General features: G+C 43.9%; 1 protein-coding gene across 3 annotated transcripts; it reads left to right on the top strand.

The window, feature by feature from the left end:
• The first annotated feature begins 27,669 nt into the window (after nucleotides 1-27,669).
• On the top strand, nucleotides 27,670-55,641 carry LOC122939796 (oocyte zinc finger protein XlCOF8.4-like). 3 transcript variants are annotated; one of them, XM_044295937.1, is made up of 9 exons: nucleotides 27,670-27,747; nucleotides 29,270-29,400; nucleotides 31,509-31,700; nucleotides 31,781-31,904; nucleotides 31,991-32,067; nucleotides 32,514-32,619; nucleotides 34,562-34,656; nucleotides 49,824-49,935; nucleotides 54,606-55,641. In XM_044295937.1, the coding sequence occupies exons 2-9, from the start codon at nucleotides 29,293-29,295 to the stop codon at nucleotides 55,598-55,600; spliced, it is 1,809 nt and encodes a 602-aa protein (XP_044151872.1). In that variant the 5' UTR covers nucleotides 27,670-27,747; nucleotides 29,270-29,292; the 3' UTR covers nucleotides 55,601-55,641. The 3 variants fall into 3 exon arrangements, with proteins under 3 accessions (XP_044151872.1, XP_044151874.1, XP_044151873.1); XM_044295939.1 differs by having other exon boundaries at nucleotides 53,878-54,611; XM_044295938.1 differs by having other exon boundaries at nucleotides 27,742-27,764.
• The last annotated feature ends 16,448 nt before the right edge of the window (nucleotides 55,642-72,089 follow it).

Raw genomic sequence — 72,089 nt, forward strand, 5'->3', positions numbered from 1 at the left:
CTCTTTCATCAGTATGGCAGAAGGTGCAAGCTAACTTGAAAAATATGGGAGGTAAATACAAATGCATGGCTGATAAGAGACGGTCGCCAGGTCCGGACCTAGGAGTGAATGACTATGTGTGGCTGTCTACAAGGAATATCAAGTTGAAGGTTCCCTCTTGGAAACTGGGTCCTAGGTTTATTGGTCCGTACAAGATTGTAGCCATCATCAACCCCGTGGCTTTTCGCCTGGAGTTACCTCAGACTTTTAAAATCCATAATGTCTTTCATAAGTCGTTACTCAAAAAATATGTTCCACCTCTAGAACCGTCACCGCTGCCACCCCCTCCTGTTGTCGTGGATGGTAGTTTGGAATTTCAGATATCCAAAATTGTTAATTCTCGTCGGGTCCGCCGCTCTCTCCAATATCTGGTGCACTGGAGAGGTTACGGTCCCGAGGAAAGAATGTGGGTTCCTGCGTCTGAGGTAAACGCCGACAGGCTAGTCCGGATTTTTCATGCCTCTCATCCTGAGAGACCTGGTCCTGAGTGTCCGGAGGCCCCTCGTACAGAGGGGGGTACTGTCACGAGGGTGTCAAGAGCCACGCCTGACTCCGTTGTACCCGGGGTCAGGAGGTCGCAGCGGTTGGCTGCGCGCTCTATGTAAGATAGGGCTGTTTCCTTATTGTAGCTTTCTGGGTTTGCTTTACTAACCCTTTTGGCTCACTCAGGGATCCGTAGCTCCTTCTCTCAGCTGTTCCTTGTCCAGCACTCCCAATCCTCCTTATATTCCCCTCTCACACTTCTCTGGTTGCCAGATATAGAGCTTCCTGCCTGGACATCTATTCTGACCCACTGGAGCTGTGTTGCTGCGTTCTCTGAGTGTTGCCTTAGAACGCTACCCTCCGGATCCCTGTTGGACCTTTGTGGACAATTGTTGCCGTCCACCTGGGTGTTTGTGTTTGTCTGTGTTTGTCTGTCCTCTCCCTGGTGTTTCCCTCTTAGTGCAGTGGTGAGGACTAGCGATCCCACCGGCCCGTTCATTATCTAGGGCTCATTTCAGGGAAAGCCAGGGTTTAGGCACGTGATCGCCGCACGGGTGAGGAACCCGTCTAGGGACGACAGGGCAGGCAGGTACCAGCTGCAAGGTGAGTTAGGGGTCACCACCTTTCCCTCTCCCTTGTGCAGGGCTTTCCCTGTTTTCCTCCCTGTGTGTGTTGCCGGTCATTACACTGTGTCCTCTGGTGGTCGATCCAAACAAAAGGGACCACCAGAGGACCAGGTAGCAGGTATATTAGACGCTGTTATCAAAACAGCGTCTAATATACCTGTTAGGGGTTAAAAAAATCACATCTCCAGCCTGCCAGCGAGCAATCGCCGCTGGCAGGCTGGAGATCCACTCGCTTACCTTCCGTTCCTGTGAGCGCGCGCGCCTGTGTGCGCGCGTTCACAGGAAATCTCGGCTATCGCGGGAGGACGCATATATACGTCCATCCAGAAGAGCAGGGCTACCGCCAGGACGCAATCCTGCGTACGGCGGTCCTGTAGCGGTTAAGGAACCGTCAAGGATAATTACCCTTCCTTTTAAAAGGCATTTCTTTATTAGAGACACTTTCGAGACATTTCACTGTCACAACCCTTGCCGGCTGTCGCGGTCAAGCAACCGAAGAGGCCCAAGAATGATAGGTTCTTCTTGTTAGTTCATCTGTAGTGTAGCATGTTCCCCTTTACATGTTTATTCCCTTTAGAGGTCGGGTTTGAGTTATTGTAGTGTTAGGGAGCCGCTGAAATGACGACATATGGCGAAAAAGGGGGGAACTGTTGTGGAAAAATTATTGTTCGCCGTCTGGTCGCCATCTATCCTATGGAGATGCGCAGATTTGTTTGCATCGTGCAGAAACTTTCGCACGATGGTCTGGTCATCCCGACCTGTAGCTGATTTGTGCCCGGCCTGGTATTACTGCAGGATACCAGTGTCATGGCGCGGGCTGAGGTGGGAGGTATGGGGACCGTCGAACAAAGGTTTCTTCATCCACGAGGATAAGTGCGGCAACGGAAAGGGCGCGAATAAGTGTGCGACCGTTTGCACGATCATTCACATATTCGCCAGCCAATCACTTCATACCATAACCTGTCTCACCATTAGTCATGATTGTAAGACCGCCTTGCAGCCAATGATTTCATACCATAACCTGTCTCCCTATTGGTCAAGATAGTAAGACTGTTGGAGACTGAACATTGTTTCATGCTATGTTATACATTGCTTGGTTTATTTCCCTGTATGCCTATGTAGTTGAAGTATTGAGTCTGATCACTAGATGTCACTATACACAAATATTCTATCATAATGTTCTATGTGTTGACTATCTGTTATTGCATTTTCCTGTTATCTATGGTTGTTGTTCTTCTATATCTCCTGTGCTAACATGAGCACCATGCTCTCTGCTGTATGTCTCTTCAATACAAATGAATCCTAGCAAACTACAGCCATCCATATATGTCTGATTATTCTCTGCATCATCTGCACCAGCCAACAAAGACCGCCTCCCATCTTCTGGTATAAATAAATAATGCCTAGCTGTTGGAAGCAGGCACATTATTGGATCCTACTTGGGAACGTCTCTGTGATGTTATCTTGGAGTAATTGCGCACACATCGACGCACACTACACCGAGGATTTCCCGATTGTACGTCTGGCGGTTGTGAGAACGAGACAAAGGAGCAAATGGCGATATCAATAAACAGTACAGACCGAAAGTTTGGACACACCTTCTTATTCAAAGAGTTTTCTTTATTTTCATGACTATGAAAATTGTAGATTCACACTGAAGGCATCAAAACTATGAATTAACACATGTGGAATTATATACATAACAAAAAAGTGTGAAACAACTGAAAATATGTCATATTCTAGGTTCTTCAAAGTAGCCACCTTTTGCTTTGATTACTGCTTTGCACACTCTTGGCATTCTCTTGATGAGCTTCAAGAGGTAGTCACCTGAAATGGTCTTCCAACAGTCTTGAAGGAGTTCCCAGAGATGCTTAGCACTTGTTGGCCCTTTTGCCTTCACTCTGCGGTCCAGCTCACCTCAAACCATCTCGATTGGGTTCAGGTCCGGTGACTGTGGAGGCCAGGTCATCTGGCGCAGCACCCAATCACTCTCCTCCATGGTCAAATAGCCCTTACACAGCCTGGAGGTGTGTTTGGGGTCATTGTCCTGTTGAAAAATAAATGATGGTCCAACTAAATGCAAACTGGATGGAATAGCATGCCGCTGCAAGATGCTGTGGTAGCCAGGCTAGTTCAGTATGCCTTCAATTTTGAATAAATCCCCAACAGTGTCACCAGCAAAGCACCCCCACACCATCACACCTCCTCCTCCATGCTTCATGGTGGGAACCAGGCATGTAGAGTCCATCCGTTCACCTTTTCTTGCGTCACACAAAGACACGGTGGTTGGAACCAAAGATCTCAAATTTGGACTCATCAGACCAAAGCACAGATTTCCACTGGTCTAATGTCCATTCCTTGTGTTCTTTAGCCCAAACAAGTCTCTTCTGCTTGTTGCCTGTACTTAGCAGTGGTTTCCTAGCAGATATTCTACCATGAAGGCCTGATTCACACAGTCTCCTCTTAACAGTTGTTCTAGAGATGTGTCTGCTGCTAGAACTCTGTGTGGCATTGACCTGGTCTCTAATCTGAGCTGCTGTTAACCTGCGATTTCTGAGGCTGGTGACTCGGATGAACTTATCCTCCACAGCAGAGGTGACTCTTGGTCTTCCTTTCCTGGGGCGGTCCGCATGTGAGCCAGTTTCTTTGTAGTGTTTGATGGTTTTTGTGACTGCACTTGGGGACACTTTTAAAGTTTTCCCAATTTTTCGGACTGACTGACCTTCATTTCTTAAAGTAATGATGGCTACTCGTTTTTCTTTACTTAGCTGCTTTTTTCTTGCCATAATACAAATTCTAACAGTCTATTCAGTAGGACTATAAGCTGTGTATCCACCTGACTTCTCCACAACGCAACTTATGGTCCCGACCCAATTTATAAGGCAATAAATCCCACCTATTAAACCTGACAGGGCACACCTGTGAAGTGAAAACTACCTATTTCAGGTGACTACCTCTTGAAGCTCATCAAGAGAATGCCAAGAGTGTGCAAAGCAGTAATCAAAGCAAAAGGTGGCTACTTTGAAGAACCTAGAATATGACATATTTTCTGTTGTTTCACACTTTTTTGTTATGTATATAATTCCACATGTGTTAATTCATAGTTTTGATGCCTTCAATGTGAATCTACAATTTTCATAGTCATGAAAATAAAGAAAACTCTTTGAATGAGAAGGCGCGTCCAAACTTTTGGTCTGTACTGTATATATATTGGTTCGTTTTCCACTGTTCACTGCACGCTCACTGCGTGTATTCATAACTTTTCAAAACATGTATTACTTAATTCTTCAGTCTGTCTAATCCTTCTGTTATCTTATCTTACCTCCTCACTGTGTGCTCCTCCATAGCTGTTCTTTAGCACAGTTACCAGGGTCCCAGGTATCTCGGCAGATTGTGACGCAGTTGGTAATCAGTTACAGTCACAGCCCCCCACCCCCCACCCCTCTTTACCTCAGAAGTGCTGTGTTTCCTCTCACCTCACTCTCTCTGCTGCTCCGTCCTGCGTCAGTCTCTCTCTGCTCCCTGACGATAGCTGGTTGTATTCTCTCAGAATTATATTTTATCCAGTTTTGCCTCTATTAGTTGCTTCTGCTTACCACAATATATTCTATATACTTACCAGACAGGTTAACATTACGGCTCTATAGTAGCCAGTTAAAATTTTGTGCCGTTCCCTGCTGCTATTCATTACATCATTCCTGTCCGTTTTTTCTCACTGCTATTTTGTTCAGTATACCCTCTTCATTATGTCTAATGAGGAACATGTTACACCTATGGAGGTTCCTGAAGCCTCAGGTTTATTATCAGAAGAGCATAATAAGTCTCTGGTTAATCTATCAGTACAAAAGTCTGTTCAGTCAGCTTTTAACTCAGTTATGACTGGCATGCAAGACTCAATTGCTAAGACTGTATCCCTGGCTATATCCCAGGCAAAACCAATCCTGCTACCTGCAGTCATTCCCTCTACCCCATCATTTTTGGTTGGAGGAGGACTCCATCTAAAACATGGTCCAGGGCTTTAACCCCTTAAGGACACATGACGTACCGGTACGGCATGTTTCCCGAGTCCTTAAGGACACATGACGTACCGGTACGTCATGGCTTTAAATAGCGATGCCGGCGCCGCGGGGGTTAATCGGAACGGGATGCCGGCTGAAATCATTCAGCCGGCATCCTGTAACAATGCAGGGGGGGGTCATTTGACCCCCCCGCATCGACGATCGCAGAAAACCGCAGGTCAATTCAGACCTGCGGTTTTCTGCGTTTCCGGTCCATTCGGGTGTCCTGTGACCCGATGAACCGGAAAAAGACTGCGATCGGTGGCGTAATTTTACACCACCAATCGCAGTCCGAGGATTTGCAGAGGCGGAGCTGGCCCTGGTGCTGAACGCCGCTGTCCAGGGTGCTGATTGGTGCAGGGGAGAGAGGCGCGAGATTCAAACTTCCTGCGCTCCTCTCTCCCCTCCTCTTCCTGTCCAGCACCCTGACCGTGCAGCATCGTCCAGCACCAGCTCCTGTGTCCCCCTAATCGCCATCCATCACCCTCCTGCACCCATCGCCACCCAGGTAGGTTAGGGTCAGTGAGGGAGAGGCACCTTTAGGCAGGGATAGAAGGGAAAAGTTAGAAAAAAAAAAAAAAAAAGCACATTTATTCCAAACCTTTTTTTTTTTCAGCTACCAGACCCCAGACCCCCCTGCCACTTGCCCCCCCCCCCCCCCCCCCGCATCCCTGGAATCCAGATTCCCACAGTGGGGTTTACTGAAATAGACTTTTTAAGTTTTTTTTTCAGTAACCCACTGGTGAATCTGATGGTGGAGCAGACGAATCTGTACGCCCAACAGTTCGTCGCTCAAAACCCGGGCTCACTTTTGGCTAGACCCGGTGGCTGGACGCCGGTCAGTGCAGCCGAGATGAGGACATTTTGGGGCCTCGTGCTGCATATGGGTCTAGTGCAAAAACCCAGTGTCAGGCTGTACTGGAGTGGGGACGTCCTATACCAGACCCCACTGTACAGTACGGCCATGACACGCTCCCGGTTTGAGGCCATCCGGAAATGTCTGCATTATTCCGATAATGCAGCATGTCCCCCCCGAAGTGATCCTGCCTATGACCGGCTGTACAAGATACGGCCGGTCATCGATCACTTTGGGGCCACATTTCAGCAGGCCTACGTACCTGGAAGGGAGGTCGCGGTTGATGAGTCTCTCGTTGCGTTCAAGGGGAGACTCAGTTTCCGCCAATACATTCCCACAAAGCGGGCGAGGTATGGCGTGAAGCTATACAAAATTTGTGAGAGTACCTCAGGGTACACTTACAAATTTCGTGTGTACGAGGGGCGAGATTCCCGGATTCAACCACCAGAATGTCCCCCCACTCTGGGTGTTACCGGGAAACTCGTGTGGGACCTTATGTACCCACTGCTGGATAAGGGTTACCACTTGTACATGGACAACTTTTATACCAGCATTCCCTTGTTCAGGTCCCTTGCCGCCAGATCCACGTTCGCTTGTGGGACCGTGCGGAAAAATCAACGCGGCCTCCTTGCCCACCCCCTCCAGGTACCTATCCCCAGGGGTGAGACCCGTGCACTTACCAGTGGAAACCTGTTGCTGGTCAGGTATAAGGACAAGAGGGATGTCCTTATGCTGTCCACAATCCACGGTAACAGCACCACCCCAGTCTCTGTGCGAGGTACCACGGCAACGGTCCTCAAGCCCGATTGTATCGTCGACTACAATCGGTATATGGGAGGAGTTGATCTCTCTGATCAAGTCCTCAAGCCATATAATGCCATGCGCAAAACCCGGGCATGGTACAAAAAAGTTGCGGTCTACATGGTGCAGGTTGCCATGTACAACTCTTTTGTACTATCCCGAAGCGCTGGCAGCACAGGGACATTCCTCCAATTCTATGAGGCAGTCCTCAAAGACCTGATCTTTTCGGACCGGGAAAGAGCAGGCCGGAGTACCTCGGGAACTGGAGGCGCCCGGATCGTCCCTGGCCAACACTTTCCAGGTGTGGTCCCCCATACTGGAAAGAAGGGACGAACCCAAAAAAGATGCAGAGTGTGTCACAAGAGGGGGATACGGAAGGACACCACTACTCAGTGTGACACTTGCCCCGATCATCCGGGCCTCTGCGTTATCGATTGCTTCAGGGAGTATCACACTTCCATGGAGTACTAAATTTTTATAATCTCCAACAGTCCCCTAGAGAACATAAAACACTATGTCTCTCAGACTTTGGAGACACAGAAACAATTTTTTTTCCCCCAAAAAATATTAGTTTTAGTGCAGGCATCCTCAAACTGCGGCCCTCCAGATGTTGTAAAACTATAACTCCCAGCATGCCCAGACAACCTACAGCCATCAGCAGGGCATGGTGGAAATTGTAGTTTTACAACATCTGGAGGGCCGCAGTTTTAGGATGCCTGCTTAGTGTCTCCAAAGTCTGAGAGCCATACATATTGGGCATCGTCGCGTGCGTAAAAGTCGTCGCTATAAAAATAACATTTGACCAAACCCCTCGGATGAACGGTGTTAAAAATATAAAATAAAAACGGTGCCAAAACACCCATTTTTGGGCAAAATTTCCATTTGAATCCTTTTTTTCCAGTAATAAAGCAAGGGTTAACAGCCAAAAAAAACTCAATATTTATGGCCCTGATTCTGTAGTTTGCAGAAACACCCCATATGTGGTCGTAAATGGCTATATAGCCGCACGGCAGGGCATAGAACGAAGGGAACTCCATATGGTTTCTGGAAGGCAGATTTTGATGGACAGTTTTTTTTTTGACACCATGTCCCATTAGAAGCCCCCCCTGATGTAGCCTAGACTAGAAACTCCAAAAAAGTGACCCCATCTAAGAAACTACACCCCTCAAGGTATTCAAAAGTTACTTTATAAACTTTCTTAACCCTTTAGGTGTTCCACAAAACTAAATAGCAAATGTAGAAAAAATTTTGAATTTTATTTTTTTGTTACCTTGCCTCAAAAAAGTGTAATATAGAGCAACCAAAAATCATATTTACCCCTAAAATAGTACCAAAACAACAACCACCTTATCCCATAGTTTCCTAGATGGGGTCACTTTTATGGAGTTTCTACTCTAGGGGTGCATCAGGGGGCTTGAAAGGGTACATGGTGTAAATAAACCAGTCCAGCAAAATCTGCCTTCCAAAAACCGTATGGCGTTCCCCTTCTTCTATGTCCTGCCGTTTAGCCAAATAGTAGTTTACGACCACATTTGGGGTGTTTCTGCAAACTACAGAATCAGGGCAACCCATTTTGAGTTTTGTTTGGCTGTTAACCCATTTTTTTCAGTAATAAAGTAAGGGTTAAAATGGAAAATTTTCCAAAAAATAGAAATTTCTAAATTGTTTCTCCATCTGCCATTAACTCTTGTGGAACACCTAAAGGGTTAACAAAGTTTGTAAACCCAGTTTTGAATACCTTGAGGGGTGTACTTTCTTAGATGGAGTCACTTTTTTGAAATTTCTATTCTAGGGGTGCAACAGGGGGCTTCAAATGGGACATGGTATAAACAAAACCAGTCCTGCAAAATCTGCCTTCCAAAACCCATATGGCGTTCCCCTCTTTCTACGTGCTCCCGTTTGGCCAAACAGTAGTTTACGACCACATATGGGGTGTTTTTGCAAACTACAGAATCAGGGCAACCCATATTGAGTTTTGTTTGGCTGTTAACCCTTACTTTATTGCTGGAAAAAATGTGTTAAAATGGAAACTTTTCCAAAAAAAAGAAATTTCTAAATTGTTTCTCCATCTGCCATTAACTCTTGTGGAACACCTAAAGGGTTAACAAAGTTTGTAAACCCAGTTTTGAATACCTTGAGGGGTGTACTTTCTTAGATGGAGTCACTTTTTTGAAATTTTTATTCTAGGGGTACAACAGGGGGCTTCAAATGGGACATGGTATAAACAAAACCAGTCCTGCCAAATCTGCCTTCCAAAACCCATATGGTGTTCCCCTCCTTCTATGTCCTCCCGTTCGGCCAAACAGTAGTTTACGACCACATATGGGGTGTTTTTGCAAACTACAGAATCAGGGCAACCCATTTTGAGTTTTGTTTGGCAGTTAACCCTTGTCTTACTCCTGGAAAAAATTGATTATATTGGAAAATTTTCCAAAAAATAGAAATTTCTAAATTGTTTCTCCATCTGCCAATAACTCTTGTGGAACACCTAAAGGGTTAACAAAGTTTGTAAACCCAGTTTTGAATACCTTGAGGGGTGTACTTTCTTAGATGGAGTCACTTTTTTGAAATTTCTATTCTAGGGGTGCAACAGGGGGCTTCAAATGGGACATGGTATAAACAAAACCAGTCCTGCCAAATCTGCCTTCCAAAACCCATATGGTATTCCCCTCCTTCTATGTCCTCCCGTTCGGCCAAACAGTAGTTTACGACCACATATTGGGTGTTTTTGCAAACTACAGAATCAGGGCAACCCATTTTGAGTTTTGTTTGGCAGTTAACCCTTGTTTTACTCCTGGAAAAAATTGATTATATTGGAAAATTTTCCAAAAAATAGAAATTTCTAAATTGTTTCTCCATCTGCCAATAACTCTTGTGGAACACCTAAAGGGTTAACAAAGTTTGTAAACCCAGTTTTGAATACCTTGAGGGGTGTACTTTCTTAGATGGAGTCACTTTTTTGAAATTTCTATTCTAGGGGTGCAACAGGGGGCTTCAAATGGGACATGGTATAAACAAAACCAGTCCTGCAAAATCTGCCTTCCAAAACCCATATGGCGTTCCCCTCCTTCTATGTCCTCCCGTTCGGCCAAACAGTAGTTTACAACCACATATGGGGTGTTTCTGCAAACTACAGAATCAGGGCAACCCATTTTGAGTTTTGTTTGGCAGTTAACCCTTGTTTTTTTCCAGGAAAAAATTGATTATATTGGAAAATTTTCCAAAAAATCTAAATTCTAAAAATGTATGTCCATTTGCCATGAAGTGTTGTGGAAGACCTAAAGGGTTAACAAAGTTTGTAAAAACAGTTTTGAATACCTTGAGGGGTGTAGTTTCTAGAATGGGGTCATTTTTGGGTGGTTTCTATTATGTAAGCCTCACAAAGTGACTTCAAACCTGAACTGGTCCATAAAAAGTGGGATTTTGAAGATTTCTGAAAATTTCAAAATTTGCTTCTAAACTTCTAAGCCTTGTAACATCCCCAAAAAATAAAATATCATTCCCAAAATGCTACAAACATGAAGTAGACATATGGGGAATGTAAAGTCATCACAATTTTTGGGGGTATTACTATGTATTACAGAAGTAGAGAAACTGAAACTTTGAAATTTGCAAATTTTTCAAAATTTTTGGTAAATATGGTATTTTTTTATGCAAAAAAATTAACTTTTTTGACCCAATTTTAGCAGTGTCATGAAGTACAATATGCGACGAAAAAACAATCTCAGAACGGCCTGGGTAAGTCAAAGCGTTTTAAAGTTATCAGCACTTAAAGTGACAGTGGTCAGATTTGCAAAAAATGGCCTGGTCCTTAAGGTGAAATAGGGCTGTGTCCTTAAGGGGTTAAGAAGTCCGGAAAAATGTCGCAAAAGAGGCGTATTCCTCCGATCGATCCCTCACCCTCCAAAAATAAAATAAAATTTCAGTCAGCCGGAGGGATCAGGTGGCTGTTGATGGCTCGCTATTACAAAGCAGCACTAATACTGGTGTTTCTCATATACACCCCAGACCCTCTACCCGTGAGGAGGAACATAGTAAACGGGTTTCTAAGTTCTCACTTCAGGAAAAAAAACTGATTCATATGGAATCTCTTCTGGTAACTCTTCTTCTGACGAAGATGGTTCATCTCCCTCTGAAGTAGATTCTGACTACCAAGATTTTTCTGAGAATGACGGTGACAATGAGCCTAATACTGTAAATGAGTCAGGTTCAATCCTGTTAGATTCTACCGGGCAACCATATTTTGACCCAGGTTCAATAAAACATCCCCGGTCTAGGGAGTGGCTCCCATGCCCTCAAATCTCAAATGTTATAAGCTCCTGGATTAAGAAACCACTTGACAAGGCGGACAATAAAAAACTGAAGGCCGAATGTCCCAGGCCTACTCTTCCCAACCATCTCGACCCCACACTTATTGTTTTTTATGAAAATTGGGAAAAATCCCAAAAAGGGGATTGATTGCAGTTTTTGGTTTTGTCAAGATAAGCTCCTTGACATGTTAGGCCCCATAACAACAATTTTTTTGCTATCTGAGCAGGCCGGTAGACACCTCGATTCTACGCGGTTGGGCCCAGAGATCTATGTGCCTCCTGGGCAACGCAAATGTGGCCTTATGTGCTGAAATGAGGAGGTCCTTGCTTTTAAGACTGGACCCTCAACTGATCCAACTGGCCAACACTGAGCGTTCATAAAAGAGATCAACAAATATGTAGAACTTTTTTCGACTTTAGAGAGAGCTCAGACATCTCTGAAAAAGGTTTTCCACTCTAGAGTTTTTGGCAGGGCTGAGAAACGGAGGGGCCAGTTTCCCAGCCGCCAATCCCATGAGGGATCCCAATTTAGAGCCCCCCTCCGTACAGAAGCCACCCCACATACCACCACTGCTTTCCAGCCGTCCCCGTTCTTCTCCACCAGAGGACGACCATGGAGGGCAAGGGAATATAGAGGCTACCCGCGCTTCAGGTCATCTACTCAATGCTTCAACATTCTTCCCAGCTACCATTGGGAGGAAGGATAATGCTTTTTTTCCATGCTTGGAGCCTCATAACTTCAGATGTTTGGATACTAAATACCATCCTGGGATATCAGATAGCGTTCATCACTACCCCCAATTCAGTCGATATTTCCTCTACCTATAGTATTCTGCAAAAAAGATCACGATCTTATATCTCAAGAGGTCATGGAACTCTTTTCCAAGGGTGCTATAATACCAATCGCTCCCACAGGTATGGCTTTTCTCAGCAATCTAGTCATTGTGAGAAAGAAAGACGGTGGCCACAGGCCAGTCATAAATCTGAAAACAATGAACAAATATGTCACCTACCAACATTTCAAAATGGAGGGCATGCACTTATTAAGAGACCTTCTTTTAAAGGGCGATTAGCTTGTGAAGATAGACTTAAAAGAAGCATATCTCACGGTCCCTATGCACCCGTTGTCACAACCTTATCTTCAGTTTTCATGGGAAGACCAACTATGGCAATTTACCAGTCTCCCATTGGGACTCTCCTCATCCCCATGGTGTTTCACCAAACTGTTGAAACCCGTCGTAGCCGCATTACGGAGCCGAGGTGTGCGACTTATTATATACCAGGACGATATTCTAATCATGGCCCAGTCTCTGCCTTCCATTCATTTACACATGCAATGGACATTATCCCTTCTATCATATCTTAGTTTTCTGATCAACGATCAGAAGTCGATTCTGACTCCTACAAAAGAGAGAGAATATCTGGGGTTTCTAATCAATTCCGAATCTGCTATCCTAAGTCTCCCTACCAGGAAATTGAAAATGATTCGGAAGGAGATTCGTTTAATATTGAACAAAAGTTCAATATTGTCGTGGGTCTAGTCTCTGCTTCCATACAGACCATTTTCCCAGCTCCCCTTCACTATGGGACCCTACAAAGATTAAAAGCTAAATATTTAAGAGAAGGTCTCGCCTACACAGACAAAATATCCCTTACACCAGAGACCAAGGAAGACCTTCTCTGGTGGTTGCATGATATTCAGGAATGGAATGGGAAAGCACTCCACTCCATTCCAGATTTAGTATTAGAATCAGATGCAAGCCGTCTGGGTTGGGGAGCCCGTTGCGGTTCTCTCTCTACTGGAGGGAAATGGTCCCTGGAAGAAGCCTTATTTCACATCAATTGTTCAGAGCTTCTAGCGGGGGTTTTCGCACTCAGGAGTTTTGCGAAAGACAAATCCCATTGTTGCGTGTTATTACACATGGACAATATTTCAGCAGTCCAATATGTGAACCGCTTAGGAGGAACCAAATCAAAACTCTTAGCAGACATTGCAAAAGATTTCTGGCATTTTTGCTTGGATTGCAACATCGTCTTGACAGCGGAATATATTCCGGGTCTTTCCAATTCTATAGCAGATTGGAATTCCCGCTATCTTTCCGATTCCAGCTGGACTCTGGATCCTCATGTCTTTCAACAAATCAATTCACTTTGGGGTCCTCTCCAACTCGATCTTATTGCCTCTCGACTTAACCGACGACTAACAAAATTTTTCAGTTGGCGCCCGGACCCCGAGGCCATAGGCGTGGATGCCTTGCTACAACCCTGGCTGTCGGGTCCTCTATACGTGTTTCCTCCTTTCAACCTCATTCTGAGAGTTCTTCTCCTTTGCCGTCTTTAGAAATCGACACTAGTTCTGATCACCCCGTGGTGGCCTTCCCAAATCTGGTTTCCACAAATCTTGAAACTTGCAATCGATTATCCTCGTTTCCTACCGTCTTTTCCGTCCATCCTCCTTAATCCTTCTGGAGATTGGCACCCTCTAATCCTTTCGGAAACCCTGACACTAGTAGCATGGTTGATTTCGGGTCACCAGAATTTAATTCAGAACTTTCAGGGACAGCTAATGAAATCCTTGCAGCAGCCTGGGCTCCAGGTACCAGGTCCGCTTACAGATCAGCCCGGAAGATTAGGTCTGATTGGTGCTTACGACGGGATTTGGATCCCGTACAAGCACCTCTCTCTAACATCATACATTTTCATCATGTTCCTATCAATTCTTTCCCGATAGGGAAACATCCCTTGGTTTGTAGACTTATGAGAGGTATTAGATTCAAGAGACCTCCTGTTCCCAAATACCACTCCACTTGAGACATATCAATCAAACTTAATTTCCTAATGTCTTGGGGCGATAACGAGTCTTTATCTCTTAAATTTCTATCCTTCAAGCTTACAGTTCTTCTATGTCTTGTCTCTCTCAAGGCTTTAGATGTTTTCCGCAAACAATTACTTCCTCATGGGGTTCGTTTTACTGTTTACAGACGCACAAAAACTAATCTACAATTAGTATTTTATCCTGCTTTCCCACATAACCAAGACCTTTGTGTGGTAAAATGCCTTGAATCTTATGAACATAGAACTTCCTCTCTTCGAGACCCTTTATCTTCACAACTACTATTGTACTCCATTTCATCCGGTTTCTTCACCCACCCTGGCTAGGTGGGTTCAGCAGACCATGTCTTTGGCTGGTATAGATATTTCCACTTTTGGAGCCCACTCCACTAGAGGTGCAATGTCAACCAAGGTATTCGAATCGGGAGCTTCCCTTTCAGATATACTGAAAGCAGCCAACTGGTCTTCCGAGTCCACTTTTAGGGATTTTTATTTTAAACCTGATACTCATGTGTCTATGTTAATACTTTAAGTAATCTGTTTAACATATTGTGTTATTTACTGTATATGTTTATATATATATATATATATATATATATATATATACACACACATACATATTAGCTTTGAACTTGCATATAATAGGAGCCTCCCGTATTATTTAAAATGGAAGATTTTCCTACCTTTAGTGACGGAAAATATAGATTTTAATAATGACGGGAGGCGAGTATTATCCCTCCTCTCAGCCACCCTATTTGTATATTTCTAATTATGTTTTTCAGCTTGATCTTCACTCACATGGAACATTTCTCCTCCTAAATCCGGATCCTTCTACACTGATTCTACATTACCTACGTTACTTTATCCACATCGTTATTTGATCTATGTTTGCTGTTTAAGAAAGAGGAATTAGAAGTGATTATATAGACATTTATAGACTCTGATCTCACCTGATTGGCTATGCTGTCATTTGCATATGGGACTGTCTGTTCAACTTTATTTTTTTTTCGTTCTATATGGTTGTTATCCCTCACTGCTGTGGCAAAATTAAATGAAAGAGATTGCATATAATACTCGCCTCCCGTCATTATTAAAATCTATATTTTCCGTCACTAAAGGTAAATTGTTGCTGCCATTAATGTTATGTTTCTTATTTAGTGGATATCACTCGCCTACTGTATGCTGATGTCTGCAGACATTTCTTTATGTTTACATATGTCTGTTCCACCTCCGGTTCAATATTAACCAAGACAATATTCAAATTTCTACCCTAGATTAAAAAGTGAAATAAAATTGAATAAAAAGCCATATGCGGACTTCCGGTTCCGGCGCTGGGATGCAGGACGTAGAGTGAGTGAGCTCCGGCGCTTGTCCCTGTATTATTGCCTGTGCTCCGATCCTGAAGACAACGAGGGGCCCCCAAAAGTTACCTGGGGGATCCCACAAAGCGGCGGTTAACGGTCCATGGACCGATATTTGCTGAGGAGTGGCAAAAGACAAGTTATGAGCGGGATAAGACAGACTGCTAGTGCTGCGCCGGGCAAGATGGCGGATTCCCGCCCTGAATCCCCGATTAACGGCCAAGGGGCTACAGAGGTGGCGGACACCAGCGGTAAGCTGACTGGGAATTTAAGTAACATAGACTAGAAGTCTCTGGCTATTGAAGTAGCCAAGTATCTGGCCCCAGACATCAAAGAGACTCTTGCTAAGACCCTCACGCAGTCCCTGCATAAGCTGCATAGCACGGTGGCGAGACATGAAGCAAGCATAGAAAAACTGGATCAAGGGGTTTCTGCAATGGAAGACGATGTAACCAGATTTACCCACGATGCCTAGGATCTTTTTAAGCAAAACATCGTGCTGAAAGATCGCCTAGAGGACCTGGAGAACAGGTCTAGGCGGAATAACCTACGTATAGTCGGCTTACCAGAGAGCATTAAACAGCCTACTCTGAAAGAGATTTGCGAGGTTGAGATACCTCAGGCATTGAATTTGAACGGGAGCCACATAGTGGAGAGGGTTCACAGAGTGGGCCCTGCCATGGACTCTCAGACACAGAATTGCACCAACTCGCAGAACCTCCAGCCTAGACCGCGTCAAGTCATTATGCGGTTCCTGGATTACAAAGAAGCCATACTGAGGGCTTTTAGAGCTCGCAAAGGGCCGAGGACACACCATACTAATGTTCGCCGACTACTCTGCAATGGTGGCAAGAAAAACGGCGCAAATTCAGTGCTGTCTGCTCAGAGCTGTATAGGCAGCAAGTACGATTTCAACTGTTGTACCCGGCAATTCTGAGAATTTCCACTGCGGATGGCGAGGTTAAAACTTACCAGGACCCTGATGCTGCGGCAGAGTTTTTGCATGACAACAACTTGGAGGGTGAGTCACGACGCAGAGGAAGGTCACCAAGACAGCGACATCAGAGCAGAGAAACACCAAGGAGTCCGGAATGGAGACGCTCACCCCCTCCGGATAGGCGGAGAAGAGACTGGGAGCTGGTCCCGGTTGACAAGAGGGCGCCTCGCTCTACAAGGAGAAGAGACTCGTGGTCACGATAAAGGGGACATTGCTGGTAGCTATGTTGAGTTTTATTGCGGGTCCTCTGAGGCTCATTCACTGTCAGCGATTTGAAATGTATGGGGGGGTAGGGCGCGCAGTAGACGCGGGGATACACATGGATGTGGACATTATAGCGCTGCCTGTGCATTTGCATAAATGTATGTTCTAGCACTTTTTGCGGTCAGTATTGTATTAAGTAACGGGGACAGGTGGTTGAGTACTGCAGTCCAGAAAAAAGAGAAGTCAGGGAGTAAGGAAGGAGGGTACTAAATAGTTGTATGTATTGCAGGGGGAATTCAGCTTTAGGGGCAGGGAGGGGAGGGGGGCAGTTTGTGGTGTTGTGCACGATAATGTTCATGTTCATTCTTACGCATCAATTGACGCTTTTCTCCAGAATCTCTTGGTCAGGGGTTATGTTTACCCAGCTATAATCCTGGTCATTGGAAGATCAAATAGTGAGGGTTACTACAAGTATGAAGATAGTTAGGTGGAATGTGAAAGGCCTCCGCTCACAGCAGAAGAGGTGGATGATCCTCGTCACCTTAAAAAATTTAAACCTGATGTAGTATTGGTTCAGGAAACCCATTTATCGGCAGGGGACTTTGGGAGGATACAAAAATTGTGGGTTGGTCAGGTGATTAGATCGGCCTCCTCTGAGCGGAAAGCGGGAGTCTTGATATTGTTTAACAGAGCGTTCAATTTCACCTTACTAAGTTCGGTGGCAGATGACAAACGGAGGTGAGTCAAGGTATCGATAAAGGTCCAGACTATGGAGTACACTATCTTCAATATTTATAGTCCGAACACCAACAATGCACAATTTTTCAGGGCACTGGAAGGCGAATTACTGTTGCACAAGTCCCCAAACTTGATAGTGGGAGGCGATATTAATTCAGTTGTGATGGGGCAGGAAGACAGAAAGACCTAAGTCTAAGAGTGGTAAGGCTACTACGGCCCATGACGCAGTGCTGGGGCCGATGATAGAGACAGTGGGTTTAGTAGATCTTGGAGGCAGCTTCATTCGGACGACAGGGCCTACACTTTCTACTCCCATGCTCAGGACTCGTGGTCATGCATTGATTATATCTTTACTCAAGGGTCTTTATCGGGATTGGTGGAACATGCTGATATTGGTGACATTAACATATCGGATCATGCTCCGGTAACCCTGATTTTGAGGGACACCTTCCCAAAGGGCTCAGACTATCTGTGGAGGTTTCCCTCGAATTTACTAGGTAATGAAGATTTTCAAAATAAACTAATAGGTTGGTGGGAAGAGTACAAGGAAAGTAATCAGATTCACATGGACAACCCAGAATTATTCTGGCAGGCTTCCAAGGTGGTCCTGAGGGAGTGCATCATGAGCTATGTATTCAGCAGGAAGAAAGCGTGTCAGCAGTCCTTAGAAAGAGCGAGTGATAAAGTCAGGCAGACATACAGGCAATTTACAGAGAAGCCCTCGTTGGAAAATAAAGAGAAATGGGTAGTTGCGCGCCAGGCCTTTGAAACTAGTGAACGGCACAGAGAGTCTCTCAGACAAACCCATTTTGAAGCTAAATTGTTTCACTATGGAAACAAAGCAGGCCGCTTACTGGCCAATCTGGCGAAAGGCCGGAGAACGCCTCAGTATATATCCTGTCTTAAAGACGATAAGGGGAAGGTAATAATTGATCCGGCAGGCATAAATGAAATAGTGGGCCAATACTATGCGAACTTATATGAGGACAGCCCCTTGTCACCACTAGTTGATACCCTTTTAGACAAGGTGAAGTTGCCCATGGTAACAACGGAGCAACTTCAGAAATTAAACGCGGACGTGACCGTGGAGGAACTCCAATTGGTTATTAGGGGCCAGAAAAATGCAAAGGCTCCGGGACCGGACGGCTTCTCGGGAGAGTATTATAAGATATTGATCTCGCAGGTTTCCCCAGTGATGGTGCAGCTCTACAACGACATACTGAAGGGCAAGTTCAAACCTGATAAAGAGAATGTGTCTTACATTAAGCTCCTGCCCAAACCAGGGAAAGATCCCCTTATGCCTAGTTCATACAGGTATATATCTTTAATAAATGTAGACACAAAGATCCTATCCAAAATTGTTGCTGACAGGTTGGCCTCGTTTCTCCCGTCCCTGATAGGAGCAGAACAGGTAGGGTTTGTACAGGGCCGTTCAGCGGTCAAAAATATTAGGACTGTCTTAGCAGTCCTGGATAGAGTCCGTCACGATCCTCTTCCAGGGGAAACTCCGGCCATGCTCACCTTAGATGCTGAAAAAGCCTTTGATAATGTAAGATGGGCATGGCTGGAGGCAGTGTTGGACAAACTGGGATTCAGGGGAGCTTTTAGGACTTTCATCACAAACCTATATGATACTCCAAAGATGCGGGTGTATATTCTGGGCTACCTCTCCAAACCTTTTAAATTGGAAAAAGGTACGAGACAGGGGTGCACGCTTTCTCCCCTGCTATTCAATTTGGAGTTGGAACCCTTGGCGCGGCTTCTTTGTTCATCAGACCTGTATAAGGGGGTAAAGGTGGGTTTGTCACAGGTGAAGGCGATGACGTAGTGTTATTACTGGCAAAACCGGAGGAAAACATCCCAGCTATTTTTAAGGCCCTGGAGGCCTTTGGATGTTATTCAGGTTACAAGGTAAACATTTCCAAGTGTGAACTCCTACCTCTATTACCCATGAGTGATACTTTAAGCAAGGTGAACAGGGATCAGGGAATCAGTATAGCCAAATCTAGTATAACGTATCTTGGAGTGAAAATAGGGAAAGATCCTCACTCCTTGTATCAGCTTAATTTTCCACCACTATTGTCCCGTATTGGAACTGACCTGGATAGATGGCAGGGTCTACCCCTATCCCTAATGGGAAGGTGCTGTCTGGTGAAAATGATGGGGGTTGCCAAACTGCTATACCCGATGCAGACTATCCCACTATTATTACGGCACGCGGATGTTACATTTCTGGAAAGTAGGTTTGTGCGGTTTATATGGCAGGGCAAAAAGCCAAGAGTTGCCCTGGATAAACTGAAACTGAGAAGAGAATTGGGGGGAACCAACTTCCCAGACATCCGGGGTTACAATATCGCATGTAATACCAGATACATATTGGACTGGGCAAACCAGACCTCTTTCTATACCAACCTTACTCTGGAGAAACAGCAAAACCCTGTTATTTTAATGTTCCTTATGATGTAACATGTTGAATACACACATGAGTGTTTCTCGTGTCACTTTATGCTTATTATCATTCCCATGTCTGTAACAGTATTCTGATGATAATGCTATACTGCTACATTTTTACTTTTTAGATTGGGAGAAAAAAAAAAATTATATTTAAAAAAAAAGCCATATGCACTCAAAATTATCCTTGAAAAGTATTGATCCATCTGCAAAAAATGAGCCCTCAGGTGACTCTGTAGACCTAAAAAAAAACAAAACAATGTTATGGGGGTTAGAATACAACGATGCAAAGAAAAAAAATTCCCCAAGTTTTCTTTTTTTTTCTTTTTTAGATATTTACACAAAAAACTTACAAATATGGTACCCTCTTAAATATACTGACCTGGAGAATGAAGGGAACAGGTCAGTTTTACTGCACAAATCAAACCCCCTAAGGGCTGTTGCACACAAGCATGTCCATTGTGCGAATCACGCTCTGTGTGTGATCCTCCATTCTAGACTTGCAGGAGCGCACGGCATTAGGGCTCATTCAGACGGCCGTATATACGGGTCTGCATTCGTTTCGCAACTTTGTGGAATAGGTGCAGACCCATTCATTTCAATAGGACTGCAAAACATGTGGACAGCACACCCCCCTAACATCAAGGGGGCTGCCTGGGTAAAAATGTATCTATCTCAGCAGTGATCATACTTGCCTGATTCCCACCATTGGTTTTGGCTCCATTGCTCCACTACCACCTCTGCAGGTCTCCCCACATCAACATCCATTTCGATGCATGGCATGTGACCACTGAGGCCAATGACTGGCCGCTGTGGTGATGGGTCATGTGCTGCACGGGAGGGCCTGTTTCAGAAATTTGCTATGGGACCCAGTTATTTCTAGTTATGCCCCTGTTAAAGGGGTATTCCGGTTACCATAAATACTCTGTGTGTTGCAAGCTCACACAGGAGCTAGACAAACAGATTGCAAGGCAAATTGAGACTCTGGTCATTTGTATAGGTATGGGTTCTGGTTGAGTCACAGCTTACAGCCTTAAGGCCCCTTGCAGACGAGCGTGTCCGGATTAGGTCCGGATGAGTTGCGAATGCATTCAGTGAAAAATGCACGATTTCGCAAGCAAAGTCATTCAGTTTTGCCTGCGATCGTGTTAATTTGTTCAGTTTTCATCATGCAGGTGCAATACGCTTTAATGCGTTTTGCATGCGCGTGATAAAGATATACAAACAACATCTCTTAGCAACCATCAGTGAAAAACGCATCACATCCGCACTTGCTTGTGGATGCGGTGTGATTTTAACACAGCCCCATTCACTTCTATGGGGCCAGCGTTGCGTGAAAAACACAAAATATAGAACATGCTGCAATTTTCACTCAATGCACAAGTGATCCGTGAAAACCAACGCACATGTTTACAGCCCCATTGAAATTAATGGGTCCGGATTCCGTGCGGGCGCAATGTGTTCGAATCACGCCCATGCGGAATACTCGCTCGTTTGCAAGGGGCCTAATGCAGTTTTTCAAAAATTAAGTTATTTTACCAGAATACCCCGTTAAAGGGAACCTGTCATCAACCTTATGCTGCCCATACTAATGGCAGAATAAAGTAGAGACAAGAGAGTTGATTTCAGCGGTCTGTCATTTTATGAGTTAAAAGTAAGCGGGTGCCGAGAACCAACATCACAAACATTGCAGACTGGGACTGGAAAAGAGTCACGTCCCCCTGAGAAGAGTCATGGTTACTCATGAATTCCTGCTCTCCCTGCCCACCTGCTGATGATTGGCAGTTCTCTACCGAGTTTTCTCTCTTTCTCTCTAGGAGAGAACTGCCAATGATCAGTAGATGGGTGGGGAGAGCAGGAGATTAGGAATAACCATGACTCTTCTCAGGTAGATTTGACTCTTTTCAAGGCCTGTGCCGTATTGATTATGATGCTGGTTCTCAGCAACCACTTACAATCATCATTTCTGTCACAAATTTATACGGCCCTCAGAATATGGAGACACTAAATCATCATTTTTGTTTTAAAAAAGCTGTTATTGTGTAAAACTTAAGTAAATTAAAAAAAGTATACATATTAGGTATCGGCGCGTCTGTAATAACCTGCTCTATAAAAATATCACATGACCTAACCCCTCAGGTGAACACCGTAAAAATAAAATAAAAAAATGTGTAAAAAAAAAACAATTTTTTGTCACCTTACATCATAAAAAGTGTAATAGCAAGCGATCAAAAAGTCATATGCACCCCAAAGTAGTGCCAATCAAACAGTCATCACATCCCTCAAAAAATGAGACCCTACCTAAGATAATTGTCCAAAAAATTAAAAAAAACTATGGCTCTCTGAAATTTGGAGACACTAAAACATGATTTTGTTTTTGTTTCAAAAATAATATTATTGTGTGATGATGGGTGTATGCCCAACACAGTTCTGTGGACATCGTGTTTGAACTGTTAACATTGTTTGAATGTGAACACGTCCCTATTTTTGTTGTACCAAAAAATTTCAATAAAATCTAAATTGGAAAAAAAAAAAAAATATTATTGTGTAAAACTTACCTAATATGTATACTTTTTTTTATTTATGTAAGTTTTCCACAATGATATCATTTTTGAAACAAAAACAAATTCATGTTTTAGTGTCTCCATATTCTGAGAGCCTTAGTTTTTTCATTTTTTGGACGATTATCTTAGATTGGGTCTCATTTTTTGCGGGATGAGATGACTGTTTGATTGGCACTACTTTGGGGTGAATATGAAATTTTGATCGCCTGCTATTACACTTTTTGTGATGTAAGGTGACAAAAAATAGCTTTTTTTACACCGTTTTTTTTTTTTTTTTTTTTTTTTTTTTTTACGGTGTTCACCTGAGGGGTTAGGTCATGTGATATTTTTATTCAACAGGTTATTACGGATGCGGCGATGCCTAATATGTACACTTTTATTTATTTATGTATCGCCGCGTCAGTAACAACCGCCTCTATAAAAATATCACATGACCTAACCCCTCAGGTGAATACCATCGCCATCGCCTGCGCCGATGACGTCTTCTATTTCGGTGATGTCATCGGCGCAGGCGCACTGAGGGAGTTCTGAGGAGACGAGCCTCCTCATCTCAGAGCGCCTGCGCTTAATCAACACAGGCGCGCGATTTTTGAAATGCCGACAGGGCTGGCCGGAGGAGGAGATCACGGCTGGCCCTGTCAATCAACACGACGAGGGGGCGGTTTTCTGCAGCAGCTACCAGCAAGTAGCCGCCCTACTTGCTGGTAGAGACCGAATTTACATATTATAAAACTTCGTTTTTTGCAGAAACTGCTGGATCAAAGTAAGTAACACAATTATATTGTCATATATCGCAATATAACTAATTTCACTAGCCCAAAAAAAAAAAAAATCACTTTAGTGGGGTGACAGAAGCCCTTTAAATCATTACATTGTTTACTGTGCTTTGTAGTGAAGCTTCATTGGCTAACCAAAAACAACTAAACATTTTTGTCTGCAAGCTTTCAGAGCACAGAGACTCCTTCATCAGGCAGTAAATAAATAAATGAATTTGACTAATGACTAATGTGACAAATGAAAATCAGACATCATGTAGTACACTCACAGTTTAGGAGGAAGCTGAAGGATGAAACTGAGCATGTGCGGCCTTCTAAGTGAGCCAGACAAAGAAATAAAAAAAAAAAACTGCAGATGGCGCTGTACAGATACATTTTATTGAATAACGCACTGGCTATTCAAAATTTTTAATTATATGCAATTACAAAAGAATTCAGATTCAGATGCTGGTTTAAAAACTGTAGAATATTTTTGTGGGACAACTTCTTTAAAGGGACACTGTCACCTGGATTTTGGGTATAGATCTGCGGACATGTGCTGCTAGATTGTCGCTAGCACGTTCGCAATATACATTCCCCATAGCTCTCAGTGCTTTTATTGCGTCAAAAAAACTATTTTATATATATGTAAATGAGGCAAGTAAGGTGCCCAAGGGGCTGTTACTAACGTTTCTTGTGCCCAGCCACGCCCACTGTGAAGGAGCCTAGCACCGCCCGCATCCTCCGAATCTCCCCCTTGCTCCCTGAAGTCAAAAAGTTAGAGCGCCGTAATCTCGCAGCTAGAGCATGCGCAGTTCGTTTCCTGAGGCTGATGGCAGCACAGGGAAGAAACACTATGACGGCACTGACATGCGGCGTACTCGCGCATGCACGAGATTACGGCGCTCTAATTTTGTGAAGTCGGGGGGCAAGCAGGAGATTCGCAGGATGTGGGTGGTGCTGGGCACCATAAACGTTAGTAACAGCCCCTTTGACTCCTTACTTGCCTCATTTACACACACACATATATATATATATATTTAAAAAATTGACGCAATAAAAGCACTGAGAGCTATGGGGAATGTATATTGCGGATGTGCTAGCGGCTATCTAGCAGTGCATGTTCACAGCACCATATTGTGTCAACGTCAAACGGATCCGTCCCCATTGACTTGCATTGTAAGTCAGGACGGAATCGTTTGGCCCCGCCACGGCCAGGCGGACACCAAAACGACTTTTTTTTTACTTTCCTTCATGTCTGGTGATCCTCCAAAAATCACGGAAGACACACAGGAAAAAAAACGGACATGGAACAACGGAACCCCGTTTTGTGGACCGTGAAAAAATACTGTCGTGTGCATTAGGCCTTATCCTAATGCATTCTGAATGAAGAGCAATCCGTTCAGGATGCACCAGAATGTCTTTAGTTCAGTCTTTTTTACTTTTCAGGACGGAGATAGTACCGCAGCATTCGGATCCGGCATTGCGGTCTGCGCATGCTCAGACTGAAAAAAATGTGAAAAAAAAATGCCGGATCCGTTTTTCCAGATGACACCAGAGAGAAGGATCCAGCATTTCATTGTATTTGTCATACGGATTAGGATCCTGATGCGTGTGACAAATTCCATCAGTTTGCGTCCGTATTGCCAGATCCGGCGGGCAGTTCCGCTGGAATCCTCTGCCGCAAGTGTGAAAGTACCCTTAATCACACATTACATGGACACCCTTCCTCCCCCTCCCTATTAGACTGACTTCTGATTCCTAAGGCCTTATTCGCACAGTCAGTGTTTGGTCAGTGATTTCCATCAGTGATTTTGAGCCAAAACCAAGTGCGGGTCCAAAACGCAGAACAGGTGCAGATCTTTCCCTTCTACCTTATGTCTGTGTAGGATCCACTCCTGGTTTTGGCTCACTGTGTGAATGAAGCCTAAGTCTTAAAGGGGTATTCCCATCTCCAGGGCCGGACTGGGGATAAAAACCAGCCCTGGAAAAAGTTGCATACCAGCCCCACAGCATTGCGTCATTATTTACTTGTTTATAAAAGGGGAAAGCATTCATTTGAAAACGTGTAAACACGAATATTAACTTTGCCCCACAATAGCTCTGTTGTAGAACCCCCATTGTTCATATTATCACAGTAGACCAGCTTTTCCCAACCAGGATGCCTCCAGCTATTATAAAACTGCAACTCTCAGCATACCCACACAGCGTTTGGCTGTCAGGGCATTCTGGGAGAGGTAGTTATGCAACAGCTGGAGGCATCCTGGTAGGGAAACACTACAGTAGACCATTATCCCATCCAATTGGGTCAGAACTAAGAATAATCGAAGAACTTTACTTTAAAGAATGGAAGACACAGTTTCAAACTCGTACTTTATATTAGTTACTCAACACACACAAAACCAGTAGTTGATGAATAGGGCAGTGCAAAAAAAAAAAACTTAAGGGGGGGGGAGTGCAAATAAACCTTTTGAGGTAAAAAGTGCAAAATGTTATACTAAACCATGTGACCATGGACCATGCTGGTATAACCTGGGCATCTCCTGTATATAATTATATATGTACAGCTGGAATAAGTTATACATCTTCCTGTATATAGTGATATGGAGCACGCTGGTATAACCTGGGTATCTCCTGTATATAATTATATACCTTATTTTTCGCCCTATAAGACGCACCTAGGTTTTTGAGGAGGAAAATAAGAAAAACATTTTTTTACCAAAAGGTGTGCTTTTGGTAGGTTTTGAACTAATGGTGGTCTGTGCATGACACTACTATGGGGATCTGTGGGTGGCACTGTTGTGGGGGGGGGGGATCTGTGGGTGGCACTGTTATGGGGGGTCTGTGGATGGCACTGTTATGGGAGGGATCTGAGGGGGGCACTGTTATGGGGGGATCTGAGGGGGCACTGTTATGGGAGGGATCTGAGGGGGGCACTGTTATGGGGGGATCTGAGGGGGCACTGTTATGGGAGGGGATCTGTGGATGGCACTGTTATGGGGGGGGTGATCTGTGGATGGCACTGTTATGGGAGAGATCTGAGGGGGGCACTGTTATGGGGGGATCTGAGGGGCACTGTTATGGGAGGGGATCTGTGGATGGCACTGTTATGGGGGGTGATCTTTGGATGGCACTGTTATGGGAGGGGGTGATCTGTGGATGGCACTGTTATGGGGGGTTCTGTGGATGGCACTGTTATGGGGGGGTGATCTGTGGATGGCACTGTTATGGGGGGATCTGTGGATGGCACTGTTATAGGGGTGATCTGTGGATGGCACTGTTATGGGATCTGTGCTAACCTTGTGAGTAGTGGGCTGAGTGCTGATTCTGCTGGCTCTTCAAGCACTGGACGGCCTAGACCAGCAGCATGGAATCGTGGATGGCAGGCAGTGCCAGTGAGCATTAAACAGAATGGCACCCGTGGTCTGCAGCCGCTCCCACCTGAACTAAAGGTACACACAGTCGGATGTGCCACTCACGCAGCAGCGCTGATGACGTGTGACTTTACGTCTTACAGCACACTGTGCGGTCCTGTGCTGCCCCGACCTGCTCTCTGTGATCAGCACGGCCGGCAGTCAGCTATTAGCTAGACCAGCCAAGGAGCTTCCTTGCTGTCGGCACGGCCGGCCGTGCGGCAGTCAGCTAGTAGCTACACCAGCCAAGGAGCCTGCTTGCTGTTGGCACGGCTGGCCGTGCGGCAGTCAGCTACACGCCTTCACCTGCCAAGGAGCCTCCTTGCTGTCGCCTGCGGCCGGCCGTGTGGCAGTCAGGGCTACCAGCCTAAAGGGAATTTTCCCGGTAGGCCAGTCCGGCCCTGCCCATCTCAGACAATGGAGGCATATCGCACCTACAAAGAGAACGGAGCCGGGAGAGCTGTGGCTGGAGGACCCCAGATTTCCCGGGGTCTGTCCACCACCAAGCGCTGCTCCCATAGAAGTAAATGGGAGCGCACCGCGAACGCGCGGCCTCTGCTCCCATTTATTTATATGGGGCAGATGGAAATGCCTGAGCAAACGCTCGTCTATTTTCGGTGGCCCCATAGAAATGAATAGAGGGCTTATGCGCAGTGTGCCCTCCATTCATTTCCCCGCTCCGTTCTCACTGTAGGTGGGACCCGCACCTATCAGACAATGGGGGCATATACTAGTCATATGCCCCCATTGTCTGAGATGGGACAACCCCTATTGCCTGACGATCTGTAAGAATACCCGCAGTATTATTGCTCCCTTATCTTGATGATGTATCACCTCATGTAGTGCTGTGCCGCTCTCACAGTCACTCATTGGTAACCTGCCTGATGGAGGAGCCTCTGTGCTCTAAAAGCTTGCAAATGGATCTATTTTATTTTTGGTCATCCAATAAAAGTATTACTGCTATAATACTTTAACACAAATGTATTTAACATCACATAGTGAAGGTTCTTTATACAGCTCCCTTTACCTTCTACAGCAAGGATTAGCAATCTTTGGCACTCCTTCTGCTGTGAAACTACAACTCCCAGCATGCACACTTGCTTGGCTGTTCTTATAACTTCCATAGCAGTGAAAGGAGGATTCTGGGAGTCGTAGTTTCAGAACAGTTGTTGATCCTTATTGTAGTCTCCTCCTCTCATGTGACTGATCATATGATTGTGACATCATCAAAGGTCCTTCAGTCTGTAGGAGCTGGAAAGGTATGGCTGAATTAGTGGTGAGGGGATGTGTTCTATTCATTGGTTAGACTTTGTATCTCTATAGATATGTAGTATGTGTAACAATGTATGTCTTCTGTATACAGTGTGTATGTATGTGTCTCCTGACAATGGCACCTGTAAAGGGGTGGGACACAATAGGCAGCATGGAGTGAGGTCATGGTACAGAATTTCCTATTATTACGGATGAGGAGAGAGCGGTGTAGCTTCAGAGAGGGGGTGAGGGGGCTGGGATGGAGTGAAAGCAGAGGTCACTGTGTTGGTACTAGTATTGCTCTATGTTCTGCCCACCAGGCTGACACCCTGCTGCAGCTGCCAAGATCGGAGACAACTGCAGTCCCGGGCATTTAACCCCTAATATGCTTCAATGGGTCTGTGGTCTGCATTTTGTGGCCAAGAATTTGACATGTTCCATACTTTGTGGAACAGATATAGGGTTGCGGAAGGCACATGGATCATCTATGTGCTTTCTGCGTCATATGTCTGTTCTGCAGAAATGCAGCGCATGTCATATACTTAGCTGCAAAATGTGGACCACGGATCCACTTAAGTTATCACTACTCACAGTGTTGGCTCGCTCCCTCTTTCACCTCGCTCACTACCCAGTTCAACTACTGCCCAGCTTACTACCCACCACTGTGTCAGTAATGAGTGGTGGTGAAAGAGGGAGACAGCTATCCGTGTGGGGGGGCGCGGGGAGCTAACCGTGTTGAGCTGGGACTAAGAAGTAGAGACCCAGAGTATTGGAACAGGATCAGCGGGAGCGAGTTTCTAAAAAATCCCTTTCCTGGCCAACTCATTTAACCCCATATGACCTATGATGGATATGGGTGGCCAGGGAATATATGGAGCAGGCTGACAAGGTGGATATGACTCCCAGGGCACTACGCGTTCTGTTCCCCAACTATGATACGTTGTTTAGTTGCGATCATTCTGGCCACCATTTCATCACTGGAGAAACATATTGCCCCTGGTTGTTTTAATCTAGGTTCAGGACATGTACTAGAACATTTCTCTGAGATTCAGAATTATCCTGTTGGACAGATTGTTCTGTGACTGAGACCAGGGAGAGTGTGAAGACTATGAGACTGAATGAGCTGTAATACGTGAGAAGCTTGTGCAGTCTTACAATGGTGTTATTCTATCATTGGATGCATACATCATGTATATACCGTTATACTGTGTTATGGACAGCTGTCTGGTAATACCTAGACCCCTCCATTGTCTCCAAGGACAAGCATTATAATTATCATATATATAATGATAATTATATCATTACGTATGAGATGTCTTACTGACTGGGAAGATTTATTAAATTGGTGTAATGTAGAACTGACTTAGTTGCCTATAGCAACCAATCAGATTCCATCTTTCATTTTTCAGAGCTCCTTTGGAAAATGAAAGGTAGAATTGAATTGGTTGCTATGAGCAACAAAGCCGTTTTCCTTTACACCAGTTTGATAAATCTCCCCAACCTGCTTTTAGATTAACTGTTTTCATGTAGGACCCTCTACCACTGACAAGATAATGGTCCTTTTCCCTACTGATCCACAATCCGTGGACCAGGACAAGAACACATTGGCTGAAAGGATATTAAAACTTACCATTGAAATCATCTACCTTGTGACTGGAGAGGTGAGTTATTATGGACATTATGACATCTGTCTTCACTATATCACTTATCTGTATTGATAAAGCAGGGACATGACCTCGGAGAGAGTGATTCTTGGACTTGTCACTATCCAGTCTGTTAGTAAAACAAACAGGAGGCCAGGGGCGTTGCTAGGGTCTCAAAAGATCCGGGGCACAAGCCCCAATAAATATGTCCCCCTTCCCCCCCGCACTATGCTGTACTTGCTATACAGCGGCACTTACCTGTCACATCCAGGGTCTCCAGGGGACGTCTCCTCTCTGTCATCATCTTCTCCACTTGGTCTGGACAACTTCTCTCAGCCGCCTCGTCTCTGCAGAGTGTGGCACACAGACATCTTAGCTTCCTCACTTTCTATCATTATCCCCCAACTGGAGTCCCCACAGTGTTATCCTGCTGCTTGCTGTGCCAAAACCTCACCCCCCCCCATACCCCCAAATACTATCCTAAAGAAACATTACTGCCCCCCATAGTAATAGTGCTCCTCATAGTCCCACCAATAGTAATTCCCTTCTAGAATGCCCTTGTTAGTAACACTGCCCAAACTGTGATAATGCTCCTCAACAATGCCCCCATTATTAGAAGAGCCCTCCCATATTAATAATACCCTCACAGAGTCCCCAGTAGAAATAAGGCCCCTATTGTTCCCCCAGTGGTAAAGCTCCCTACAGACCACTCAGTAGTAATAAGACCCCCATAGTGCGCTTAGTAAAAATAAGGCGGATCTATAAGACCCTCCTATAGAGCCCCCAGTAGTAATAAGACCGCCTATAATGTCCCCTGGATCTGCAGTGCCCCCTGCAGTTATAATCCTCCCTCCACCATACAGTCCCATGTAAATAACATCACCTCCTCCCCAGCCGCCTCCAACGCACAATCCCATGTAAACATCACCTCCTAAGGCTACTTTCACACTTGCGTTTGTGCAGATCTGTACTGTACTTGTACAGGACGGATCCGCACCGATATAATACAAACGAATGCATCCGTTCAGGACCGATCCGTTTGTATTAGATTTGAATTTCTAAGTCCCAATACGGATCCGTCCTGACTTACATTAAAAGTCAATGGGGGACGGATCCGTTTACGATTGCACCATTTTGTGTCAATGCAAAGAGATCCGTCCCTATTGACTTACATTTAAGTCAGGACGGATCAGTTTGGCTCCGCAAGGCAATGCGGACACAAAAACGCTGCTTGCAGCATTTTGGGGTCCACCTCCAAAATGGAACGGGGGGCCGTACGGAGCCGAAAGAATGCATTCTGAATGGATCCGCATCCATTCAGAATGCATTGGGGTTAAACTGATGCATTTGGGGCTGCTTGTGAGAGACCTGAAACGGATCTCACAAGCGGATCACCAAACGCAAGTATGAACGTAGCCTAAACCAGTGTTTCCCAACCAGTGTGCCTCCAGCTGTTGCAAAACTACAACTCCCAGCATGCCCGCACAGCCAAAGGCTGTCCAGGCATGCTGGGAGTTGTAGTTTTGCAACAGCTGGAGGCACACTGGTTGGGAAACACAGGCCTAAACATTAAGTCCCATGTACATAAACATCATTCCCCCCCCCACCATCCACTTTCCACATACAGTCCCATGTAAATAATATCACTCCCTCCCCAGCCACCTCAAGCACACAGTTCCATGTCAATAACAACACTCCCTTCAGCCCTAACATACATCCCAGTTAAATAACTACAACTCCCAGCATTGCTCTGCCTCTCCCTTCACTTACCTCTCCTGTACAGACATCAGCATTAGGCTCCTTCTCCTCTTCACTTCGGTCCAGTCCTGCACTGGTCACATGATGGTTACATCATCCAGATCATCCTATCACAGCCTGTTTTGCTGATCACATGACCTGTGATGTCACCAAAGGTCCGTCACCTCTTCCCAGTGTAAGATTCAATTGTATTGCCGTTCTGTGTACAGCAATACAGTTGTATCTAGCAGGCAGGCAGGACATTCGGGGCATGGGACAAAACATCCGGGGCCCAGGCCCCGAATGTTTTAACCTAGCAACGCCCCTGCAGGAGGCTGAGGGGTTCTGGGTATGTACTCTGTGGTGTCAACGTGTTCCTCTATATATAGGATTACACCATAGTAAGGAAGACATCTGAAAAATGTGGGACACCCAGGAGCCAACCACATTTACCAAGATGTGGCAGCAGGACCCAGAGCCTCATCAATGTGCCCCTAGCCCATTCAGTGATACATGAAAGAATGAATAATGAGAAGATCCTAGAAGTCACCTACAAGATCATTGAGCTGCTGACAGAAGAGGTGAGCTCTGCTGGGAACACTGGGAGATTAAATAGTAGCATCACAGGAGGTGCTGGATGATGTCTGTATCATTCTGTCAGGTTCCTATCAGATATCAGGACATTGCTGTCTATTTCTCCATGGAGGAGTGGGAGTATTTAGAAAGACACAAGGATCTCTACAATGATATCATGATTGAGAATCACCATCCCTCCTCTTTAGCAGGTAAGAGAGCTTCACAGATTGTAGGGGAGCTTTTAGGGTACCGTCAATTCACGTAAACTGTCACTGTGTGTGTTTGTTTGCTACAGATGGACCAAGTAAGAGAAACGCACCACAAAATTGTCCCAGTCCTATCTATCCACAGGATTTCCCACAGAACTATCAGGTAGATGGTGCTAAGATCTCACCAAATGCTATTTTTGACCAGAGAAATGTTGTGATTGTGTTAAGGAGGTTTTCCCACAAAAATATTCTCCATTTTCAAACCAGCATCTGGATCTAAATACTTTTGTAATTGCATGTAATTAAAATTTTACACGGAGAGACCTGCAGTAGAAAGGGCACCCCGCTGATAAAGGGCACACCCCTTTAACTGCCAGCCTGAAATAATTCCAGCAGAGCAGTTGGAGCAATGAATGGGGAGATCTCTGGACCTGTATGTGAGGTACCAGTTCTAGCTTTGTTAGAAGGAGATTGTCAAGTACTATATGATGCTTGAGTTAGATTTTTTACATTAATCATGGAACATTCCTTTGGATTTCAATATCAGTCCTGTTTACTTCAACGGTCTTCTTCTGAATTGTGCATTTATTATTTAACATTTTTATTTAGGGTCAAAATCTGACTAATACTGGAACCAACTCAATTGTAGAAGACATGTATGCAATGGGTGATCAGTTTTGTAAGGAGGACGAAGTTTCAACAGATATTATCCCAGGTAAGGTGTCCGGTAGTCAAAGGGTTAACACACTGTAAGGCAGGTCTATAGATTCTTTAGAACGTACCTAGAACACACATGTATAAATACAGCAAAATAAGGGATAAAATAATCATATCTTGTACTACTATCAAGAAAGGTGTCCAGGACCCTTTTCAAATGTTTTCAATTATTTAAAGGGGTTCCAGTTATTGATGCTGTATCCTCAGTATAGGTCATCAATATCAATTTCGGCACCTCCGCCGATCAACTGTTTATGGAGACCACAGCGCTTTGTTGAGTGCTGCAGTCTCTTCCTGGGAGAATGACGTCATGTGGACTAGGCACAGCTCAGTCCTATTCAAGTGAATACCAAGCACAGCTCCTATACAATGTACAGCGCTGAGCCTGGTAAGCTGGGAGGAGGCAGCGCCAACACCTGGGATCCCCACTGATCTGATATTAGGATAGGTCATCAATATCTGAATCTCGGAAAATCCATTTAACCTTGAAAACTTCTTTTGGCAGAAAGTTCCAGTGTCTCTCTGCACTTACAGTAAAGAAGCCCTGTTAATGCGAAAAAATATTATCAAACGTTCTCCCATGGCAAAGAGTTTGGGAAATACTGCTGTAGATGTATTGGATATCCCTTTATGGTGGTTACACCCCTAGTATCATTGGGTAGATCCTTGAACTGTCTTGATACATGCGTACATAGTCATTTAGATCATCCCTAAGGCTCTCTTTTAATCTTTCTTTTAGATCAGTGGGATCCCTACCAATCACAAGAACAGGGGCCCCATAATCAGTGAAACCCCCCTGAAATGAATGGAGTGGTTGGTCAGGCATGCGCGCAGCTGCTCCATACATTTCTATTGGCGTTCCAGAGACAGCCTATCGCTTTACTCAGATTTCTTCTGTAACCTCATAGAAATGAATGGAGCGGCTCATGCCAGACCGGCCACTCAGTTCGTTTTGGGGGCTCAATGGTTGTGAGGCCACCATTCTTGTGATTGGTGGGGTTCCCAGCTGTAAGATCCCCACCGATCTAATAGTTATTCTCTATCATTTAGATAGGGAATAAATTCATATAACCAGAACAATTCATTAAAGGGAATCTGTCACCAATCATTCTGAAGAAAAGGTACTTTTAATCAATTTTCAAATGAGAAGTTAAAGGGTTATACCCATCACATTGATGGCATATTGGTATGATATGTCATCAATGTCAGATAAGTGCAGGTCCCACCTCTGGGACCCCCATCTATCTGTAGGATAGGGCCCCTGAAGTGAAGGAGAGTGCACTGTGCATGTGTGGCATTTTCTCCATTCGCTGCCAAGGGACTTCTGAAAATAGTTGAGCGAGTGCACTCGGCTATTTTCGGAAGTCCCATTCAGGTTAGTGGAGAGCATGCTGCTCATGCACTGCCATCACTCCATACTTGTGTGTTGCACCCTCCTTCACTTTGGGGGGCCTGTCCTGGAGAGAGGAGCAGATTCCAGAGGTGGGACCAACACTTATTTGACATTGATAGAATATGCTAACAATATGCCATTGATGTCTGAGATGGGAATACCCCTTTAAGTGCATTGAGGGGGGAGACAAGGCACTCTGTGCACTCCTGCTCCTCCTGTTTCTTCTGCCAGTTCCTTTCCTATCCTTGATTGACAGGGCTAGGTTCCTTTATAGTCATACTACATACATATTTGTACATTTTAGTTTTTCTTCAGATGCTGTTATTGAAAGTGCTCAAGCTTGGTTTACTGGGTTCTTCAGTGTCTATAGTATGGCTCAGTGATATTGTGAAGGATATTGAAATGATTGCAAAATGTCAGCCTCTCCCAAAACTGTTTTAGTGTGACCATATATGTGTCCTGTAGTTTTCTTTTATTCTGAATCCAGATACCTTTCTTACTATTATTAGTGCACTTAAAAACCAACATCTATGTACTTTTCTTGCAGATGTATCTTTTAAAAGAAACACATCCAAAAGTTTTGCCAATCCACCTTATGCCAAGCATTCTCCAGAAGGAAATAATAACCTGTGGGAGAATCAGGTAGATGATCAGATTCCCCCTAATATATTGTATTAAGTAAAGCACAACTAAACTATCAGATAACGTTTCAGAATAAGCTGCCATGTTTTGTATACATTAGCGATAGCACTATATCTCACTGTTACATCTGACATTTTTGCAGTTTCCTCCTTTGCATGCTGCATCTCTACTTCTCAAACCTATAGCAACAGCTCAAAATAAGTATGTGTGCTACGCCAACATACTAGATTAGCAACACCAATAAACAAGCATAGCACAGCTAATAATGAATATACTTTATTTCAACAATAGACTAGATAAAAATACAAATATATACAGTGCAGCAGCGGAAAAAAAAACCACACAGGATATGTAGAGCAGTGTTTCCCAACCAGTGTGCCTCCAGCTGGTGCAAAACTACAACTCCCAGCATGCCCGCACAGCCAAAAGCTGTCCAGGCATGCTGGGAGTTGTAGTTTTTCAACAGCTGGAGGCACACTGGTTGGGAAACACTGATGTAGAGAATCAGTCTGGATAACATGATAGAAAATGTAATAAATGGATGGGTCATAAAAGGTACAAAAATCAATGTAGTTGACAAATACCCAAACAGGTATAAAGTGAAAAAAGTCCTGACCTCAGACCCATAAAACTCAACAACCTCTGCTCAAGCAATACAATTACAACGACCCTCACATAAGTCCACATACAATGAATATAATTGATTAATGAGCTTAAATAGAAAAGCCCAAAGTTTGAGGAGATAAATAAATAGCAATCCAAATTCATAAAAATGTATATAAATGACAACTACAAGATAACACCAAATAAAAAGGAGGGAGGGATATATATATATATATATATATATATATATATATACAGTACAGACCAAAAGTTTGGGCACACCTTCTCATTCAAAGAGTTTTCTTTATTTTCATGACTATGAAAATTGTAGATTCACACTGAAGGCATCAAAACTATGAATTAACACATGTGGAATTATATAAATAACAAAAAAGTGTGAAACAACTGAAAATATGTCATATTCTAGGTTCTTCAAAGTAGCCACCTTTTGCTTTGATTACTGCTTTGCACACTCTTGGAATTCTCTTGATGAGCTTCAAGAGGTAGTCACATGAAATGGTCTTACAACAGTCTTAAAGGAGTTCCCAGAGATGCTTAGCACTTGTTGGCCCTTTTGCCTTCACTCTGCGTTCCAGCTCACCCCAAACCATCTCGATTGGGTTCAGGTTCGGTGACTGTGGAGGCCAGGTCATCTGGCGCAGCACCACATCACTCTCCTTCATGGTCAAATAGCCCTTACACAGCCTGGAGGTGTGTTTGGGGTGATTGTCCTGTTGAAAAATAGGATGGAATAGCATGCCGCTGCAAGATGCTGTGGTAGCCATGCTGGTTCAGTATGCCTTCAATTTTGAATAAATCCCCAACAGTGTCACCAGCAAAGCACCCCCACACCATCACAACTCCTCCTCCATGCTTCACTGTGGGAACCAGGCATGTAGAGTACATCCGTTCACCTTTTCTGTGTCGCACAAAGACACGGTGGTTGGAACCAAAGATCTCAAATTTGGACTCGTCAGACCAAAGCACAGATTTCCACTGGTCTAATTCCATTCCTTGTGTTCTTTAGCCCAAACAGGTCTCTTCTGCTTGTTGCGTGTCCTCAGCAGTGGTTTCCTAGCAGATATTCTACCATGAAGGCCTGATTCACACAGTCTCCTCTTAACAGTTGTTCTAAAGATGTGTCTGCTGCTAGAACTCTGTGTGGCATTGACCTGGTCTCTAATCTGAGCTGCTGTTAACCTGCGATTTCTGAGGCTGGTGACCTGGATGAACTTATCCTCCGCAGCAGAGGTGACTCTTGGTCTTCCTTTCCTGGGGCGGTCCGCATGTGAGCCAGTTTCTTTGTAGCGCTTGATGGTTTTTGTGACTGCACTTGGGGACACTTTCAAAGTTTTCCCAATTTTTCGGACTGACCTTCATTTCGTAAAGTAATGATGGCCACTCGTTTACTTAGCTCCTTTTTTCTTGCCATAATACAAATTTTAACAGTCTATTCAGTAGGACTTTCAGCTATGTATCCACCTGACTTCTCCACAACGCAACTGATGGTCCCAACCCCATTTATAAGGCAAGAAATCCCACTTATTAAACCTGACAGGGCACACCTGTGAAGTGAAAACCATTTCAGGTGACTACCTCTTGAAGCTCATCAAGAGAATGCCAAGAGTGTGCAAAGCAGTAATCAAAGCAAAAGGTGGCTACTTTGAAGAACCTAGAATATGACATATTTTCAGTTGTTTCACACTTTTTTGTTATGTATATAATTCCACATGTGTTAATTCATAGTTTTGATGCCTTCAGTGTGAATCTACAATTTTCATAGTCATGAAAATAAATAAAACTCTTTGAATGAGAAGGTGTGTCCAAACTTTTGGTCTGTACTGTGTGTGTGTATATATATATATATATATATATATATATATATATATATATATATATATATATATATGTATCGAAAATAAGTGTTAGAGAGGGCTCACCTACTGATCAAGAACGGTATGGGTGCACCTACAAAGAAGATTCACCCAATCTTCAGAAAATTGTTGATATCGAAAATGGAAAAATAGTAGGGCACACCTTCACTCAGTTGCACATGGAGAGTTGATAAAACAATATATTTACTCAAGATAATTGTTATATACGGTGCTTATTTAAAATACATACTAAGTAATACATATAAAATGAATGCCAATGGAAAATAAAAAAAGCATAAAAACATAATACGGAATAGTACTAATGTTTCCCTGTATTGGCCAGTGCCTTGAGTCTATACAGGTTCTTCTAAAAAAAATTAGCATATTCTAATAAAGTTCATTATTTTCTGTAATGTACTGATAAACATTATACTTTCATATATTTTAGATTCATTACACACCAACTGAAGTAGTTTAAGCCTTTTATTGTTTTAATATTGATGATTTTGGCATACAGCTCATGAAAACCCAAAATTCCTATCTAAAAAAATTAGCATATCATGAAAAGGTTCTCTAAACAAGCTATTAACCTAATCATCTGAATCAACTAATTAACTCTAAACACCTGCAAAATATTCCTGAGGCTTTTAAAAACTCCCAGCCTGGTTCATTACTCAAAACCGCAATCATGGGTAAGACTGCCGACCTGACTGCTGTCCAGAAGGCCATCATTGACACCCTCAAGCAAGAGGGTAAGACACAGAAAGAAATTTCTGAACGAATAGGCTGTTCCCAGAGTGCTGTATCAAGGCACCTCAGTGGGAAGTCTGTGGGAAGGAAAAAGTGTGGCAGAAAACGCTGCACAACGAGAAGAGGTGACCAGACCCTGAGGAAGATTGTGGAGAAGGACCGATTCCAGACCTTGGGGGACCTGCGGAAGCAGTGGACTAAGTCTGGAGTAGAAACATCCAGAGCCACCGTGTACAGGCGTGTGCAGGAAATGGGCTACAGGTGCCGCATTCCCCAGGTCAAGCCACTTTTGAACCAGAAACAGCGGAAGAAGCGCCTGACCTGGGCTACAGAGAAGCAGCACTGGACTGTTGCTCAGTGGTCCAAAGTACTTTTTTTCGGATGAAAGCAAATTTTGCATGTCATTCGGAAATCAAGGTGCCAGAGTCTGGAGGAAGACTGGGGAGAGGGAAATGCCAAAATGCCTGAAGTCCAGTGTCAAGTACCCACAGTCAGTGATGGTCTGGGGTGCCATGTCAGCTGCTGGTGTTGGTCCACTGTGTTTTATCAAGGGCAGGGTCAATGCAGCTAGCTATCAGGAGATTTTGGAGCACTTCATGCTTCCATCTGCTGAAAAGCTTTATGGAGATGAAGATTTCATTTTTCAGCACGACCTGGCACCTGCTCACAGTGCCAAATGGTTTACTGACCATGGTATTACTGTGCTCAATTGGCCTGCCAACTCTCCTGACCTGAACCCCATAGAGAATCTGTGGGATATTGGGAAGAGAAAGTTGAGAGACGCAAGACCCAACACTCTGGATGAGCTTAAGGCCGCTATCGAAGCATCCTGGGCCTCCATAACACCTCAGCAGTGCCACAGGCTGATTGCTTCCATGCCACGCCGCATTGAAACAGTCATTTCTATAAAAGGATTCCCGACCAAGTATTGAGTGCATAACTGAACATAATTATTTGAAGGTTGACTTTTTTTGTATTAAAAACACTTTTCTTTTATTGGTCGGATGAAATATGCTAATTTTTTGAGATAGGAAATGTGGGTTTTCATGAGCTGTATGCCAAAATCATCAATATTAAAACAATAAAAGTCTTGAACTACTTCAGTTGGTGTGTAATGAATCTAAAATATATGAAAGTCTAATGTTTATCAGTACATTACAGAAAATAATGAACTTTATCACAATATGCTAATTTTTTTAGAAGGACCTGTATAAATAAATCATGTTAAGCTCTCTGGTGGGTTCACTAACCCAGCTGATATCCCAGTCAGCGATATTTGAATAATATAGAACAGTCTGGTACTCAGATAAAGTTCTCAGTATACTCACTTGTATTTGCTGGATAATAATCGCTTTATGTATTCAATATAATACCATCGGATATCGCTGCCAGCTTATATAATAATTCGGTACTGCTTTACTCACTGTTTAGTTGAGTTGTACCGGTTTTAATTGCGTCTCTCGTGGCGTCCCACGTGCTATGAAGTTGTTGCAGGCAGTGATCTGGTTACAATCTGGTTTCTAAGCGACTTGTCGGAGGCTTGTGTATGAGATTTGGGATCCTCGTAATCGTCTGTAGGCGTGCCGTACTAGTGGTTGCCTGATGCTATTCCTGCGCGGGTAGTTGGTTTCACTCAATGTCAGGTCTCACTAGAAAATGAAGATTTTCGGCTTTTCCTTTACGAATATGTTTACCGATCCCTCTCCTCTTACTTGACTTGAAGCGCTTCAATCCTCCGGTCCCGTACTTTATTTCATGGGGCTGTTGATCACCATACGCATTTCAGAGTGAACTTAGACTCCTTCCACTGTGGGGGATTAAAGCCTTGATAATAACTGTAAACCAAAGCATCCCGGACATTGTTTTCTTGTTGAAAGGTAAGGGAGGGTTTAGTAGGTAAGTATTGTTTCAATGTGGAGTCCATACACAGGATACTCCAATGTTTCTTCAAAACTAATAAAAAAAAATCAATATGACCCTAGTTGTATGTGGTGATGAAACGTACCATATTATTTTGAGGATTCTTTGTTGTTTTCGGCCGTTCCTGTAGAAGTGCATCCCTTCTTGACTGTTTAGCTCAAAAGTAACCCCTCTTCAATGAGGATTCGCTGTAACCTATTTCCCTAAATCTTTTAGTCAACTCCTGGGCTCGTGTTTCAAACAGGTCATCACGAGAACATATTCTCCTGAGCCGTAGGAATTGACCAATAGGGATGCCATCAATTAATTTCCTTGGGTGAGATGATTTTGCGTGTAGGGGACTATTGACAGGTAGGTTTTCGGTAAAGATTTGTATACACAGTCGTGGCCAAAAGTTTTGAGAATAACACAAATATTAGTTTTCACAAAGTTTGCTGCTAAACTGCTTTTAGATCTTTGTTTCAGTTGTTTCTGTGATGTAGTGAAATATAATTACGTGCACTTTATGTGTTTCAAAGGCTTTTATCGACAATTACATGACATTTATGCAAAGAGTCAGTATTTGCAGTGTTGGCCCTTCTTTTTCAGGACCTCTGCAATTCGACTGGGCATGCTCTCAATCAACTTCTGGGCCAATTCCTGACTGATAGCAACCCATTCTTTCATAATCACTTCTTGGAGTTTGTCAGAATTAGTGGGTTTTTGTTTGTCCACCCGCCTCTTGAGGATTGACCACAAGTTCTCAATGGGATTAAGATCTGGGGAGTTTCCAGGCCATGGACCCAAAATGTCAACGTTTTGGTCCCCGAGCCACTTAGTTATCACTTTTGCCTTATGGCACGGTGCTCCATCGTGCTGGAAAATGCATTGTTCTTCACCAAACTGTTGTTGGATTGTTGGAAGAAGTTGCTGTTGGAGGGTGTTTTGGTACCATTCTTTATTCATGGCTGTGTTTTGGGGCAAAATTGTGAGCGAGCCCACTCCCTTGGATGAGAAGCAAGCCCACACATGAATGGTCTCAGGATGCTTTACTGTTGGCATGACAGGACTGATGGTAGCGCTCACCATTTCTTCTCTAGACAAGCCTTTTTCCTGATGCCCCAAACAATCGGAAAGAGGCTTCATCGGAGAATATGACTTTGCCCCAGTCCTCAGCAATCCATTCACCATATTTTCTGCAGAAGATCAATCTGTCCCTGATGTTTTTTTTGGAGAGAAGTGGCTTCTTTGCTGCCCTTCTTGACACCAGGCCATCTTCCAAAAGTCTTCGCCTCACTGTGCGTGCAGATGCGCTCACACCTGCCTGCTGCTATTCCTGAGCAAGCTCAGCACTGGTGGCACTGTGATCCCGCAGCTGAATCCTCTTTAGGAGACGATCCTGGCGCTTGCTGGACTTTCTTGGACACCCTGAAGCCTTCTTAACAAGAATTGAACCTCTTTCCTTGAAGTTCTTGATGATCCTATAAATTGTTGATTGCACCTCAATCTTAGAAGCCACAATATCCTTGCCTGTGAAGCCATTTTTATGCAACGCAATGATGGCTGCATGCGTTTCTTTGCAGGTCACCATGGTTAACAATGGAAGAACAATGATTTCAAGGATCACCCTCCTTTTAACAGGTCAAGTCTGCCATTTTAACCCAATCAGCCTGACCTAATGATCTCCAGCCTCGTGCTCGTCAACATTCTCACCTGAGTTAACAAGCCGATTACTGAAATGACAGCAATGAAATGCAGTGGAAAGTTTTTTTGGGGATTAAGTTAATTTTCATGGCAAAGAAGGACTATGCAATTCATCTGATCACTCTTCATAACATTCTGGAGTATATGAAAATTGCTATTATAAAAACTTAAGCAGCAACTTTTCCAATATTTATGTAATTCTCAAAACTTTTGGCCATGACCGTACAGTTGCAAGAAAAAGTATGTGAACCCTTTGGAATGATATGGATTTCTGTACAAATTTGTCATAAAATGTGATCTGATCTTCATCTAAGTCACAACAATAGACAATCACAGTCTGCTTAAACTAATAACACACAAAGAATTAAATGTTACTATGTTTTTATTGAACACACTGTGACGGTAGTAGAAAATATCCCCGTCAAGCATTCCCTTCTTCCCATAAAAGAAAATCATCCAATATTCCACGAGTAGGAATATCCCTGGAATCGCCGAATAATCCACACATGAGTCAACTTAATGCTGGAACCACGAGACTGACTTTACTGGCGCACAGAACTCACAATTTATGCAGCATAAAACTCCTCCTCTGGGCCAGACTAGATAATTGAGTTTTAACAATACACACAGCTCAATTGTCTGCTGGCCAGAACATTTACAACTTTTAACACTTTTCAGAAAAGTACTTTCCATCCCACATACAAACATAATTTCAACCTCCCTGTTCGGTACCTGAATACATTCATTCTTGACATTGGGAACCGAACAATATAGACCTTAAAATAGCAGGGAGAGAATTAAACTGAAGCATATAGGCAATTGCATCAAAGTCCTTCACAATGGCCCCCCTTTTTCTCCCTGCTCCGGCAACTCGGTTGGACCTTTCCTGATCCAGTAGGGTTGACGGGTTCAGAGCTTTTAGTCCGAGGTTAAATCCGTTTGGCGTGACAATCCATCGGCATTCCCGTTTTGCTTGCCTGGGCGATAATGAATCGTAAAGTCATAGGGCTGTAAGGCCAAGCTCCAGCGTAGCAAACGGGCGTTGTCCCCTGAAACCCGGTTAAGCCACACCAAGGGGTTGTGATCGGTGATGAGAGTGAACGCCCGGCCATAAAGGTAAGGTGTAAGCTTTTTGAGTGCCCACACCAAGGCCAAACACTCTTTTTCAATGGTGGCATAGCTGACCTCCCTTGGCAACAGCTTCCGACTCAGGTATGCCACCGGGTGCTCACCTCCATCCTCCCCGATCTGGCTTAGTACTGCCCCCAGTCCAAACATTGAAGCGTCCGTGTGGACAATAAATCTTTTGTTAGGATCTGGGGTAACCAACACCGGAGCATTAACCAGAGCAGTCTTTAGTGCTTGGAAAGCCACCTCGCATTCCGGGGACCACAGGACTTGTCGGGGTAGCTTCTTTTTGGTCAAGTCGGTCAGGGGTTTGGCCAGGGCGCTATAGTCGGGTACAAAGCGTCTGTAATAGCCGGCTGTGCCTAAGAAAGCCATGACTTGTGTCTTGGTGTGGGGAGTGGGCCAATTGGCAACGGCCTCGATCTTAGCCGGCTCCGGCCGTTGCTTACCACATCCTACTCGGTGGCCCAAATATTGCACCTCCGCCATACCCAAGTGACATTTGTCGGGTTTCAGGGTCAGCCCGGCCCCCCTGATCCTATCTAATACTACCCCTATGTGCTCTAGGTGCGCTTCCCAGGTATCGCTGTGGATGGCGATGTCATCCAGGTAAGCGCATGCAAAGCTCTGGAGACCCCCAAGTAACTGATCCACCATCCGTTGGAAGGTGGCCGGGGCGTTCTTCATCCCGAACGGCATAACCCGGAATTGGTATAGGCCGAACGGGGTGATGAAGGCCGACTTGGGAATGGCATCTTCTGCTAGGGGAATCTGCCAATATCCCTTGCATAGGTCTATTGTGGTCAGATACTTCCCTGCAGAGATACGGTCAAGCAGCTCGTCCATCCGTGGCATCGGATAGGCGTCCGTAACTGTCTTGTCATTGAGGCGCCGGTAATCTACACAGAAGCGGGTTGTCCCATCCTTCTTTGGCACTAACACTACCGGCGAGGCCCAAGGACTTTCTGAGGGCTCGATTACGCCTAGCCAAAGCATCTCATCTATTTCCTTCCGCATCCCTTCCCGGACTGCTTCGGGGATACGGTAAGGGGGCTGTCTCAGGGGTGCCTGTCCTGGAGTCTCTACCTTGTGTATGGCTAGGAGTGTGTATCCAGGCTCCTGAGAGAATGTGGCCTGTTTTGTTTCTAGTAAGCGGACAGCTTGAGCCCGCTCTTGCGGCTCCAGCTGTTCACCTAGCTGGACTTTCTTTATCTGGGTCATCCCTTCGTTACTGCCCAATAGGTCGGGAAGGGGTAGGGTTTCTGTGTCTTCTCCTGCTGGTGCACAGATAGCGGCTACCTCCTCTGCCCGTTCCTTATAGGCCTTGAGCATGTTGATGTGAAAAGTTCGTTTCACATCTTCATCCTCGCAGCTGGCTATCGTGTAGGTCGGGTCGCATATTTGTCCTATAACTTTATAGGGGCCCTGCCAGGCGGCCTGGAGCTTGTCTGTTCGGACCGGTCTTAATACCATGACCTTTTGGCCTATCTGAAAGCTCCGGTGCCTAGCCCGTCGGTCATACCATACCCTCTGGCGCTGCTGGGCCGCCCGGAGGTTCTCTCGCACTGTCTGGGCTAATTCCTCCATGCGGTCCCTCAGCTCCAGGACATAAGGTACATAGAGAAGTTCGAAGGGTGAGAATCCGGTCGATTCCTGCGGCACCTCTCGGTAGGCAAAGAGAAGGTGTGGCAGGAATCGCTCCCAATCCTTGTATGCCCCCGTGAACGACTTCAACATTTGCTTTAGCGTTCCGTTGAAGCGCTCGCACAGGCCGTTAGTCTGGGGATGGTATGGGGAGCTAGTCAGGGATTTAACTCCACAGGTTTTAAATATCTGCTGGGTTACCTCGGCTGTGAATTGGGTACCTTGGTCGGACAGAACCTCCTTGGGAAAGCCTACTCGGGAAAATACTTTAACTAGGGCCTCTGCTACGGTCTCAGCCTGTATGTTAGAGAGAGCTACCGCTTCGGGGTAACGGGTGGCGTAGTCTACTATGGTGAGTATATACCGCTTGCCGGAACGGCTAGGTTGGGCCAGGGGCCCTATAATGTCCACGGCTACCCTTGTGAACGGTTCTTCAATAATGGGCATGGAAACTAGTTTAGCCTTTGGGTGGTCTCCCTTTTTACCTATACGTTGGCATACCTCGCACGTTTGACAATACGCCCTGACGTCGTCGGATACCCCAGGCCAGAAGAAGTTCTGGGTTACCCGATACCCTGTCTTGCGTATTCCCAAATGGCCTGCCAAGGGTACGTCGTGCCCAATCCTCAATTAGTCCTGCCGGTATTTCCGGGGAACTACCAGGTGGCGTTTTTGCTTAGACCCTGGTGCATTACCCCGGGTCTCGGTGAGCCTGTACAAGCGGCCGTTCTCCCAGATAAATTGCTCCTTCTCTAATCCCCCTTGGCCCCTCCTGGCTTTCTCTCGATACTTTCTGAGGGAAGGGTCTCCGGTCACCTCCCGCCCAAAGTCCTCTGGGGTGTCCCAGGGTAGGGGTTCTACAGTCAAGGGTAGGTTGGGTTGGCTTACCTGGGTCTCAGTAGGAAGTGGATGGCTCTCGGCAGCACGACTTTGTGCTCTGGTGGTTACTGCGTGGGCCTCCTGAGCGGGGGTAGAGGCGAACGCCGAAGTCAGGGGGCCAATGTCGTTGCCCAAGATGACTTCAGAAGGTAAGTCTTTCATGACGCCCACATGAACATTGCCAGCTCCCGCCCCCCAGTCTAGGTGTACCTGTGCAGTAGGGATACGGTATACTGCCCCCCCTGCCACTCTCACAGCAATTGATTTCCCCGGTTTCTCTGATGCCTTAATAAGGTGTCTTTGTACCAACGTGATGGTTGCCCCACTGTCTCTCAATCCCCGGGCGGTTTTTCCGTTAACCATGACCAGCTGACAAGGGTGTTTCCTGTTGTCCGTAATAACAGATTGTACCATGAGGGCTTCGTAAAGGGTGCCCAATGGTTCTTCCTGACCCAGTTCCTGGGGATCCCAAGCCGAGTCTACACAATGGGCTGCTGCTGGGGGGCGGTACCCAGGTCGAGACCAATTTGACCTGGTGTTGTTGTCCATGGGGCAATTCTGCTTGTAGTGACCCAGCTGTTTGCACCGGAAGCAGCGTTGTTCATTGTCCTCCTGGCGTGGATAGCGAGGGCTAGATGTCACCGGTCTGTTAGGAGGTTGGTATCTAGCGGCGGGTGGGTATGAGGGCACCGTTGGTCGTGGAGGTTGTACCTGTGGTGTGACCGGGTTCGTCTTGCGAGTATCCGCATATTCATCCGCCAACTTAGCGGCCTCTGGTAGAGTCATGGGCCGGCGATCTCTCACCCAGTCTTTGACATCCGTCTGGATGTGATCGTAAAATTGTTCCCGGAGCATTAGTTGCAAAATGTCCTCTGCGGTGGTGGCCTGGCTGCTGTTGACCCAGTTAGAGGCCGACAGGGATAACTGGCATGCCCATTCCACGTAAGAGTCTTTCGCGGTTTTGCGTGAGTCCCTGAATTTTTGTCGGTAGGACTCCGGGGTTACTGCATAACGAGCCAGGAGCACTTCTTTAACCCTGGCGTAGCTATGGATCTCCTGCTCTGGCACGGTCCGGAAAGCATCAGAAGCTTTGCCTGACAGTTTGCCTGCCAATATTGCGACCCACTCTCCTCTATCTATTCGGTGCAGGTTACATTGTCGCTCAAAATCTGCCAGGTAATTATCAATTTCACAGTCTTTTTCATCAAAAGCTTTAAAAGCGCTAAACGGAATCTTCCTTGTGTCTGCTGTACTGTACTCACTGTTTGGAGAATGTGCGGCTCCTTGTTGGACTGCTGCCAGTTTTACCTGTAGCTCTGCGTCTCTTATTTGTTTAGCCTCCTCCGCTAACAGGTTCATCACTTTCAGCACCACATCCGCCGTTGGGTTCGGACCGAACCATGCTAGCTTCTCTCTCATTGCCTTGTTGGCTGGTGATTCCTCCTCCGGAATCACTGGTGTCCCCATCTCTTGTACTGCTGGCGTTGCTGCAACCAAGTTCTCCTGGTCTAGCTCCATTAATTCTGCTATAATGACCCGCTTGGTTTTGTTGCTAGCAATCCTTTCACGGACTTCCAGTAGTTCTTTCAGTATATTTCTTTTAAGCAGGGCGTACCAGCCTTCCATTCACTGTTCCCAGTGTCTGCTTGGAATCCTGGTGTAAAGGAACGTAGAAGGGAAAATCCCGCTGCTGCCAACCAGTTGTGACGGTAGTAGAAAATATCCCCGTCAAGCATTCCCTTCTCCCCATAAAAGAAAATCATCCAATATTCCACGAGTAGGAATATCCCTGGAATCGCCGAATAATCCACACATGAGTCAACTTAATGCTGGAACCACGAGACTGACTTTACTGGCGCACAGAACTCACAATTTATGCAGCATAAAACTCCTCCTCTGGGCCAGACTAGATAATTGAGTTTTAACAATACACACAGCTCAATTGTCTGCTGGCCAGAACATTTACAACTTTTAACACTTTTCAGAAAAGTACTTTCATCCCACATACAAACATAATTTCAACCTCCCTGTTCGGTACCTGAATACATTCATTCTTGACATTGGGAACCGAACAATATAGACCTTAAAATAGCAGGGAGAGAATTAAACTGAAGCATATAGGCAATTGCATCAAAGTCCTTCACACACACCATGTAAACATTCATAGTGCAGGTGGAAAAAGTATGCGAACCCTTGGATTTAATAACTGGTTGAAGCTCCTTTGGCAGCAATAACTTCAACCAAACGTTTCCTGTAGTTGCTGATCAGACGTGCACAACGGTCAGGAGTAATTCTTGACCATTCCTATTTACAGAACTGTTTCAGTGCATCAATATTCATGGGATGTCTGGTGTGAATCGCTTTCTTGAGGTCATGCCACAGCATCTCAATCGGGTTGAGGTCAGGACTCTGACTAGGCCACTCCAGAAGGCGTATTTTCTTCTGTTTAAGCCATTCTGTTGTTGATTTACTTCTATGCTTTGGGTCGTTGTCCTGTTGCAACACCCATCTTCTGTTGAACTTCAGCTAATGGCCTTAAGTTCTCCTGCAAAATGTCTTGATAAACTTGGGAATTCATTTTTCCTTCGATGATAGCAATCCGTCCAGGCCCGGATGCAGCAAAGGAGCCCCAAACCATGATGCCCCCATCACACTTCACAGTTGGGATGAGGTTTTGATGTTGGTGTGCTGTGCCTCTTTTTCTCCACACATAGTGTTGTGTGTTTCTTCCAAACAACTCCACTTTGGTTTCATCTGTCCACAGAATATTTTGCCAGTACTGCTGTGGAACATCCAGGTGCTCTTGTGCAAACTGTAAACGTGCAGCAATGGTTTTTTTTTTTGGGACAGCAGTGGCTTCCTCTGTGGTATCCTCCCATGAAATCCATTCTTGTTTAGTGTTTTACGTATCGTAGATTCGCTAACAGGGATGTTAGCATATGCCAGATACTTTTGTCTGTGTATATTTTTTTTTCACTTTTCACTCTTCTCACGTGTGTTTTGTCTTCATTTTACACATATATGTACATGTATTTTTAAATATATATATATATATATATATATATTTATTTATTTTCTTCATTTTTCATACACCTTTTTGTTTTCCGCGCTGTATGGCTCAGGCGGCGCGATGACGTCATCGCGCCGTCTGCACCGGCCTCTGATAGGCTGCAGGCACTGTGTGGGTCACTGTGTTTTACCCACTCTGTAGCTGGGAGTGGCTATGACACATACAAGCCCAGCCTTGTGTAATTGGATGAGGGGCAGTTCTTGCCCTGAGAGGGAGAAAATCTGGCAGAATCTTGGCTTTGCCAGTTTCAAATTAAAAAAAAAAGTCCATATTTATAATCAGGACAATTTTATGGATCATCTGATACCAAATATGACTGGAAGATAATACAGGGTGCCTGAGAACCGTTGTACCTCAGAGCGTGAATTTCCAATTGACTTGTGGATTTCCTGGAAGGTGTGTTACAACAACCTAAACATTTTCTGAAGAGATGTTCATTTCGTATTTTCCTAACCCAAGAAATATAATGGAAATATTGGAAAATTATGAAGTCTATGGATTGGAGGTGACCTTAAGGTCATCTTCCTTCTTGTACCAACCAGCTGTGTGATAAGGATCTGTCCTTATCTTTTGAAGGTCTGACCAGGCTTAAGAAGTGTGAAAACTCATGCTGTGTTGGGGCCGCTCAGACTAGAGAGAAGGTCCGTTTATGAGGTTTTGATAGATGTATAACCTGACAGGGGTTCAGTAGGAATCTTTGGCCAGGGTTTGCTAATTAACCTCTGCTCTGTGAGCTGTAACGGAAAGTTTTAACTCTTTGTGTGCAGGAGAGGGCTCTGGTAATTGTGATTTTAGAACATGATGAATTCGCGTATTTCCAAGATCGCGAAGCGTCACACTCATATAGCTATATAAACAGAAAAATAAAAAGGTTATGGCTCTGGGAAGGCAGGAAGTAAAAAACAAAAAAAAAATGAAAATCGCTGAGTCCTTAAGCTGTTAATATTCGTGTCTCAATCAGTGTGGGGGGAAACTCCACACCGAACGGAAGGGGAACAGTAACTGGGCCTGGAAACTAGGGAAGAAACGGGTCACATTCTAAACAACCCTAATCCGGGCCCTAACTTCCTATCAATATGAATAGACCTTGAAGGTAGGAATATTCATATGCTGGATACCTAGGCCCTTATATCCCTATAAGGCCCTGGAATGAGGTTAGGACCAGAGACAACCCATTCCTCCCCAGATGGACGAATGGAAGTCTCTGTCCAAGGCCCAGATACAAATAACAGGGAATATAACAAACACAAAACAATAAGAAAAGACAAGACTTATCTGAAAGTAGAAAACTGGCAACTCCAGAAGCACCACAGGGTACAACCGACCAGCTAGTTAGAAGGCAGGAAGAAAATCTATAAACTGCACCTCCAAGAGTGAGAAGCGGCTACTTATGGAAAAGGCAAATCACCAACAAGCAACACCTGAAGCAAGGGGTGTGGCATTCACCAAAACACAGACACAATAAGATCAACAGTAAACTTGTCAATTTAACCGACGAGTTGCCAGTCTCTCTGATCTCCTGGTACCTGCCACGGGAACGTCCGTGACATTTGGCTTTGCTTAGTTTCTTCAGCTGTCCCCTGAATTGTATGTCATTTGCTTCACCTTTGAATCAGGAAAAAGATCTGACCAACATTAAAGTTGAAGTTATTGTAGGAGAAGAACAGATGTATGCGTGGGATCATCAGTCGTGTGAGGGGGACGAGGTTCGTCTAGGTATTTCCTCAGGTGAGTAGTAACCACTAAGGTTTAGGTTTAACTAAAAGAGCATAATACAAACAAAACAATATTCAAATAAAATAATATATAAATCGTGATTTAATTACATTGGGTTAAAGTTTTTCAGTTAGGTTAGGGCTACATTGCGATTTTTGAAGCATCACTGATTGATTCACCTGCAGTCTACCATATTGCATACAAAAATGAAAATCCAGTTTAGGGCATTATATATGGGACGTGCACTACGTGTTACTGTACATGCTGTCCAAAATATACTACTACCTGTGCCTTAGAGCTCATAAACACAAACATATTTTCTTTCCATGTCCGTTTTGTGTTTTTTTTGCGGCCGTATGCGGAACCATTCACTTCACTGAGTCCGCAAAAAAGTTGGAAATCACATTCCTTTTCCTTATGTCCACATGGCTATTCCTCAAAAAAAGATAGAACATGTCCTATTCTTGCCCATTTTGTTGACAAGGATAGGCATTGTTACAATGGTTCCGCAAAAAAAACCTGATGCAATATGGATGTCACATAGACATCATCTGTAATTTTTGCGGATCCGTGTTTTGCAGACCACAAAATACATACGATCATGTGCATGAGCCCTTAATCAGCCAAAACAGCTTAACATATGCATCATTAAAGAGGTTTCCAGGGAATAGATATTAATGGGCTATCCTTAGGATAGGTCATCAGTATCAGCACTCCCACCGATCAGCTGTTTTGGGCAGCCAGCAGTGGAGGAAACTATACAGTGGACAGAAGGCTCCGTAATGTAGCTCAGCTCCAGTTCACTTTTCCCATTCTCTGTATAATTTCCGATGTCGGCTGCTGCCTGAAACTGCTATTTGTTGGTAGTGGCCATTACCATGTAAGTACCCTATGGAGAATGTAGGTGGTAAGGCTGGTTTGGTTGAAAGCAGAGGGAGTAGTATATTATGGAGAGAATGTAGCACATGCTGCACATCCCATACCTAATTCCCTAAATGGGGTTTTAGTTTGACTAAACCCTCCATGTCTTAAAAAATAAAGGAAAAACGGGCTTGGATTGCAATAATAAGGAATCTAGTAGAAAATGACACACTCTGAACTTACTAGTGTTTACAGGGGCTATAGCCACTATATGGAGCATGAGTGTGGGGAGATATTTACTTAAATTTCTACAGCTGGAACAGGAGTTTGATTTCTGCTGGTGTTCTCAATATCCCATCTGAATTTAGTAATGCTACATTCACATTTTTTTTCTCCACTAAAAACGTTTTCATGAATAGAAACCGAATGGATCTCATGATAGAGAAATGGGACTTGTTAGGCTCTGTTCCTGTCAGTTATGTGCCGAATTACGGCACTTCCGTAATTATCATTTTTTCTGCTGCTATAATGGAGAAGAAGAACAGAAATAAATAGCACTGATGCGAAAAAAGCCTTAGGAGGATAGTTTGTTGGAAAACAAATATACACTGAATAAAAACATAAAGGCAACACTTTCGGTTTTGCTCTCATTTTGCATGAGCTAAACTCAAAGATCGGAAACATTTTCTACATACACAAGAGACCCATTACTCTCAAATATTGTTCACAAATCTGTCTAAATCTGTGTTAGTGAGCACTTCTCCTTTGCCGAGATAATCCATCCCAACTCACAGGTGTGGCATATCAAGTTGCTGATTAGACAGCATGAATATTGCACAGGTGTGCCTTAGACTTCCCACAATAAAAGGTCACCCTAAAATGTGCAGTTTGATTACACAGCACAATGCCACAGATGTCGAAACGTTTGAGGGAGCGTGCAATTGACATGCTGACTGCAGGAATGTCTACCAGAGCTGTTGCCCATGCAATGAATGTTCATTTCTCTACCATAAGCAGTCTCCAAAGGCATTTCAGAGAATTTGGCAGTACTTCCACCCGGCCTCACAACCGCAGACCACGTGTAACCACACCAGCCCAGGACCTCCACATCCAGCATGTTCACCTCCATGATCATCTGAGACCAGCCACCCGGACAGCTGCAGCAACAATCGGTTTTCATAACCAAAGAATTTCTGCACAAACTGTCAGAAACCGTCTCAGGAAAGCTCATCTACATGCTCTTCATCCTCATTGGGGTCTGGACCTGACTGCAGTTCGTCGTCGTAACTGACTTGAGTGGGCAAATGCTCACGTTCGATGGTGTCTGGCATGTTGGAGAGGCATTCTGTTCACAGAGGAGTCCCGGTTTTCACTGTGCAGAGCAGATGGCAGACAGCGTGTGTGGCGTCGTGTGGGTGAGCGGTTTGCTGACGTCAACGTTGTGGATCGAGTGGCCCATAGTGGCGGTGGGGTTATGGTATAGGCAGGGGTATGTTATGGACAGACAATGAACACAGGTGCATTTTATTAATGGCATTTTGAATGCACCGAGATACCGTGACGAGATTCTGAGGCCCATTGTTGTGCCATTCATCCACGACCATCACCTAATGTTGCAGCATGATAATGCACGGCCCCATATTGCAAGGATCTGTACACAATTCCTGGAGGCTGAAAACATCCCAGTTCTTGCATGGCCAGCATACTCACCGGACATGTCACCCATTGAGCATGTTTGGGATGCTCTGTATCGGCGTATACGACAGCGTGTTCCAGTTCCTGACAATATTCTGCAACTTCGCACAGCTATTGAAGAGGAGTGGACCAACAATTCCACAGACCACAATCAAAAACCTGATCAACTCTATGCGACGGAGATGTGTTGCACTGCGTGAGGTAAATGGTGGCCACACCAGATACTGACTGGTTTTCTGATTTCCCCCCCCTTCCCCATTAAGGCAAAACTGTGCACTTTTCAGAGTGTTCATTTATTGTGGGCAGTCTAAGGTCTGCAATATTGATGCTGTCTAATCAGCACCTTGATATGCCACACCTGTGAGGTGGGATGGAATATCTCGGCAAAGGAGAAGTGCTCACTGACAAAGATTTAGACAGATTTGTGAACAATATGTGAGAGTAATGGGTATTTTGTGTATGTGGAAAATGTTTCAGATCTTTGAGTTCAGCTCATGCAAAATGGGAGCAAAACCGAAAGTGTTGCGTTTATATGTAGTACAGTTTCAAGAAAAAGTAAGTGAACCATTTGGAATTATCAACATTTTTGCATCGATTAATAATGTTTCATGGTTATATATGTCGTAATTACAGACAAACCAAATACATATAAACCAATAACACACACAGTTGTACTTTCATGTCTATTATTGAGCACATTGAGTAAACACACACAGTGCAATTTAACAGATGCTTTGCCCAATAAATAAAGGCACACAAAGCCTTTATTCTGATACAGGTGTACTTTTCAAGAAAAGTTGAGAACTATTGCTTGATGTAAACAACTTTCAGAAAATGTGTCTTAGGGCTCATGCACACAATCATATGGCTGTGGTGCCCGTATTGCGGACCACAAACAGCGAGTCCGCAATATACGGGCACCAGTCGTGTGCACTCCGTATAACGGATGCGGACCCATTGACTTGAATGGTCCGCAAGATACGGAGCGGTGAGGATAGGAAGCCAATGAAAGCTATACGAAGAGCTTCCGTGGGATTTCAGTCCGAGCCTCCGCACCGCAAAAAAACAGAACAGAACACAATTAATTCTAAGGTGTAGAATGTAAGGCCAGCTGGGTGATGTAACAAGATAATCACACCAAGAGCACAAGTAAATCAACTAAAGAACAGTTGAAAAAGATTTCTGTTTTTTAATCACCAAGTCTGAACCCTGACCTTAACCCTATTGAGATGCTGTGGCGCTATGGAGATGAATGCTGCTAAACAGATAACTAACTACAAGTTCCTAAATTCAAGGGTTCACTTTTCCTTCCTGCACTAGACAAACTCCAGTGTGCTAAAAAAAAAACATGATTGGTACAACTGTTTGTGTAGTAATTGTTAATTTACTTTTTCCTAGACCTTTATGTCTCAGGTAAATGTTCATTTAGAAGATGATCCAGCGAAATGTGCATTTTTTATATGAATCCATCCTGTTTAAAGAGAACCTGAACAGACTGACATCATTTTGTGGAAAAATAAACCTGTGGATTTAATAAACCTTGTAATTTACATTTAAATATCTGCTCTTTCTGAACACAAGACGGCCCATTCAGCTATTATCAGTGATTGATAGCATTCTATGTGTAAGTGTGTATACAGAGATAGCGGTCAGTCACTGATAAGATGGCCATGTACAACTGAGCTCAGTAAAAGAAGAAACTTAAATGTATAATTTATATTTTTTGATGAATTTTTCCCCCACAAAACTCCCTTCCTATTCTGCCTGCAGATTGCACTGCATTTCGTGGTGACAAGTCCAGAAATAGTCTGCCAGAGAAGTAAATGTAGTACACTAGACTCACTTTTAGATTGGTCATTAACCTTAGTAGGAGAATTTGTGTATGGGTTCTGTGGAAAAGGAGGTCATGTGCTAATGTAATTAAGCTTTTGTGGAACCCAGTTATATTCTGACCAGCTGTCATATGAATATTCTGTAGAGAAAACATATAAGAAGGGGTTAAAAAGGGGGGCATTGATATTGACATCTGCCAGATGTGTAGCATACATGCTCCCTACCTAGACACATGAAGACCCAAATGTTAAATGTTAAAAAAAATAGAATATAATTATTTTTTCCCCCAACAGATGACTACGCCAGCATGTGGGAGAGTCACTTACTTAAATATCCAGATTGTAAGGTAGAAGAAAACCATATTACAAAAGACACTCATGAAAAACACTTCATTACTTCAAATATGTCCTCAGTTCTTTACAGCGAAAATCTACCATCTGATCATTACAGTCATGAGGATCCTTCTCCTGGGTTATTTGAGATTTCACAAAGTGCAGACCACAAAGAGGGTAAAATATTCCCATGTCCAGAATGTGGGAAACATTTTAAAAAACAGTCTAATCTATCCATGCACAGGAGAATTCATAGTAACGAGAGGCCTTTTTTATGTTCAGATTGTGGGAAATGTTTCACGCAGAAATCAGATCTTGTTATACACCAGAGAATTCACACAGGAGAGAAGCCATTTCCATGTTCAGAATGTGGGAAATGTTTTACCCAAAAATCAGCTCTTCTAGAACACCAGAGAATTCACACAGGGGAGAAACCATATTCATGCTCGGAATGCGGCAAATGTTTTACCCAGAAATCAGTTCTTGTCAAACATCAAAGAACTCATACAGGAGAAAGGCCATTTTTGTGTTTTATTTGTGGGAAAAGTTTCACCCAGAAGTCAATACTTGTTCAGCATCAAAGAACTCATACAGGAGAAAGGCCATTTTCATGTTCGGAGTGTGGGAAATGTTTCAACAATAAGTATGGTCTTATTATCCATGAGAGAACTCATACAGGGGAAAAGCCATTTTCATGTTCTGAATGTGGAAAAAGTTTCAAAAAGAAATCTAATCTTAATAAACATGAACAAATTCACAGACATGAGAAGCCATTTTCATGCTCACATTGTGGGAAATGTTTCACAGAGAAATCACAACTTAATAAACATCTAAGAACTCACACAGGAGAGAAGCCATTTTCATGTTCAGAATGTGGAAAATGTTTTACCCAGAACTCACATCTTAGGAACCATCACAGGGTTCATACTGGGTATAATTATCTTCAAAAACTCTGACTTTACACAAATTGTTAAAGAATATTATAATAAAGAGTATATTTTTTTATTATTGGTCGAGTTACATTATTTTGTACTTCTTAATGACGCCTTTGACTATTTATACCAGACTACTCTTCTAGCCAACCTTCTTAAAACACAGTAATTTTTATACTGACTTTCTGTAATGAGAGGACATATAATAAATTATGTGGCCCACATACACAGACAAACTAAAGAGAAATTCTAATCCCTCTACACAGTGGTATTAAAAGCACAACATGATTTCGCCCAACTTTGTTCTCCAGACACAAAAGACAAATACACCGAAGCACAATCCCTCCTAGACACCATTTTGCAAAGTATGTCAACGACCCAAAGTAGAGTCTCGCAAAATAAATACTGTCGGGTAATCAGGTGGGATCTCTTCTTGCTCATCTCCCTCAAACAGCTACTGAAGGATCTCAGCGCACTAAAAAGTGTCCATATGCAAGAAAAGTCTTCCTCCTGGACATAAGAAGCCTCTTTGTTTTTAAATGTCTGGAAAAACTAATTTCTGAAGAGTCACCATCTCTATTAGACAATATCTTATCTTAATAATCAAGGAGGAAGTAAGCAGCACAGTGGATTGCAAGATGCCGTCCATTTGTCAAAAACCTTCCATCCCTACTGCCGTGTTATCCACTCCCTCTGAAATAGACTCTTAAGATGAGGATTTTGATGAAGGGGAATTAATCACAGGTTCTGATTTAGATTCCTCCATGCTCTATTGAGACTCTCTGCTCTATTGAGGAAACTGATGCTTTGCTAAAGACTATCAGAGCGACCTTAAATTTAGAGCATTCTAAGCAGCCCAAGTCAGTCCAGGACCTTATGTTTAAAGGATTGGGGGAAAAGAAAAAAGTGTTCCCTCTCCATTCTAATATCACAAAACTTATAAAGAAAGAGTGGGCTGACCCAGAGAAAACAAAACAAAACAGGAGTCTCCAGAATTTTCAAGAGAAATTATCCTATCTCAGAAGAAGATACCACCCTCTGAGATAAATGCAAAATAACAAAAAAAATCCCCTTTGAGGATGTCTGTCTCCTTAGATATCCGATGGATAAAAAGAGTGAAGCCCTATTGAAAAGATCTTGGGAAGCTTCGACGGCCATTTTTAGACCTGGTGTAGCAGTCACTTACACTGCACGATTTATGTCCATCTGGATCAGTCAGCTGGAGGAGCAATTAGTATCAGGAACCCCAAGAGAAGATATTATCGCATCCCTGCCTATGTTAAAACAAGCAGCAAATTTCCTGGCAGACGCTTCTGTGGACACAGTGAAACTAGCCACTAGATCTGCAGCCCTCTCTTATGCCACGGTATTAAGAGCGGTATGGTTAAGATCGTGGTCAGGTGACGCAGCCTTAAAAAATAAACTGTGTGATTTTCCTTGTGAGGGGGACAGACTTTTTGGGTCAGTCTTAGATGATATTCTAGAGAAGGCTACAGGAAAAAAGGTTTTCCTCAAAGAGAGGAAGACGAGATCAGAAAAAAGAGGGTTTGCACAAAAGGCGAAGAGCATTGCGGAGAGGTTGATTGGTAGGGCCTGTTAGGGAGGGGCGATATGGCCTAAAATATATATATATATATATATATATATAAAAGCAAAAAACGGAACAGCACCTCCTGAGACTAATCGCAGGTGCAAGCTACCCGGCAATAATACAGCAAACAAATAAAGTAGCAGCACACCACTAAATGCACTAAGACTGAGTATACAGGTGAATATGTGAACAGGGTCAAATACATGACGCCAATATTATTATTATTATTATTATTTTACTGCAAATGCAGTAAAGAAGCTATTAGCGCATATTATTGATCAAAAATATGTCGGGCCCACCTACCAGGCAACAAGGTTGCTTCTTATCAGGTGGGACCTACTCTAACATGGAGGGTCCAGCTCCATTTTCACTCTGATTTAAAAACACCAAGGGCTGGGTGATGGGCGAGGAGTGCTAAGTTCCAAAGAGGATGCCTAGTCCTCTATAATATACATATAAGCAAAAAACGGAACAGCACCTCCTGAGACTAATCGCAGGTGCAAGCTATCCGGCAATAATACAGCAAACAAATAAAGTAGCAGCACACCACTAAATGCACTAAGACTGAGTATACAGGTGAATATGTGAACAGGGTCAAATACATGACGCCAATATTATTATTATTATTATTTTACTGCAAATGCAGTAAAGAAGCTATTAGCGCATATTATTGATCAAAAATATGTCGGGCCCACCTACCAGGCGACAAGGTTGCTTCTTATCAGGTGGGACCTACTCTAACATGGAGGGTCCAGCTCCATTTTCACTCTGATTTAAAAACACCAAGGGCTGGGGGATGGGCGAGGAGTGCTAAGTTCCAAAGAGGATGCCTAGTCCTCTATAATATACATATAAGCAAAAAACGGAACAGCACCTCCTGAGACTAATCGCAGGTGCAAGCTACCCGGCAATAATACAGCAAACAAATAAAGTAGCAGCACACCACTAAATGCACTAAGACTGAGTATACAGGTGAATGTGTGAACAGGGTCAAATACATGACGCCAATATTATTATTATTATTATTTTACTGCAAATGCAGTAAAGAAGCTATTAGCGCATATTATTGATCAAAAATATGTCGGGCCCACCTACCAGACGACAAGGTTGCTTCTTGACAAGGTTACATTCACCTGTATACTCAGTCTTAGTGCATTTAGTGGTGTGCTGCTACTTTATTTGTTTGCTATATATATATATATATATATAGTTTTCTATATTTGAGGGAGGGTTTAAACTTTTTTTTTACTTTTTATTTAATAACTATTAGCCTCCTTAAGGGCTAGAACCCTTGTCATATTCACCCTAATCGAGCTCTATTAGGGTGAATAGGACTTTACACTCTCCCTGCTGCCCTGTGCTTTGTGCACACTACAGCAGGGAGCTGACCATGGCAGCCAGCCTCTCATGTGCCCCCCAGGCTCTGATCAGCCCCCCATCCTTTCATGTGTCCCCCAGGCTCTGATCAGCCTCCTGATCCGCCCCCCAGCCTCTCATGTGCCCCCCAGCTCCTGATACGCCCCCCAGCCTCTCATGTGCCCCCCAGCCTCTGATCAGCCCCCCCAGCCTCTCATTTGCCCCCCAGCCTCTCCCTCTTATCAGCCCCCTCTGGTAACTCAAACCCCCCTCCCACCACAGTATTAATCATTGGTGACAGTGGCCACAGGGTCCCCCTCCTCCCCCCCCCATTATTGGTGGCAGTGGGTAGTTCCGATCGGAGTCCCAGCAGTGTAATTCTGGGGCTCCGAGCGGTTACCATGGCAGCCAGGATGCTACTGAAGTCCTGGCTGCCATGGTATGTTAGTGAGCAGCATTATACTCACGTGCGCCGTGGCCGCCGGGTGCTCCTTCTTCTCATAGGTTAGTGCGGCGCATTGCTAATGCTTACAGCATTAGCAATGCGCCGCACAGACCTATGAGAAGAAGGAGCACCCGGCGGCCACGGCGCACGTGAGTATAATGCTGCTCACTAACATACCATGGCAGCCAGGACTTCAGTAGCGTGACTCCTGGCTGCCATGGTAACCGATCTTCACTACCGCCTATATCTCCCACCCCTAGGGCCTATTCACATAAACGTATTGCTTCCTCTGTCACTGAAGTGTCAGCCATGGATAGGGTTTCTCAGTTTTTTCCTAGAGCGAAATCACAGCCCTAGGTGGATGCCCTGTTCAAACATAGGCGCAGCTTCACCCCCGTTGTGACTCAATACAGTTTGGAATATGATCGCATATGCAAACTTATCAAGAAATATCTTCCACTGCTGTCGTCTGACAATCAGTGCATGGACATTGTCACGGAGAGAGTGAAATGTGTGGCTAAAAGGGCTCCAACTTTGGGTAATTTTTTGAGCCCTAGTTTGTTTTCTGAACAGAGTGTGCAGAGATTAACCTGGCTCAACAATAAAGGAAGTTATAAATGTGGCCATGCCAAATGTATTTGCTGCGGACATACTAGACCAACTAGGAACTTTAAATCTACTGCCAACAAGGAATTCAGTATACAGTCATACCTAAATTGCAATAAAAAGTTTGCGATATATATGATAACTTGCAAACTTTGCCAATTGCAATATGTGGGGTGCACCACAAACTAAATTAAAACCAGAATTCGCAAGCATATTTCAGATGTTCCACACTACAAAAATCGCAATGTGCCTTCTGTCAGTACACTTTGTGATTTTGCATGGAGGCGATACTTCCAATCTAGTGGCACAGGGAATCAAGAGGGTTTTTCTTCCCATTAGAGGGGGGGGGGGGGGATCATAGGAGGAAACTACTCAATCGGGAGGCATATTGGATTTTTCAGCTTGGTTCGAGACAACCCCAAGGTCTCAACAAAAGGCATGATTTAATTCTACACTATTAGGAGAGTTATTATGTGCTCAGGTATATTCCCTATATACCTTTATGCATTGCACATGTATATACATGTATTTCCCTTCATTTTTGCCATTGTTTTTAAATGTATATGTATTGACTGTACACCTGTTCAGGTTGTATAATATTCAGGATATTTCAATTTTTCCTGATTCACTGCAACGCATCCAGGTGCCTCGTCCGTGCTCGGCTGGTGGAAGGGAAGGTGAGAGCTGCTGTGTGCTTTAATGTGAATACAGATGTATTGTATTGCATTGTACAGAGGATCAGACCCCCAAAAGTTTAAGTCCCAGAGTGGGACAAAAAAAAAGAAAAAAAAAAAAAAAAGTTTTACACAATGAAAAAAAAAGTGTCCTTTTCCTAAAATTTATTAAAAAAATTATAAAAATTGGGAAAAAGAAAAGTAGACATATTAGGTATCACCGCGTCCTTATTGACCGGATCTATAAAAATATCACATGATCCACAACGCCAGTTGAACACCTAAAAAAATAAAAACAGTGCCAAAACAGCCATTTTCTGGTCACCTTGCCTCACAAAAAGTGTAACACCAAGCGAACAAAAAGTCTTATGTACCCCAAAATGGTATCAATCAAACCGTCATCTCAACTCACAAAAAATGAGCCCCTACCTAAGACAATCGCCTAAAAAATAATATTTTGTTACCTTGACTTACAAAAAGTCTAATACCAAACTATCAAAAAGTTAAAATGGTACCAATGAAAGAGTCACCTCATCCCACAAAAAATGAACCCCCACATACAGGGCTGATGGAACGATTTTTGCCATCCTATGCAAAAGCTAATTTTGCCGCCCCATTGACTCCGCCCACTGACCACGCCCCTTGAACCACCCCTTTTTTTTGTCAGCCATCTATTTAAAGGAAACCCGTCACCGGTATTTTGGGTAATGAGCTGAGGACATGGGTTGCTGGGCGGCCGCTAGCACATCCGCAATACCCAGTCCCCATAGCTCTGTGTGCTTTTATTGTGGAAAAAAGACGATTTGATACATATGCAAATTACCCTGAGATGAGCCCTGTCCCTGACTCATCTCATGTACAGGACTCATCTCAGGTTAATTTGCATATGTATCAAATTGTTTTTTTTCCACAATAAAAGCACACAGAGCTATGGGGACTGGGTATTGCGGATGTGCTATGGATAAGAAATGCTGTGAAGGGTTAGGATTGCAGCCACAGTAGTCAGCATGGACGAATTCTAGTCTCTGAAAACAATTGCTTATAGCTACAATGAAATTCTGGGTTGGAACCTGCTTTTGGATTCCTGGAGCAGGTAGAGCAATTGCAGAGGTGCTAAGTACATTCCATAATAGCACAGAACTTTGATTGGATAACAGGCACATTCTCATTCTGCCTGCTACAAAAATCCATAAAAGGTATGGTATCTCATGATAGGTGGTGAGATGCAGATGATAAACTGATCTGCACCTACATTGCAGTGGCCAAAAAGTAAAAACAAGAAAAGGCATAGCTCCGTCGGTGGCCGCTTCTTAACCCAAAGTTGCGACAGAGGGTATAGATCGGTACTCTTGGAGTTTATATGACCAACCGTCAGAAACAGATAAGAAGGCTTTTGTGTTCTGGGCCTGCTAATAGACCCTGGACAGTATTCCATTTTGCACACAAGCTCCATTTTTTCCTTAAACAAATCTTTCCATTAACTGACACCTTTGTTTGACACACACAAAAACGCACCCTTACCTGTTGATTGGCACCCATACCTGTTGATGTGCATGGATTCACACCTGACTGAAGAATGAAGAAACATGGCTGCTGCCATTGCAGTTAAACAGAGCTTGCAGTACAATGGATAAGAAATGCTGTGAAGGGTTAGGATTGCAGCCACAGTAGTCAGCATGGACGAATTCTAGTCTCTAAAAACAATTGCTTATAGCTACAATGAAATTCTGGGTTGGAACCTGCTTTTGGATTCCTGGAGCAGGTAGAGCAATTGCAGAGGTGCTAAGTACATTCCATAATAGCACAGAACTTTGATTGGATAACAGGCACATTCTCATTCTGCCAGCTACAAAAATCCATAAAAGGTATGGTATCTCATGATAGGTGGTGAGTTGCAGATGATAAACTGTTCTGCACCTACATTGCAGTGGCCAAAAAGTAAAAACAAGAAAAGGCATAGCTCCGTCGGTGGCCGCTTCTTATCCCAAAGTTGCGACAGAGGGTATAGATCGGTACTCTTGGAGTTTATATGACCAACCGTCAGAAACAGATAAGAAGGCTTTTGTGTTCTGGGCCTGCTAATAGACCCTGGACAGTATTCCATTTTGCACACAAGCTCCATTTTTTCCTTAAACAAATCTTTCCATTAACTGACACCTTTGTTTGACACACACAAAAACGCACCCTTACCTGTTGATTGGCACCCATACCTGTTGATGTGCATGGATCCACACCTGACTGAAGAATGAAGAAACATGGCTGCTGCCAGGAAGGAAAACAGCAAGGGTCCATTGTGATGTCATCATCCATGGATGCTGAAGGGTTCCGTTGTGACACGCTCAGTGTTCCATCTATTGAAATTTTCATGGAGGCTGCCATATTGATTTTCTGGAGGCAGCCATTTTGTTTTGCAGTTAAACAGAGCTTGCAGTACAATGAATAAGAAATGCTGTAAAGGGTTAGGATTGCAGCCACAGTAGTCAGCATGGACGAATTCTAGTCTCTGAAAACAATTGCTTATAGCTACAATGAAATTCTGGGTTGGAACCTGCTTTTGGATACCTGGAGCAGCTAGAGCATTTGCAGAGGTGCTAAGTACATTCCATAATAGCACAGAACTTTGATTGAATAACAGGCATATTCTCATTCTGCCAGCTACAAAAATCCATAAAAGGTATGGCATCTCATGATAGGTGGTGAGTTGCAGATGACAAACTGATCAGCACCTTCATTGCAGTGGCCAAAAAGTAAAAACAAGAAAAGGCATAGCTCCGTCGGTGGCCGCTTCTTAACCCAAAGTTGCGACAGAGGGTATAGATCGGTACTCTTGGAGTTTATATGACCATACCGTCAGAAACAGATAAGAAGGCTTTTGTGTTCTGGGCCTGCTAATAGACGCTGGACAGTATTCCATTTTGCACAGAAGCTCCATTTTATCCTCAAACAAATCTTTCCATTAACTGACACCTTTGTTTGACACACACAAAAACGCATCCTTACCTGTTGATTGGCACCCATACCTGTTGATGTACATGGATCCACACCTGACTGAAGAATGAAGAAACATGGCTGCTGCCGTTGCAGTTAAACAGAGCTTGCAGTACAATGGATAAGAAATGCTGTGAAGGGTTAGGATTGCAGCCACAGTAGTCAGCATGGACGAATTCTAGTCTCTGAAAACAATTGCTTATAGCTACAATGAAATTCTGGGTTGGAACCTGCTTTTGGATTCCTGGAGCAGGTAGAGCAATTGCAGAGGTGCTAAGTACATTCCATAATAGCACAGAACTTTGATTGGATAACAGGCACATTCTCATTCTGCCAGCTACAAAAATCCATAAAAGGTATGGTATCTCATGATAGGTGGTGAGTTGCAGATGATAAACTGATCTGCACCTACATTGCAGTGGCCAAAAAGTAAAAACAAGAAAAGGCATAGCTCCGTCGGTGGCCGCTTCTTTCCCCCAAGTTGCAACAGAGGGTATAGATCGGTACTCTTGGAGTTTATATGACCATACCATCAGAAACAGAAAAGAAGGCTTTTGTGTTCTGGGCCTGCTAATAGACGCTGGACAGTATTCCATTTTGCACAGAAGATCCATTTTATTCTCAAACAAATCTTGCCATTAACTGACACCTTTGTTTGACACACACAAAAACGCATCCTTACCTGTTGATTGGCACCCATACCTGTTGATGTGCATGGATCCACACCTGACTGAAGAATGAAGAAACATGGCTGCTGCCAGGAAGGAAAACAGCAAGGGTCCATTGTGATGTCATCATCCATGGATGCTGAAGGGTTCCATTGTGACACGCTCAGTGTTCCATATATTGAAATTTTCATGGAGGCTGCCATATTGATTTTCTGGAGGCAGCCATTTTGTTTTGCAGTTAAACAGAGCTTGCAGTACAATGGATAAGAAATGCTGTGAAGGGTTAGGATTGCAGCCACAGTAGTCAGCATGGACGAATTCTAGTCTCTAAAAACAATTGCTTATAGCTACAATGAAATTCTGGGTTGGAACCTGCTTTTGGATTCCTGGAGCAGGTAGAGCAATTGCAGAGGTGCTAAGTACATTCCATAATAGTACAGAACTTTGATTGGATAACAGGCACATTCTCATTCTGCCAGCTACAAAAATCCATAAAAGGTATGGTATCTCATGATAGGTGGTGAGTTGCAGATGATAAACTGATCTGCACCTACATTGCAGTGGCCAAAAAGTAAAAACAAGAAAAGGCATAGCTCCGTCGGTGGCCGCTTCTTATCCCAAAGTTGCGACAGAGGGTATAGATCGGTACTCTTGGAGTTTATATGACCAACCGTCAGAAACAGATAAGAAGGCTTTTGTGTTCTGGGCCTGCTAATAGACCCTGGACAGTATTCCATTTTGCACACAAGCTCCATTTTTTCCTTAAACAAATCTTTCCATTAACTGACACCTTTATTTGACACACACAAAAATGCACCCTTACCTGTTGATTGGCACCCGTACCTGTTGATGTGCATGGATCCACACCTGACTGAAGAATGAAGAAACATGGCTGCTGCCAGGAAGGAAAACAGCAAGGGTCCATTGTGATGTCATCATCCATGGATGCTGAAGGGTTCCGTTGTGACACGCTCAGTGTTCCATCTATTGAAATTTTCATGGAGGCTGCCATATTGATTTTCTGGAGGCAGCCATTTTGTTTTGCAGTTAAACAGAGCTTGCAGTACAATGGATAAGAAATGCTGTGAAGGGTTAGGATTGCAGCCACAGTAGTCAGCATGGACGAATTCTAGTCTCTAAAAACAATTGCTTATAGCTACAATGAAATTCTGGGTTGGAACCTGCTTTTGGATTCCTGGAGCAGGTAGAGCAATTGCAGAGGTGCTAAGTACATTCCATAATAGTACAGAACTTTGATTGGATAACAGGCACATTCTCATTCTGCCAGCTACAAAAATCCATAAAAGGTATGGTATCTCATGATAGGTGGTGAGTTGCAGATGATAAACTGATCTGCACCTACATTGCAGTGGCCAAAAAGTAAAAACAAGAAAAGGCATAGCTCCGTCGGTGGCCGCTTCTTAACCCAAAGTTGCGACAGAGGGTATAGATCGGTACTCTTGCAGTTTATATGACCATACCGTCAGAAACAGATAAGAAGGCTTTTGTGTTCTGGGCCTGCTAATAGACGCTGGACAGTATTCCATTTTGCACAGAAGATCCATTTTATTCTCAAACAAATCTTGCCATTAACTGACACCTTTGTTTGACACACACAAAAACGCATCCTTACCTGTTGATTGGCACCCATACCTGTTGATGTACATGGATCCACACCTGACTGAAGAATGAAGAAACATGGCTGCTGCCGTTGCAGTTAAGCAGAGCTTGCAGTACAATGGATAAGAAATGCTGTGAAGGGTTAGGATTGCAGCCACAGTAGTCAGCATGGACGAATTCTAGTCTCTGAAAACAATTGCTTATAGCTACAATGAAATTCTGGGTTGGAACCTGCTTTTGGATTCCTGGAGCAGGTAGAGCAATTGCAGAGGTGCTAAGTACATTCCATAATAGCACAGAACTTTGATTGGATAACAGGCACATTCTCATTCTGCCAGCTACAAAAATCCATAAAAGTTATGGTATCTCATGATAGGTGGTGAGTTGCAGATGATAAACTGATCTGCACCTACATTGCAGTGGCCAAAAGTAAAAACAAGAAAAGGCATAGCTCCGTCGGTGGCCGCTTCTTAACCCAAAGTTGCGACAGAGGGTATAGATCGGTACTCTTGGAGTTTATATGACCATACCGTCAGAAACAGATAAGAAGGCTTTTGTGTTCTGGGCCTGCTAATAGACCCTGGACAGTATTCCATTTTGCACACAAGCTCCATTTTTTCCTTAAACAAATCTTTCCATTAACTGACACCTTTGTTTGACACACACAAAAATGCACCCTTACCTGTTGATTGGCACCCATACCTGTTGATGTGCATGGATCCACACCTGACTGAAGAATGAAGAAACATGGCTGCTGCCAGGAAGGAAAACAGCAAGGGTCCATTGTGATGTCATCATCCATGGATGCTGAAGGGTTCCGTTGTGACACGCTCAGTGTTCCATCTATTGAAATTTTCATGGAGGCTGCCATATTGATTTTCTGGAGGCAGCCATTTTGTTCTGCAGTTAAACAGAGCTTGCAGTACAATGGATAAGAAATGCTGTAAAGGGTTAGGATTGCAGCCACAGTAGTCAGCATGGACGAATTCTAGTCTCTGAAAACAATTGCTTATAGCTACAATGAAATTCTGGGTTGGAACCTGCTTTTGGATACCTGGAGCAGCTAGAGCAATTGCAGAGGTGCTAAGTACATTCCATAATAGCACAGAACTTTGATTGAATAACAGGCATATTCTCATTCTGCCAGCTACAAAAATCCATAAAAGGTATGGCATCTCATGATAGGTGGTGAGTTGCAGATGACAAACTGATCAGCACCTACATTGCAGTGGCCAAAAAGTAAAAACAAGAAAAGGCATAGCTCCGTCGGTGGCCGCTTCTTAACCCAAAGTTGCGACAGAGGGTATAGATCGGTACTCTTGGAGTTTATATGACCATACCGTCAGAAACAGATAAGAAGGCTTTTGTGTTCTGGGCCTGCTAATAGACGCTGGACAGTATTCCATTTTGCACAGAAGCTCCATTTTATCCTCAAACAAATCTTTCCATTAACTGACACCTTTGTTTGACACACACAAAAACGCATCCTTACCTGTTGATTGGCACCCATACCTGTTGATGTACATGGATCCACACCTGACTGAAGAATGAAGAAACATGGCTGCTGCCGTTGCAGTTAAGCAGAGCTTGCAGTACAATGGATAAGAAATGCTGTGAAGGGTTAGGATTGCAGCCACAGTAGTCAGCATGGACGAATTCTAGTCTCTGAAAACAATTGCTTATAGCTACAATGAAATTCTGGGTTGGAACCTGCTTTTGGATTCCTGGAGCAGGTAGAGCAATTGCAGAGGTGCTAAGTACATTCCATAATAGCACAGAACTTTGATTGGATAACAGGCACATTCTCATTTTGCCAGCTACAAAAATCCATAAAAGTTATGGTATCTCATGATAGGTGGTGAGTTGCAGATGATAAACTGATCTGCACCTACATTGCAGTGGCCAAAAGTAAAAACAAGAAAAGGCATAGCTCCGTCGGTGGCCGCTTCTTAACCCAAAGTTGCGACAGAGGGTATAGATCGGTACTCTTGGAGTTTATATGACCAACCGTCAGAAACAGATAAGAAGACTTTTGTGTTCTGGGCCTGCTAATAGACCCTGGACAGTATTCCATTTTGCACACAAGCTCCATTTTTTCCTTAAACAAATCTTTCCATTAACTGACACCTTTGTTTGACACACACAAAAACGCACCCTTACCTGTTGATTGGCACCCATACCTGTTGATGTGCATGGATCCACACCTGACTGAAGAATGAAGAAACATGGCTGCTGCCAGGAAGGAAAACAGCAAGGGTCCATTGTGATGTCATTATCCATGGATGCTGAAGGGTTCCGTTGTGACACGCTCAGTGTTCCATCTATTGAAATTTTCATGGAGGCTGCCATATTGATTTTCTGGAGGCAGCCACTTTGTTTTGCAGTTAAACAGAGCTTGCAGTACAATGGATAAGAAATGATGTGAAGGGTTAGGATTGCAGCCACAGTAGTCAGCATGGACGAATTCTAGTCCCTGAAAACAATTGCTTATAGCTACAATTAAATTCTGGGTTGGAACCTGCTTTTGGATACCTGGAGCAGCTAGAGCAATTGCAGAGGTGCTAAGTACATTCCATAATAGCACAGAACTTTGATTGAATAACAGGCATATTCTCATTCTGCCAGCTACAAAAATCCATAAAAGGTATGGCATCTCATGATAGGTGGTGAGTTGCAGATGACAAACTGATCTGCACCTACATTGCAGTGGCCAAAAAGTAAAACAAGAAAAGGCATAGCTCCGTCGGTGGCCGCTTCTTAACCCAAAGTTGCGACAGAGGGTATAGATCGGTACTCTTGGAGTTTATATGACCATACCGTCAGAAACAGATAAGAAGGCTTTTGTGTTCTGGGCCTGCTAATAGACGCTGGACAGTATTCCTTTTTGCACAGAAGCTCCATTTTATCCTCAAACAAATCTTTCCATTAACTGACACCTTTGTTTGACACACACAAAAACGCATCGTTACCTGTTGATTGGCACCCATACCTGTTGATGTACATGGATCCACACCTGTCTGAAGAATGAAGAAACATGGCTGCTTCCGTTGCAGTTAAACAGAGCTTGCAGTAAAATGGATAAGAAATGCTGTGAAGGGTTAGGATTGCAGCCACAGTAGTCAGCATGGACGAATTCTAGTCTCTGAAAACAATTGCTTATAGCTACAATGAAATTCTGGGTTGGTACCTGCTTTTGGATTCCTGGAGCAGGTAGAGCAATTGCAGAGGTGCTAAGTACATTCCATAATAGCACAGAACTTTGATTAGATAACAGGCACATTCTCATTCTGCCAGCTACAAAAATCCATAAAAGGTATGGCATCTCATGATAGGTGGTGAGTTGCAGATGACAAACTGATCTGCACCTACATTGCAGTGGCCAAAAAGTAAAAACAAGAAAAGGCATAGCTCCGTCGGTGGCCGCTTCTTAACCCAAAGTTGCGACAGAGGGTATAGATCGGTACTCTTGGAGTTTATATGACCATACCGTCAGAAACAGATAAGAAGGCTTTTGTGTTCTGGGCCTGCTAATAGACGCTGGACAGTATTCCATTTTGCACAGAAGCTCCATTTTATCCTCAAACAAATCTTTCCATTAACTGACACCTTTGTTTGACACACACAAAAACGCATCCTTACCTGTTGATTGGCACCCATACCTGTTGATGTACATGGATCCACACCTGACTGAAGAATGAAGAAACATGGCTGCTGCCGTTGCAGTTAAACAGAGCTTGCAGTACAATGGATAAGAAATTCTGTGAAGGGTTAGGATTGCAGCCACAGTAGTCAGCATGGACGAATTCTAGTCTCTGAAAACAATTGCTTATAGCTACAATGAAATTCTGGGTTGGAACCTGCTTTTGTATTCCTGGAGCAGGTAGAGCAATTGCAGAGGTGCTAAGTACATTCCATAATAGCACAGAACTTTGATTGGATAACAGGCACATTCTCATTCTGCCAGCTACAAAAATCCATAAAAGGTATGGTATCTCATGATAGGTGGTGAGTTTTCAGATGATAAACTGATCTGCACCTACATTGCAGAGGCCAAAAAGTAAAAACAAGAAAAGGCATAGCTCCGTCGGTGGCCGCTTCTTTCCCCCAAGTTGCAACAGAGGGTATAGATCGGTACTCTTGGAGTTTATATGACCATACCGTCAGAAACAGATAAGAAGGCTTTTGTGTTCTGGGCCTGCTAATAGACGCTGGACAGTATTCCATTTTGCACAGAAGCTCCATTTTATCCTCAAACAAATCTTTCTATTAACTGACACCTTTGTTTGACACACACAAAAACGCATCCTTACCTGTTGATTGGCACCCATACCTGTTGATGTACATGGATCCACACCTGACTGAAGAATGAAGAAACATGGCGGCTGCCGTTGCAGTTAAACAGAGCTTGCAGTACAATGGATAAGAAATGCTGTGAAGGGTTAGGATTGCAGCCACAGTAGTCAGCATGGACGAATTCTAGTCTCTGAAAACAATTGCTTATAGCTACAATGAAATTCTGGGTTGGAACCTGCTTTTGTATTCCTGGAGCAGGTAGAGCAATTGCAGAGGTGCTAAGTACATTCCATAATAGCACAGAACTTTGATTGGATAACAGGCACATTCTCATTCTGCCAGCTACAAAAATCCATAAAAGGTATGGTATCTCATGATAGGTGGTGAGTTGCAGATGATAAACTGATCTGCACCTACATTGCAGTGGCCAAAAAGTAAAAACAAGAAAAGGCATAGCTCCGTCGGTGGCCGCTTCTTAACCCAAAGTTGCGACAGAGGGTATAGATCGGTACTCTTGGAGTTTATATGACCAACCGTCAGAAACAGATAAGAAGGCTTTTGTGTTCTGGGCCTGCTAATAGACCCTGGACAGTATTCCATTTTGCACACAAGCTCCATTTTTTCCTTAAACAAATCTTTCCATTAACTGACACCTTTGTTTGACACACACAAAAACGCACCCTTACCTGTTGATTGGCACCCATACCTGTTGATGTGCATGGATCCACACCTGACTGAAGAATGAAGAAACATGGCTGCTGCCAGGAAGGAAAACAGCAAGGGTCCATTGTGATGTCATCATCCATGGATGCTGAAGGGTTCCGTTGTGACACGCTCAGTGTTCCATCTATTGAAATTTTCATGGAGGCTGCCATATTGATTTTCTGGAGGCAGCCATTTTGTTTTGCAGTTAAACAGAGCTTGCAGTACAATGGATAAGAAATGCTGTGAAGGGTTAGGATTGCAGCGACAGTAGTCAGCATGGACGAATTCTAGTCTCTGAAAACAATTGCTTATAGCTACAATGAAATTCTGGGTTGGAACCTGCTTTTGGATAACTGGAGCAGCTAGAGCAATTTCAGAGGTGCTAAGTACATTCCATAATAGCACAGAACTTTGATTGAATAACAGGCATATTCTCATTCTGCCAGCTACAAAAATCCATAAAAGGTATGGCATCTCATGATAAGTGGTGAGTTGCAGATGAAAAACCGATCTGCACCTACATTGCAGTGGCCAAAAGTAAAAACAAGAAAAGGCATAGCTCTGTCGGTGGCCGCTTCTTAACCCAAAGTTGGGACAGAGGGTATAGATCGGTACTCTTGGAGTTTATATGACCATACCGTCAGAAACAGATAAGAAGGCTTTTGTGTTCTGGGCCTGCTAATAGACCCTGGACAGTATTCCATTTTGCACACAAGCTCCATTTTTTCCTTAAACAAATCTTTCCATTAACTGACACCTTTGTTTGACACACACAAAAACGCATCCTTACCTGTTGATTGGCACCCATACCTGTTGATGTGCATGGATCCACACCTGACTGAAGAATGAAGAAACATGGCTGCTGCCAGGAAGAAAAACAGCAAGGGTCCATTGTGATGTCATCATCCATGGATGCTGAAGGGTTCCATTGTGACACGCTCAGTGTTCCATATATTGAAATTTTCATGGAGGCTGCCATATTGATTTTCTGGAGGCAGCCATTTTGTTTCGCAGTTAAACAGAGCTTGCAGTACAATGGATAAGAAATGCTGTGAAGGGTTAGGATTGCAGCCACAGTAGTCAGCATGGACGAATTCTAGTCTCTAAAAACAATTGCTTATAGCTACAATGAAATTCTGGGTTGGAAACTCCTTTTGGATTCCTGGAGCAGGTAGAGCAATTGCAGAGGTGCTAAGTACATTCCATAATAGCACAGAACTTTGATTGGATAACAGGCACATTCTCATTCTGCCAGCTACAAAAATCCATAAAAGGTATGGTATCTCATGATAGGTGGTGAGTTGCAGATGATAAACTGATCTGCACCTACATTGCAGTGGCCAAAAAGTAAAAACAAGAAAAGGCATAGCTCCGTCGGTGGCCGCTTCTTAACCCAAAGTTGCGACAGAGGGTATAGATCGGTACTCTTGGAGTTTATATGACCAACCGTCAGAAACAGATAAGAAGGCTTTTGTGTTCTGGGCCTGCTAATAGACCCTGGACAGTATTCCATTTTGCACACAAGCTCCATTTTTTCCTTAAACAAATCTTTCCATTAACTGACACC

Source organism: Bufo gargarizans, chromosome 6, assembly GCF_014858855.1.
Source record: "Bufo gargarizans isolate SCDJY-AF-19 chromosome 6, ASM1485885v1, whole genome shotgun sequence".
Taxonomy (NCBI): Eukaryota; Metazoa; Chordata; class Amphibia; order Anura; family Bufonidae; genus Bufo; species Bufo gargarizans.

Excerpts from the sequence above, each read along its gene's own strand:
- LOC122939796 (XM_044295937.1), top strand. The coding sequence starts at position 29,293 with ATGGTCCTTTTCCCTACTGATCCACAATCCGTGGACCAGGACAAGAAC. Across the intron at positions 32,068-32,513 it reads ATTTCCCACAGAACTATCAG|GGTCAAAATCTGACTAATAC; the intron begins GTAGATGGTGCT and ends ATTTTTATTTAG. Across the intron at positions 34,657-49,823 it reads ATAACCTGTGGGAGAATCAG|GAAAAAGATCTGACCAACAT; the intron begins GTAGATGATCAG and ends CCTTTGAATCAG.